Below are 72,089 nucleotides of genomic sequence, written 5' to 3' on the forward strand. Positions count from 1 at the left end.
AGTGGTCTTAGGGAGGCCAATAGGCTTCTTCAACATTATCACTGTGTTGGGGTTTAGGTTTAGGAAAATTAGTAGTTTATCTTCTTCTTCTTCTTTTCTTTAATGAACATTTGTTTCTATAATATTACTCTCAATTTCATCTAAAGCATCCATCTGTTTCTTTAAAGCGTTTAAGAGTGGGAAGAAAAGAAAGAATGTTTATGAAGGAGAAGAGAGAGAGAGAGAGAGAGAGAGAGAGGGATTATATTTAGATGTATTGCAAGAATTAAAGAACTTCCTTGCATTTTTATTTTTATTCATTTTCTGTTGGTTTCTCTTTGTTTGTGAGTGTAGTTTTGCTTTTCATTTGATCCCTTTATCTTCAAAGCAAACCAACTGAGATTGTGTTTGGCATTTAATATTTAAAAGTAAAGAACAAGAAAGCTTTGGATACCACTTCTCATTCTTTCTCCTCCACCATATCTCTCTCTCTCTCTCACATCAGTCATAACCAAGAACGTTTTTGTTTTGTTTCTTTCAATGGACAGGATCCGACAAACCCGGCTCTTTCCAGCTTGGAGCCTCTTCACCAGGTCCTTCTCTAGATCCGAGGCTTGTTACACTGCCTATGACATTATGCTCTTGAATCAAAACAAGTTCTTATCACCCTTTAAGATGGAATCAAAACAAAACAAAACAAATAACCGAAGGCATTCTCTTGTTCGAGTTAGAATAGGCCTTTGAGTAGCAAAATGAGCTGATCACATGAATATAATGAGATAAAACCATCACTCTTTTAGGGTCCCCCATGTCGTACATCACCTGCTCTTATTGGCCAGTAGGAATCAATCAGACCAGTAACCAAAGTGTCTGTAACAACGAGACAGAATTGGAGATGCTATTGGCCATCTGATTTCTCTGATCTTTTGTACAGAAGCTCTCTTGGATGGGACCCAATTAGAATGTTAGGTCCCATTCCATTCATAATATGTTAAAAAATTTAGACATACACTGAAGAGAGTTAGCTCTTAGTTGACAGCACAAGTGGGCTATCCCAATCCCACTTTGCAACTTTATACTTCTCTCCCCAGCAAATCCGTGATATGAAAAAATGGCACTCATAAACGTAAATGGCACAGATGCCTTTCATATCTATAATATCATACTGATATCAATCTATCTCTTTCCATGGTTTTTGTTGCTTGTACAGATTGATATCAACTGAGATCTTATCCAATTTCTTTACCGAATTGGATGCTCTAATGTAGAGAAAGATGTACGTAGCTTTAAATTCCCATATGGGGTCTACTCTGCCTTAGAATTCATACAGGAAGGCAGTATCGCTGACCCGATACAGCGATTATGACATCAAATTGTAAATACCAAACAAGCAAAGACAGAATCACATGATTTAAGGCACAAGTATTCCAGTGACCACAAATTTGCTGAGCATTTCTTGTTTTTATCTCTGATTTGATTTCCTGGAGATATGTGTCTGGGAACACTATAATGTCAAATCCAGAGCTATTCATAGTGACTCTATTATTGTAAAGATTTTCCAGACTCTCCCCCAAAAAAACTGGAATGTCCCACCCTGCTGTCCCTTTTTGCCTCCTGTGGGTTTCAATCAGTTTTGGATGATTGTGCATATCACTAGACCAATCTGTCACCTAGTCCTTGTCTAATTCATAAACAAACGAACGAGAATCTCCATTGCAACCAAACAGTGGCTGAATTAACATTTTATCACTTGCTTTTACCCTCTTTCTGCAATATAATCATCATTAACATCACCTTTATCCTTGATTGTGGCATGTTGATCTGTGGATTAATTCTCTAGCCTCTAATTACTTAACCCATTTACACTTTTCAGTTTTCAGTCAATGACACACTAATGATAACATAAAGTAAGGAGATAATAATCATTCTCTTAAGAGTGATTCATAAGCTTAAAAGAGAATATTAGTTGCATTAAGATAGATTTCAGGTTAAATAAGATAATATAAATGCACCTACCAGAAATCACCACGAATCTGGTTGAGCTTTTTGACCACTTGACTTGGGATGTTTTTTATTCGGACCGGTGAACAGACGACACGTGTACATCAGACAGTTGATGGTGCATGATGTTACCTCTACTTCTCCTGCAAGCGGTTTGCATCATGTTCCCTCGATACTCACAAATTTGGTCAAATTATTTCCCCTAGAGGACGACGACTGATGAAGGAAGGTACTATTATCATGTCTCTTACACTACCCCCAAACCAAAGAATGTATGGATCTCTTAGAAGTACCCAAAAACTTAAATCAGGGTTTAGAACTTTGGTTGTAAGCTAACAATTCAGTTCAATTATGGAGAACAAAGGGGGAGGCTGGAGGGGGCTTAAAACAGTTGATTTAACCATCTGCTTTTTTCAAAACTGCATCATCTACCACCTTTGGTCAACATATCTTTTTTTCCTTTAGGTGTCCCAAATTAGCTTCTTTAACCTAATGATCGATGTTTTACTTTTTTGCAAATCTTAGATTAGAAGCTTAATTATATATTAGGATCAGCTGTCTGTCTGCTTTACTCTTTCAAAATCAGAATATCTTTTCAAAAACTGATTTGAGTAAGTTATCGTATGGTATCTGACCCTTGCCTTTAAAAAGGGCCTTGTGATGACAGAAGAAAAGGAGACCCTTTAACCAAAAGAACAGCCAGCATTTTCTGAAAACTTGTATGAGGGAATCTAGCTAGAGGTCTAATCCTAGGGTCATAGGGGTCTTAGGATGGTTCCCAACTCCCGAATACTCACAAAACTGATCATTGAGAATTATGGTCCTATTGATACTATCTTTTACCTACAAAGACATTTCTGATGATGCAAAGCAACCATCTTTTATAGATCTGTCCTTCACAACAGTTCAAAAGCAATATCTTCTTGGATTTGTCCTGTTAATGAATGGTCCAATAATGCTCAAACCATTTGGGAACCACCCAGTAGAGAACAAAAACTATGATTCATAGCCATGTTGGCAAGATAGACTACAGGTAACTGTAAAACCAATGCTCTAGGTAATAACAAGTTACTGGATTTGTCTTGGTACTTTGTCTTTTTTCTTGTTTTTGTTTTTATTTTTGTTTTTTTTCACCTACCACTGGAACTGCCCTGGCCAATATAGCAGCAGAATCAGTGGAGAGAGATCGATGATTCATGCCTCTCTCAAGAGCTTGTCCCAATACTATCATCATTTATTGGTGCATTTACTCATTTTTAATCAATAAGGTTGTGAATAATTTCAAGGTTTTAGGTATGATTTATGTCTAATAAAGGTTATATGGCAGCGGGTGCCAATGAGAATCTGAGTCCAAAAAGGATCAGATTATGGGGTCAGTTCAGGCTCTTATGACAATTTTGTTGGACCAATCATATCATTCATTAGAATGAGAAATCTAATCAACAACGTTTATAAAGAATCACAAAAGAATGATAACCGAAGGTTACTGTACACTTAAAAAAATGTACCACCAAGAGCCTGAGGGCCTAATGGCATATAGTCCGGTTCTCCAAATAGCCAAGAGTCCGGTTCTGTCTACTCTAATAAGCTCTACCTCATTTTATGCATCATCTATTTTTAATTAAAATTTTTTATTTTATAACATAAATACTTCTTATGGATAAATAAGCTTGCTGATATTTTACATTCTACTTTCCATGCAAACTATTAAAATTGACACAGTTATAAATTGAGTACACTTTCGACCTTTGGAACTAAGTAAAAGATGTTTTAAACTTTACACCATATCTATTAAGCCAAGTAGTACGCTTCATTGAACTTAGATATCGTGAAAATAGATGATATTATACAATTGGGTAATGCTAGGCTGCCGTCGAGCTGTGACCGTTGAGTGTGACGCCTAGGCAAAACTCATCCTTTTTATTTTTTTATTATTTCTTTTCATATTTTTTTAACATCTTTAAACATACTTTTTTAAAAAAATATCAATATACTAATATTCACTTTCATAATCAGTAAGTAAAAAAAATTAAATATATGAACAATCAAAATAAAGAGGTAAATTGAGTGGGCAAAGTTGCATTTATTCTTTACAATTTAGACCATCAGATTTTAGGAGCATTTTTCATTTGACAGTCTAGTAATAATTAGATAATACAATGTGTCAGTTTTGATAGTTTGAGATTAAAAAATAAAAAAAACAAACAAACAAACAAACAAACGTATCATAATCATTGATGAGAGGATAAATTATATATATATATATATATATATATATATCTTTTCTTTCTTAGCAAATTCCTTGAAGTGTCTTGACTTGGTGTAGGTTACATCTCTTTTGCTCCAAAATAGACCCACCAAGCAAATGAGTCATAATGAGAAAGCTTTTAAAACCTTAAGTAACATAATACCAATGGCCCATCTCACAAAAGGCTGAAACTCACGGGAGCTTCACATGGAGCATTTACAACTTACAAGACAACTGAGAAAAGCTTTTTAAAAGAGAAATGCTGTTTGTCTTTTAAATTAGGGTTCTTTGATTATTGGTTTCAAATGATTGAAGAATTTTTGTTATTTTTTATTTATTTATTTATTTATCTACAAGTATTTGATACGTTGGAGATAATAAAAGCCTGACCAAAATCATTTTTTCTTTTGGAAATTCGAAGAAGCTTGTTGGTTGGTGGACATTATTATTAAAAGCTTCTAATGAGGCGACGGCTTTTGATCTTACAATTGCTTGGGCCGTCCCAACAAAGTTGAGTAGATTAATTTGACATTTAATAAGACGACGTACGTCGACGCTGAAACACACCATCTTGTCTCAGCAGCAACTTTTGGCTTTCAACAAATCAAAGGACAGTCCTATGCTAGGTCCATTTAATAAAGAAAAATTTTATAAGAAAATTTTACACTACACATCTGATCTACTTAACTAACGTGTGATTTTTCATTCTTGTCCTTCCATTTAAACATTAAACATAAATGGAAGGATAAGAATGACAAATCACATGTTAATTACATAAAAATATTCGGTATAAAGCTTCTTTATAGAATTATTATTTAAAAAAAGGCATGCTCTTACCCCACCGGAAGAGAGATCTGGTGATTTGGTGGATATATTTCTTAATTGTTCATAGATCATGCATCTCCATGATGATTTCAAGCACGTTTATTTTCCATTAATTTTTTTTTCTTTAAAAAAAAAGGAAAAAAAGAGGAAGAGTGTTCGAGTTTAAATCTATCATATAATGTTGTGTTGAATTTTTTAAATAGTGCCAACTCATATAATCATTTTTTAATAGAAAATTTTTATACGTCATGCACATTATAACTATCCAATTTTCATCCCGTCACATTTATCACCATCTAATGATAATAAATATGTAACATCTTAAATAATTATATGAAAGTAAGATGAACGTGTGGTGTATACCATTATTTTTTTAATATTGTGTCTATCCCTTTGGATTGAAAAACTCAATTCGTATAGACTTAAACTAATCAATTGGTCAGATGGAACCCCTGTCATACAGATTGCAGAACTAATAAATTGGGTTATTATATGCCACCCAATAGTGTTGTGTCCGTGCGTGTATCTTGATTTGTTAATTCCATTAGAAAAGACGATATATATGGGTGCCACTTTATGTTTTTCAATTGTTAAAACTAGAAGAACTTATCTCTCCAACTTTGAGATGCTTCCCCGCAATCATGTGGGCATTTCTTTTGGTACTGCATGCATTTGCCACGGGAGCCGAATGATTTTTTTTTTTTCACCCACAAAGCAACTTTGCATACAAGAGAATATAATATAAATAATTATATATATTTTTTGTCATTAGCTTAAATCTTTTAAATAATTATTTTACATGATATCAGAACATATGTCATGAGTTTGAATTCAGAGTATATAGTACTCTATTCCATTTAATTATATATTTCGCGTGTTCAACCCACTCATTAGGATGAGTCTATCTCACATGTAAGGAACCAAGATAGTTAACACTTAAGAATGTTATATAAATAATTAAAGTTTTAGGATAAATAGTAATTTCACACAAGAGAAGAGGAGAAAGATTCCCAACAAACACCCTAATTCGTCATTGATCTTGAGCTAAATTAAAAATAGAAATCTAAGGTTATGTTGGGATGTTGAGATGAGTTGAATTGAGTTGTGAATAATAATATTTTGTGGGTTCTATTGAGATGGGTTTAGCTTTTTTAAGTTGAGATGAGTTTAATTTTTTAGGTTGAAATATATGAAATAGGTTGAGATAAGTTAAATTTTTTTACGAGAAGCTGAAAAAGTAGTAGATCACATCAATGATTGGTTTGAGATGAGTTGAGTTTGGTTTAACAACCAAACACAACCTAATTGATGGGTTGTAGCTCTTGTCCAAACACCTTGGGAGAGCCAATTGTGATTTTAGAATAGCCATGATCAAAGCCACAACTTTTAGGCCTGCTTTGGATATTGAAATAAGATAAAAAATCTTTGAATAGTAGTGTTATGGTTTGAGTTAAAATATTTTATGGAGTTTTGGGAAATGAGATAAAATGTTGAATAAAAATATTATAAAGTTAAAATATTGTTAAATTATAATTTTTTAATATAATTTTTATTTTATGATTTGAAAAAATTGAATTATTTTTTGTGTTTCCTTTGAAAGTTTGGAAAAATTCTAATGATTATGTAATAATTAGATAAAAAAAGTTGAGAATTTTAAATTGAAAAGTGATTGTGTTTGAGTGATATTTGGATGTTAAGATGATATTTCTCGGTTCATCTCATCTCAACATACAAACAGAGCCTTAAAGTGCTCCACATTCAACTATTGTGACGCGTATGATAGAAATATTCACTCATCCTTCAAATTCTCCTAATTTTCAATTAGGGGATCAAAACAAGAACATATATAGTTGGAGAGAGAGCAGATTGTGGCCAATGGTTTGCTCTTTATATATGTCTAACCTTTTCCCATGCAATTCATATATCTATAGAGCCAATGGGTCACTTCCTTCTAGTGCACAAAACTCAAGAGTAGTTTGAAAATGGCAGCAAGGAAATCAAGAATTATATATTGACGAGTGACGTGCATGCATTTTTATCGCAAATTTTTTAAGAAAAATGAAAATCCATCAGTTAGGTAGCATGAGGATCATTCATCTTAAGACCATGTCAGATCGAGAATATTGCTTTATCACCAATGATTATGTTCCTCCTGTCCACTTCACGTACAGATCATGAGATTCCTTTGAATAATGATGCACATGAAGACTTGTCTATATGTCATTAATAATATATACCTACCAAATTATATGCATGATGTCTTCCATTTTCATGCATTAAAGAAAGTACTACTGTTCCAATTTTCTGTTGAACGACTCACTGCATCGTGTACTACTGCATGCATGCGCGCTTCATCAGTATTCCAAAAGTTAGCTAGCTACTTTGGAAAACTATAACTGTTTTATGGCTCTTATTGTCATGAAGTGACGTAGTTACGTTTGATTTTTAAGATGAATTGAATTGAATTGGGAATAATAATATTTTATAAAATTTATTGAGATGTGTTTAACTTTTTTAAATTGAAATGAGATTAACTTTTCAAATTGAAATGTATGAAGTAGGTTGAGATGAGCTTAACTTTTTTATTAGAATTTGAAAAAGTAATGGGTCCAATCAATAATTAGTTTAGGATGAGTTGAGTTTGGTTCAACAACCAAACACAACCTCAACTCTCTTTGGGCTTATTTTATGTACTTAGTTACCACTTAATTACCATGTACTCAGGCTGGTAAATTGTGAATTACACCAAACAGCTTTCCTGCATTTGACATGAGCTAAAAGAATTGCCATTAAAAGGTGCTGAGACTCAAATTTTCAGACGCAGTCTTCTCTAAGCTTACTTTGAGGAGAAAGCTTGGGTGAAGGGATAGTATCGGCTTGCTCGTAGAGTGAGGGAGGAGGAGTCTCTACTAGTCTATTCACAGGACCGGGGTAGGCAGTGATGGAGAATTTGGAGGAAAGGTGAGACAAGTTTTAACTTATAGAGGAAGAAATTGTTGTAATTGAGCTAAGTACAGAGCATATGGGAAAGGTGACAGCAGAGGGAAATAGAAGCCTAGTAGGGAAACTATTCTCAGATCGTAAAATAAGTAACGAAGTGATTAGATCTACTATGACTAAAATCTAGAGGCTGGGGGATCGTTTACTTTTCATGACATAATCTCAAATCTATTTATGGTAACGTTTGATAACCAGAAGGATAGGCAGAGAAATCTAGAAGGAAAGCCATGGTTATTTGATAATCAACTACTGATTCTAAAACCATTTGATGGATTTACCCTAGAAGATGAATTTTTACCATGAGGAATTATGGGTTCACTTGAAAAATTTGTCATTGGCATGTATGACTCGAGAAATAGGGAATCAAATTGGAGCAACAATCGGGATTGTCAAAGAAGTAAATGTATGTGAAGATGGGATTGGATGGGGAAGCTATTTCATAGTGAAGATTGAACTAGACCTAAGGAAATTGATAGCAAGAGAAAGAGCTGCCAATGTATTGGGAAACATAATTTGGGTGCCACTGAGTTACGAGAAGCTTCCAAAGCCATGTTTTAATTGCGAAAGAATAATACATGGAATAGAGGGATGTGTGGGACTGGAAGGGACTGGTGGTAGATCCCAGTACAGGACATGGCTTCAAGCTTATCATACATCAAGGGGGGAAATACGAAGAAACAGAGTAGTACCCACAGAGAACGTATGGGGGAAAATGAAGGGGAGTATAACAGTGATAATGTGCAAGAAGAAGGGCTGGCTAATGATAATTTTACTCCTACATAGGCTGATAAGGGGATGGACAAGGAAGAGATGTTGGCATTGACTCTGAAAAAGGGTCACAGGCTTCTAAGAATGAAGTGAAAAACAATGTGTTTGTTGAAAATACTAAAAGAAGGGATGGGGAGGATGATTACAAAAGGGTGGAATCTCTAGTGGAGAGGCCTTCTATGCCTAAATATGAGACTAGCTTACAGTAGCTCGCTCATGCTAAGAAAGAGATGGATGAAGATAAGGGGATGGCAGAGAGGGGAAGGTGGAAGAGAAGGGCACGGATTGCAGGAAAGAAAGGGGCCCTAGGTTTACCATCTTGGTGTAAACGTAATTTGTTCATTGATGTTTCTGCATATAGCAGTGAGGGCCTCTTAATGAAGGGTAGATTGAATGTTAAAGAAGGGGGATTCAGGAGAAACTTGTCAATGGTAGAGGCTGCTAGTCAACCCTACCAACCATTATGAAAATACCAAATTGGAACTGTCGGGGGCTTGGGAACCACTAGACAGTTCAAAACCTTTACCTATTGGTGAAGGCTAAGAAACCCAAGATGGTCTTCCTAATGGAGACTAAATTAGTAGCTTGCAAGTTTAAGGGTATTAAAAAGAAGTTGGGTTGGGAGTGGTGTTTTATTGTAGATTCATTGGGTAGAAATGAGGGTTTGGCTTTGATGTGGAGTAGAGAGGTGGATGTGGAAATAGTTAATTTCTCCCACTATCATATTAATGCTACAGTTATGTGTGAGGAGAAAACGTTGTCATGGCTATTCACTAGTTTTTATGGGCATCCTGAGGCAAGAGAAAAGGGACATGGAATCTCCTATCATTGTTAATCCATCAACAGAAAACCATGGTGCATAATTGGTGATTTTCATAAGATAGTGTGTCAAGATGAAAAGGTGGGGGTAGGGAGGAGGAACCTAGACCAGAGGCTCAGATGGAAGAATTCAAAAAAGTGCTAGAAGCAAATAGCATTTTTGAGTTGGGGTGGAAGGAAAATAAGTATACTTGGATTATTAAGCATGCAGATAATACTTTTACAAATGAGAGGCTAGACAGAGTTGTTGCCAACTCCTAGTGGTCTGAGACTTTCTGAGATAGAGAAGTTGAAGTGCTAACAGTTACCCAATCAGACCATAAGGCCTTGTTGCTAAACCTGAGACAAGAAAATCCAGTGAAAAGAAAGAAAAAGAGAATATCCAGATCCGAAGCAAAATGGATAAGGGATGAGGAAGGAGGACTAGTGATAGAAGAGACTTGGAATAGATGTGTAGCAGAACGAAATCCATTAAAGAAGGTGCAGGGAAAGTTGAATAGCTGTAAGGGAGATTTGATTAGATGGAGTCTAGTTAGAGATAAGGAGGTTGAGATAGTTGTGAAGCAAAAAACTGAAAGACTCAAGATTGAACAAGAGAATGAGGGTTCCCATAATGCTGAGTTAATTAAGAATCAGCAAGGAGCGCTAGGTTTGCTTCTGGAGCAAGAAGATTTAAAGTAGAGACAGAGAGCAAAGAGAACTTGGTATCTGTTGGGGGACAAAAATACCAAGTTCTTCCACTCATGTACTAGCCAGAGAAGGAGGAATAATCAGGTTAAGGAATTAAAGAACTCCCAGGGTAGCGTGGTGACAGAGCAAGATGAGATAAAGGGTGTTGTTTATGATTATTTTAATAATATATTCTGCTCATCACACCCCACAATGGAAGCTATAGAGGAATGCCTTAAAGAGGTTGAATCGAGATTCACTAGTCAAATGAATGAAGAGTTATAAAAAGGGTTCACAAGAATTGAGGTGGAGGAAGCTTTGAAGCAAATGGGTTCCTTGAAATCCCCAGCCCTGATGGGTATAGAGCTTGTTTTTATCAAGCATATTGGAGCATTGTGGGGGAGGAGGTAAGTAAGGCTACATTAAGTTTCCTAAATGGGAAGGGGGGCCTGAAAAGCTGTGTTAATTGTACTTATTTAGCCCAGATTTCTAAAGTTAAAAACCATTTTGTTGTGAGTGAATTCAGGCCAATCAGTCTATGTAACATGCTTTATAAACTTGCTTCAAAGATACTTGTTAATAGGCTGAAGAAAGTGCTCCTTGCCATTATTTCCGGCAATCAAAGTGCCTTTATACCTAGAAGATTCATAACTGATAATGTTATGATAGCTTATGAAACATTGCACACGATGAAGACAAGACAAAGAGGAAGGTGTGGAAGTATGGCTCTCAAGTTAGACATGCCAAAAGCTTATGATAAGATAAAGTGGAAATACTTGGAGTCTATGATGAGAAAGCTGTGATTTGGAGGTAGATGGATCTCATTGATAATGAAGTGTGTGACAATAGTGACACATTCAATCCTTGTTAATGGGGAGCCTAAAAAGATATCAAACCAACAAGAGGAATAAGATAAGAGGATCCTATCTCCCCTTACTTATTTATCCTTTGTGCAAAAGGGCTTAGTTCTTTTATTAACTCAACTGATAGAAGGGGGGACATATGGGGAGTTGCAGTATTAAGAGGAGGAACAAGAATAAATCACTTACTCTTTGTCGATGATTGTGTAATATTTGGGAGAGTTAAGATAGTTGAATGGCTGAAGATCCAAGTTTTATTGAGAGTGTATGAAGAGGCCTCAAGCCAATGCTTAAATATGAAGAAGACTACCATCTTTCTCAGTTCAAAATATTGATGGATTAACTAGGTCACATATCCAAAGTGCAGTGGGGGTATCTATATGTGGAAGCTATGAAAGATATCATGGCATTCCAGCCATAGTGGGTAGATCAAGATATAATACATTTAGAAATCTAAAAGAGAGGGTCTGGTCCAAAATCAGTAGCTGGAAGAACTCCTTTCTATCGCAGGCAGGTACGGAGATTTTGCTAAAGGTTGTTGCTCAAGCAACACCTACATTTGTTATGAGTGTTTTCAGATTACCTCGAAGGCTGTGCAAGGAGATATCATCCCTCTTGGCAAGATTTTGGTGGGGACAGAAACAAGATGATAAGAAAATTCAATGGAGAAGCTAGTTTAAAATGGGAGAATAAAAAAAGAATAGAGGGCTGGGATTCTGAGATATTGAAGGTTTTAATAAGGCAATGCTTGCAAAGCAGTGCTAGAGGATATTGAAGTAGCCTAATTCACTGGTGGCAAAGATAACAAGAGAAAAGTATTTTAAAAATGTGGGGCTGGTAGATGCCAAGGTGGGTTGTGGTCCTTCCCTCATATGGAGAAGTTTGTGGTCCTCCCTAGACTTAGTGAAAGAGGGATTTTTATGGAGAGTGGGGGATGAAAATAGAAATAAAATTTGGAAGGATAAGTGGCTGCCAACTCAAATTTCTCATTGTGTGCAATCTCTTATAAAAATTACCTAGTGAGTCAAAGGTACACCAGCTCATTGAATCTGAAACTAGGGTATGGAAAAAAGAACTGGTTTTTGATACTTTTATTGAAGTTGAAGTTGAAGTCATCTGTAGTATTCCTCTGAGTAGGTGGGGTGCAGTTGACAAAATGGTGTGGGGAAGATCAAATTATGGCAAGTTCTCAGTGAAGAGTTCTTATCATCTAGAACATGAAAGAATGAAAATGATGAAAGGGGAACCTTCAACAGGGAGTAACTCAAAAACTGTGTGGAGCCTGATATGGGGGCTAAATGTACAAAGTGCGGTCAAGCACTTTCTGTGGAAGGTAGGTCATGATTTACTCCCAACCAAGCAAAACTTATTCAAGAAGCAGATCATTGATACTAATAAGTGTCCAATCTGTGAGAGGGAGACTGAGACAACCATGCACGCACTTTGGAGCTGCCCTGCAGTGTCAGATGTCTGGGCAGAAATTGATAGCCTTGTGCATAAGTGGATTAGCTCAGATTTTGATTTTGTGGCCCTATGGAAAAACTGAATTTATATTTGAAAATGGAGGAAGTGGAGGTGGTAGTTTGTATTATGAGGAAGATCTGGCTATGAAGGAACTCACTGTTGTTTGAAAAAAAAAATTGGTGACTCGAGAAGTATCATAAAAGCTGCAAGTTATGGACTGAGTTCATCACTACTCAGAATCATCAATAGATGGCACATATGAATGGGAACACTGATAGAAGATTGGTCAAGAGGGAAAAGCCACCTGAGTTGGTAATGAAAACAAATTGGGATGTTGTTGTAGATGCTCATCACAAAAGGGTAGGTGTTGGAGTGGTTATCAGAGACTCAAATGGTGAGTTGGTAGCATGCCTTTGTTCAAAAGTTGATCATACCAAGAACCCGATTGTTGTTGAAGCTTTGGCATTAAGGAGAGCTGCAATTTTATGTGCAGAACTGGGGTTCTCGGATGTGATATTGGAGTGGGACTCCCAGTTGAGAGTGAAAGCTAGAAGTAGTGGGGAGGAAATATGGGCTGAGTATGGGAACATTATTGAAGATGTAAGGAAAGTGATGTCTGAAAGGTCAAACTGGTGTAGAAAATTTGTGTATAGAGAAACAAACGATATAGCACACAAGCTAGCTAAGCTAGCACTTAATTTTTCTGATGAGAGTGTGTGGATAGATGATGGTCCAGTAGAGATTAATAATGATATACTAAATGAAAAATAATATTGTAATGATTGAGTTGTATTGATTTCAATAAAGTATTACCTTCTGACTTTCAAAAAAAAAAAAAAAAGGCGCTGATTAAACATGAGTGAGGACACAAAGCTAGCGTTCCTGCATGTCTTAACAAATCCTTCATCATTTTTTTTCAAGAGTATATTTGAGCGCTAAAAGTCTTCTCTCTCTTTTTTTCTCTAGGGAAGGGGAGTGGGGTAAAGTGGGGTCCACAAAATATTCTAACAGAATTGGAGGTGGCAGAGACGTAAGGGACGTGCACAACGGTTTTGTTACGGCTGAGTGGGAGCACTGAAGGTGGCAGAAGAGTGGTGGTCAGAGGAGGTGACGCCAGTTTTTCCATAGTTTTCTGGTAGTAAGGGTGGCTAGCAAGGGGGTAAAACATGAATGAGATAGAGAAGAGCTAGAAAAGTATGAAACTAACAGAGGAGGAAACTAAATGCATCGATTTGGATGATGAGATACCAGCGAAATTGAAAAACAAGGAAGATTGCAATCTGGTAGGGAAAGTTTGTGTGGAGAGAAGCATTAGCAGGATGGTGATAGAAAATACAATGGCAAAAGTGTGGAGAATTAGTAGAAAAGCTCAGTTCCAGGAGGTGGGAACAAATATGTTTGTTATAACTTTTGCCAACCAAGCTAATAAACAAAGTATTCTCCAAGGCAGGCCATGGTTATTTGATAACCAGATATTTGTGATAATGCAGCTGAATGGGTCTATCCCTCCTCAGAAGATGGATTTTAGCAGAGAAAGGATGTGGATTCAACTACACGATTTACCCTTAGCATGTATGAATAAGGATAGAGGAGAGGTGATGGGAGAGACTATTGGTAGTGTCCTGGAAGTGGAGACTCTAGTTGATGAAAGTGGTTGGGGGTCCTTTCTAAGAATCCTTACAGAATTAGACTTGAAAAAACCATTGGCTAGGGGAAGAACCATTACTATAAAAGGGCAAGTTCTCCGGATACCTATTAAATACGAGAAACTACCAAATTTCTGCTTTAGATGTGGGTGCATTATCCGTGAGGAGGCAGGATGCAAGGGGAAGGATGACGAGGAGATACAGTTTGGTGCTTGGATGAGGGCTGGGGTGAGAGCTAAGTTCCAAAAACAAGGAGAGAGTAGAAGGAGCCCAATTAGAAATGGAGCTAGCAATGAGAGACGTGAACCAGCTGTAATAACGAAGGTGAAGGAGACACTACCAGAGCAGAATGAAGTTCAGGGAGGGGTAGAGTCAGATTCAGGAATCAAGGTAGAGAGGGAGGTAGGTAAAGAGGCAAGGGAAATTGAAAGGGAGTGGAGTATGTTGGACTGTCCACCAGCAAATAAGGGAGTGAAGGAAAATACAAAAGAAAGTCAAGAAATATTAAGTGAGGAAGGGAGGGAAGAGATGAGCTTATTGAGAGAGGGAGCTGAAAATAGTAAAAGTTTGATGAGGGGGAGAGGAAATTCTAAAGGAGCTTGGAAGAGAAGAGCAAGAGAGCAAGGTGACATAACCATTTTTCATAGTGTGTCAAGCCTTTCTAAGAGATTATTTAGCCCTATTGTTGAAGGGAAGGAGGAGGAAAGGGGGAGGAAGAGGTTAAAAAGTACCTATTGTGAGGTTCATGAAGAGTCACAAATATTGGTGGAGGCTGGTGGACAGCCCCACCAATCATTATGAAAACTCTTAGTTGGAACTGCCGAGGGCTTGGCAACCCCCGGATAGTTCAAGACCTTTGCCAATTGGTAAAGGAAAAGAGGCCAAATGTGATATTCCTCATGGAAACGAAGTTGAGGAGTGGGAAATGTGATAGTATTAAAAGAAGAGTGAGGAGTGAGGGCTGTTTTGTGGTGGAACCTGAGGGAAGGAAAGGGGGGTTAATGTTACTTTGGGATCAGACCACAAAAGTGGAAATTCTAAACTATTCCAAAAGACACATTAATGCTTGGATTACAAATGAAGAAGGGAATGAGAGATGGTTGTTGACAGGCATCTATGGGAAGCCTAAAACTAGATTGAGGGCAAAAGCTTGGCAGTTGTTGGTATCTTTGAGATCAATAGATGAGGTTGGTTGGTGTGTGGTGGGGGATTTCAATGAAGTTCTTACACATGATGAAAAGAAAGGGGGCAAACCAAGACTAGAGAAACAAATGGGCAGGTTTAGAGAAGCATTGGGAAAGGAGGTCTGTTTGACTTGGGGTGGAGAGGTGATAAATTTACTAGGAGCAATAAGCATGGGGATGAGACCTTTACCAAGGAGATGCTTGATAGAGCAGTAGCTAATCTAAGGTGGAAAAGGATGTTCAGGGAAGGGTGGGTGGAGGTTCTTGCAGCTAGGTGCTCTAATCATAGACCCATCCTATTATGTTTGAACCAGGAAAATACCAATGTATGGAAGAGGAAGAGGCTTTTCCGTTATGAGGTCAGATGGTCTTTGGAGGAAGATTGTGAAGAAGTTATAAAAAGAGCTTGGAAAGTGAGAACAACAGGGAGGGACGTAGACATGGATTTGCAGATGCTACTGGAAGAAAGTAGAGGAGCTTTTCAAAGGTGGAGTAGGAAGATTGTTCAAGATAAGGGGAGACTTCTAAAGTAAAAAACAGAAAAGCTTAAAATATTACAAGAGGATGAAGGGAGTCACAATATGGTGGAGATAAAGAAAATTCAAGAGGAGATAGGGACCTGTCTTGAGATGGAGGATATGATGTGGAGGTAAAGGGCAAAGATGGATTGGTACAATCATGGGGATCGAAATACAAAGTTCTTCCATAGTTGTGCAAACCAAAGGAGGAAAAAGAATATGATCAAGCAGATTTTTGATGTTTATAATATGAGGCAGACCAATCCTGAGAAGGTTGAAATGGTTTTTAACAACTATTTTCAGAATCTTTTCACCACCTCAGACCCGAGTTTTGAAGATATTGAAGATAGCTTGAGGGAGGTGGTACCCTGTGTGACAGATGATATGAACATTTTCCTAACAAAAACTTTTACCAGAGGAGAGGTCGAGGAAGCTCTTAAACAAATGGCTCCATTAAAATCACCAGGTCTAGATGGATTTGGACCATGTTTTTATCAAAAGCATTGGCATATAGTAGGTGATGAAGTGTGCAAAGCTGTCCTGTCATGGCTCAATGGTAATGATCTAATTCCCTCAATGAATTATACTTTTCTTGCACTCATTCCTAAGGTTAAAGATCCAAAAGTGGCCAGTGACTATAGGCCTATAAGCCTTTGTAATGTTGCTTACAAGATCATGTCAAAAGTCTTGGCAAATATGTTGAAAAAATTTCTGAATGTAGTAATTTCACCCAACCAAAGTGCTTTTATCCCTGGAAGATTGATTACTGATAATATAATGGTGGCATATGAGGTGCTTCATTCAATGAAATCTAGGAAAAAAGGCAAATTAGGGAATATGGCTATCAAACTAGATATGTCTAAAGCTTATGATAGGATTGAATGGTGTTATCTAGAGGCTGTCATGGGGAAGTTGGGATTTAGCAGGAAATGGATTGAACTCATTATGAAGTGTATTTCAACTGTGAGCTATTCTATTTTAATCAATGGAAGCTCTGGGTCAAGATTCTATCCTATGAGAGGTTTGAGATAGGGTGACCCATTGTCTCCATACCTTTTCATTTTGTGTGCTGAGGGGCTTAGTGCACTGCTAAATCAGTCAGACATGAAGGGTTACACAAGAGGAGTAACTGTAGCAAGAAGTGGAACTCGTGTAAACCATTTACTTTTTGCAGATGACTACATTTTGTTTGGAAGAGCCTTAGCTGATGAATGGATAAAAATCCAAGAATTATTACTAAAGTATGAAAAAGCATCTGGGCAGTTTTTGAACAAGGAGAAAACAACAGTTTTTTTCAGCTCTAACTCAAGGGCTGAAGAAAAAAGGAAGATCTTGGTTTTAGGAGGCTCAGTTATGAAAGGTAGCTATGAAAAATATTTGGGTTTGCCTCCAGTAATAGGGAAATCCAAGTACAATACATTTAGAGGTATAAAAGAAAGGGTGTGGAAGAAGATTAGCAATTGGAAGAACTCATTTCTTTCTTCAGCAGGCAAGGAGGTTTTGATCAAGGCAGTATTACAAGCAATTCCAACATATACTATGAGTGTGTTTAAACTTCCAAAGAACCTGTGTAAGGAATTAAACTCACTTATGGCAAATTTCTGGTGGGGCAACCAGTCTAACAGCAGCAGAATTCACTGGTGCAGTTGGGAAATACTTAGAAAACCAAAAGGGAGGGAAGGCTTGGGTTTCAGAGATCTTGAGAGCTTCAATGTGGCTTTGTTGGCCAAACAAGGATGGAGGTTCTTACAGAATCCAGGGAGTATGGCAACCAAGATTTTTAAGGAAAAATACTTTAGTTCAGTAACTTTGTTTGAAGCTAAGTTGAAATATAGACCTTCATTTATATGGAGGAGTGTATGAGGTGCTTTGAAGCTGTTAAAAGAAGGTTTAAGGTGGAGAGTTGGGGATGGGAGTAGTATAAGGATATGGGGGCAAAAATGGCTTCAAACACCCTCATCTTACTGTGTGCAATCTCCTTGCTCGATACTAGATGAGGAAGCAAAAGTCAGTGAGTTGATCTCTAAGGGAAAATGGAATGTGCAGTTGATAGAAAGAATATTCAATCAAGACGAAGTGGAGTAGATCTGTAGTATCCCTATTAGCAAGCTAAATTCTGAAGATAAAATGATTTGGGGAGGTACCAAGAAGGGACAATTTTCTGTTAGTAGTGCATACCAGATGGAAATGAACAAGAAAGAAGCAATGAAGGGGAAAGTTCAAAGGGCAGAGAAGGGGATACTCGATGGCAGGAAATATGGGGAATGAATATTCCAAGGAAGGTCAAACTTTTTATGTGAAGAGCTACAAAGGAGTTATTAGCAACTAGAGATAACCTGTCTCTAAGGAAAATAACAGAAAGTTCAAAATGCCCAATTTGCAAAAATGATGATGAATCAGTGATGCATGCAATTTGGTTCTATCCAGCAGCAGCAGATGTTTGGTCAGAATCAAACACTGTCATACAGAAGTGGAGATCAAATAAAACTGACTTACTAGAATTATGGGACATATTGGTGGAGAAGGTAAGCAAAGATGTGTTAGAGGAGATAGCCATGGTTATGAGGAACATCTGGTTAAGAAGAAATGAGTTCATCTTTGAGAGAGTTTTTAAAAGCCCAAGCCAAGTGATAAAAGCAGCTAGAGATGAATTAAGAGTGTTCCAACTAGTTCAACAGAATGCACGACAAACCCCAGCTCCAAGAGTAGAAAGAGAGGCTGTTCTGTGGAGCAAACCAAGAGAGTCCTTTGTTAAAGCAAATTGGGATGCAGCAGTGTCCATAAAAGATAGAAAGGTGGGGCTCGGGGTGGTTATTAGAGATGAGGGAGAGGAGATTTTGGTTGTTGCAAGAGAACAGAAAAAAATTTTGACAGATTCTGCAACAGCTGAATGTCTTGCACTTTGGAAAGCCATGGAAGTGTGTAGAGAGCTCAACTTCAATAGAGTTTTATTCAAAGGTGATGTTCAAGTCATAGTGAATGCTGTCAATAAAGGGGAAGAGGATTTTTCCTCTTATGGGAGTGTAGTTGAAGATGCCAAAAAGTTGCTAAAAGCTATAGAGAACTGGAGTGTTAATTTTGTTTATAGGGAAGCAAATGAGGCAGCTCATGTTTTAGCTCATGAAGCTTTATTTTTACATCCTGATATAGTTTGGATTGAAGAGATTCCTAATTGTATTAGGAGTATCATCTGTAAGGGGAAATCCAGTAATGAGGTTATAGTTCAATGAATGAATACAGAGGATTCATTTTCAAAAAAAAAAACAAAAAAAAAAAAAAAAAAAACAAATCCTTCATCCACTCTTTATAGTGACGCTCATATTGAGGCAAAAGATCATGTAAAAGTGATGTGCATGCTGATCAAAGAACTAGTTAATTCTTTATGCACATCACTTTGAGACACTCTAATCATCTTTTCTCTAATTCAAATCATAATTTAATTGGTTTTGTGTTGTTCCCAAATAAATTGTTCAGGAATATTTCGATATAACTTTCAATAATTAATGCACGAGAAATTGAGATTAAAATAGCTCGACATAAATGAAAAAATCTATGTTCAATAAATGAGGCCATAAAAATGAAACACAAATAGAAAGTTAATTAAGTACCAAAGATAGTAAAAATAAAAATCACTCAAACCCAAAGTCCATGCATCAAAGCTCACTAATATACAAGAGAATTTTTTTTTTTTTTAATATCAAAACGAGAAAAAAAAACCTTGAAAACAACAACCCCCTTTCCTTCCTTCCTTCTTTTATTTCCCTTACCGTGCGTTGCTTCTTATAAAACTGAGAAAAAAAAATCATTTTCCACATAGACTCACGAAAACTGATTAAAAAAAACATTTGGGTATTGCTTGGACGCTTAAAATATATCAAAATATATGCGAATACTAGTGAAATAGTTTATAAATAGTAGTGAAATGATTCTAACTAGGATATTTTATTGAGTTTTGAGAAATGAGAGAAAAAAATTGAATAAAAATATTATAAATTAAAAAAATTATTTGAATATAAGTTTTTAATATTATTTTTGTTTTAAAATTTAAAATTTGTATATATGACTTGTTTAAGTTTTGTTTGGAACTTTAAGAAAGTTGTAATAATTAGGTAATTATTAGATGAAAAAATTGAAGATTTAAAATTAAAAAATATTTTATGTTTAAGTGATGTTTGGAAATAAAATATTTGAAAATAGCTGAAACCAGCCTGAGGAGAGTTATATATGTTCCCAAACTAGCCCATTAGACTTGGAATGTCACGTGAAAGTTTTTCTAAAATTGAAGGTGAACTTATTGACGTTAATAAAACAATAAGTTAAATAATAAAGATGATGTGGAAATAAAATTTCTTTGATATATTATCAATATATTTTGTTCTAATTTTCCTTTAAAATAAATCCACAAATCAACTCAAATTATTGTTTTATAAACTATCAAGGAAATAAAGCATAAGTACATGGCTCATAGGCTTATAATCAAGTCCATTTGTGTTGAAGTAAAAAAATTATCTTAATTTAGTTTTCATAATCATCAAATCATCTTAATTTTATTTTCATAATATTTAATATCTCAATGTAATTTTCATATAAATAAATATGTATGTCTTGTATTAAGTAACAATCGAGAAAGCAAAGATGTAACCCTCAAAGTCTCTTTCCCACTTTCTCCCGTTTCCATCTTCTTTTATATTATGTTTTAATTTCTATCATTGTATCAAAGCTCTTGGCTAACGCTAGGCTTAATCCGCTAGCATTACCTCTCACAAAATTTCCATTGTCGTTCAATTATGTATTGTCTCAAATCAATGCATTTGAAGTATCTCTATTAGCTATGAGACTTTTTTTTTTTATTGGGTTTTGATCTGTTGTGAGCAATTTTTGTAGCCTTAGATTCAATTTTGGCCTATTATTTTGGTCCAATAGTTGGCCAAACCCATATATAGCCCATTGTTGGCCACGTCTTCATTTTCATTTCCAGTTACCTGCCACTTCATCACCAACAATGTCATCTCATCGGCGATCAATTAATGAATATGAATGCTACTTTGAGTTTAAGGGTGGATGTTGAAGAATGTTCAAATTATATTGTATATTTCTTTCTCTCAGTATTTACATGAGATCTTGCCTCTCTTTTATACACGATTTGTGAATGAATATTTGTGAAGGAATATTCTAACAATAACAAAATTGTACAGCTATGATCATGCATGGTACGTGAGCTATAGTGGGTGATTTATTGAGGCTGCTCTAGCAGGTGCAGGTGTGGTACACTGTGACAGTGAGTGCTCATGCATGGTGAGACCATGTGAGGAATTTACAGCAGCAACGTGTGTAGGTGAGCGTGCTGCATCACTGTGAGCTGCATGGTTTGCATGGTGAGGATTTGTTGCTTGATCATGCCTCCTCAAGTCAAGCTGCAGTGAACGTAAGCGTAGACTTCAACATAACAACTAAAACCTTGCTACTGACAAAGGCTATGTAAGAACATCGGCCAATTGATCCTTTCCGAAAATGAAAGCAACTGAGAGGTATCTATTTATAACTCTGTTCCTCACGAAGTGAAAGTCAATCTCCACATGTTTTGTTTGTGCGTGAAACACTAGGTTAGATGAGAGGTACATGGCACCGAAGTTGTCACAGTGGAGTGTTGGGCCAAAGTTGAGTGTTATGCCAAGGTCTTTACATAGGTGTTGTACCCAAATAATTTCCGTTGTGGCATTTGCAATTGCTTTGAACTCAGCTTCGGTTGAAGATCTTGCTATTGTGTGTTGCTTCTTAGAAGATCAAGAAATTAGATTGGAGCCTGAGTAGATGAGGTACACACTAGTAGACCACCGATCATCGGGGCAGCCTGCCCAATCAACATTAGTGAATGCATTGATGTCCATGGATGAGGATTTGGAAAATATCAGACCAAGGTTACTATGTTCCTAAGATATCTGAGTATCCGTTTTACGGCTTGCCAATGAGGAATTCGAGGTGATGCATGTATTGGCGCACCTTGCTTACTGCAAATGCAAGGTCAGGCCGTGTGAATGAGAGGTATTGGAGGGAACCCACAGTGTTGCGGTATAGAGATGGGTCTTATAAAAGGTTGCCATCATGAAGGCTTAGCTTGATAGAAGTGGTCATTGGAGTTTGTACTGGTTTGGATGAGGCCATGTTGGTGCGCTTGAGGAGATCTTCATTATACTTCTTCTGTGTAAGCAAGAGGCCATCCTGAGTTTGTGTTGCTTCAATTCCCAGAAAGAAGTGTCGTGGACCAAGGTTTGTGATGGGAAAGTCTGTGCGCAGTGCATGAAGTTTCATAGTAGAACTAGTGAGAAGTAGGTCATCAACATACACAAGCACATACAATGAGTTTGATCCAAATATTCGAACAAACAAAGAAGCATCAGCTGTTGAGATGGAAAATCCAAGATCAATTAACTTTTGACTTAAATGAGAGTACCATGCATGTGGAGACTGTTTAAGTCCATAGATAGATTTCTAAAGCTTGCACACATGTGTAGGATATTGAGGGTGAGCAAAACCTAGAGGTTGGGCCATAAAAACCGTCTCAGTGAGTGGTCCATGAAGAAATGCATTCTGTACATCATACTGGTTGATAGGCCATCCATTTGTAACCGCAAAAGCTAAGACTAATCGAATTGTAGTAGCTTTCACCGCTGGACTAAAGGTCTGATCGTAGTCAAGTCCCAATTGTTGTAGAAAACCCTTGGCCACCAATCAAGCTTTCCCCCGCTCAATGGTGCCATCTGCAAGGTATTTAGTGTGAAAAGCCCACTTGCATGAAATAATGTAGGTGCATCAATGGCAAGTATAAGGGTCTAGGTCCGATTTTTTATGAAGGCATTGTACTCGGCTGACATTGCATGTCTCCATTTAGAATTTTTTTGAGCAATGGAAAAACAAGAAGGGTTTTCAGGGATGGTGGAGAGGTGAGATAAGTGAGCATGAGGTGGTGGCTAGGGGATGGTGCCATTAGTAAATTTTCGAGGGTGAGCCGATCTAGTTTGCGAGTGTGTCAATATTAGATGTGCAGGCTGTTGAACAGAGTGATGACTTGAGTGGAAAGGAGAAGGATTGGAGGAAGAAGACGAAGTGGGACTTGAGGAAGGGATTGATAGAGGAGGTAGTGGATTGTGGGCTGGAATGGGAATTAATATAAGGGAGTGAGACGTAGGTGGGCTTAGAAACCGAGTTAGGCTCAGGTGGATGGGCAAAGGGAAAATCATCTTCATTGAACTTAATATCTTTCGAGATGAAGACACAGCGTGTGGGAATGTGATAACAAATTGAGCCTTTGTGGGCTTGGCTGAGACCTAGGTACACTCATTGGACCGATTTGTAGTCAAATTTATGAGGGTTAAAAGGTCTTGTTAAGGGCCAGCATGCTGAGCCAAATACACGAAGACTTTTGAAGTCTGGTTCAGTTTTGTGTAAAGTAAAAAATGGAGATAGATTTTGCAGTGAAGAAGATCGAAGCATATTAATGATTCTGACAGCATATTGAAAAGCATAAGGCCAAAATTGTAGTGGAATTGAAGCATGAGCTAAAAAAGCTAACCCATAATCAACTATGTGTCTGTGTTCTCTCTCTACTATGTCGTTTTGGGTATGAGCATGGGGACAAGTGATTCGGTGCTTAATACCCGAGGTGGAGAGAAGCTCAGTAAAGGACCTGAACTCCCCTCCCCAATCAGTTTGAAGTTGCTTGATTTTAGAATTGAATTGCAACTCAACATAGGCTTTGAATTTTGCAAAAGTTGACAGTGCTTGAGATTTGTTTTTTTATGGGAAAAACCATGTGTAGCGTGAATGATCATCAACAAAAGATATATACTATCGAAAGCCTTCAAAGGAAATATGGGGTGAAGGTTCCCAGAGATCACTAAATACAAGATCAAAAGAAGCTAAAGATTTAGTAAGCCTAGTTAAAGCAGGTGCACGATGGTGTTTAGCCATAGCACATGCATTATAGAACTAAATTGAAGGAAATTTTTCAAACGGAAGTCCATGTTGAAGAAGAATAGAGCGAACAATCTTGAGTGAAGGATGAGCAAGTCTGGAGTGCCAGAGTGGGACAGAAGATAGTGTGCTTGAGTAAGCTTGTGGAGCCGATGTCGAAAATGTGTAAAGACCATTAAAGGTTGTCCCTTGGAGCAGAGTTTTCCCGATGTTACACTCCTTAACATAGAAACCATCAGAGAAAAATTGAAAATAAGCATTGTTGTCAAGGCAGAACTGGCAGACAAACAAGATTTTTTGTAAATGATGGAACACATAAGAGTTTAGTTAAAAGAAATTGGAGAAAGAAAAGTGGCGAAACCAGTGTGAGTAATGCGAACTAGAGAGCCATCACCAACTTGAAAATGGTCATCACCGTGATGTTTAAGAGCATGCAAATTTAGATTAGCGAGCTAGCTGGTGATGTGATTGGTGGCTGCTATATCAGGGTACCAAGCACTATCGGAGGGTTGGGTGGAGGTGAAATGAGCCAAAGGAGAGACAACCACAATGTATGCTTGGTTAAATCGGTAGATACACATAAGGGCAATGTGACCCATTCTGGTGCACACTTGATAGATAGGTCTAGGGTCAGGTAAAGATTGAGAGGAAACAGAAAAAGGGTTACCTGAGTACTCAGAGGGTCCACGACCTCGAGTATTGTGAGTCCTACTACCACGGTTGCAATTGCCAGGATGGCGGCCATGAAAACACAATTGAGAACGAGCAGAAAAACGTGAAGTGGGTTCTGGTGACTAGAAAAGAGAAGTGGTGGTTGCATGGTGTTGTAACCGGGCCTCATAAGCAAGGAGGTGACTGAGTAGCTCCTCAATAGGGATAGGGTCCATACATGATGTAACAGACGAGACCAAAGTATCAAAATCGGGACCAAGACCAACTAACTAGTATGGAATAAACTCTGTAGAAGGCAAAGGTCGCCCAACGGCAGCCATGGTGTCGACAAGAAGCTTGGCCCGCTAATAATAAGCTTGGATAGAGTCAGTGCCCTTTTTCAAAGAAGCGAGTTGGAGTTGGGTTTGGATTAGACAAGCTTGAGATGTCGAGGCATAGGTGGATTCGAGAGAGAGCCAGACCTCACGAGCAGAAAAGCATCCAGCAACTTGAGCAATAATAGGTTGTGAGAGAGAAGAAATGAGGGCAGACATGACCCATTGATCATGCTGAACCCAAGTTTCGCATTCAGGGTTGGGTCAGTCATCTGGAAGTTTCGTTTGGGGGGGGGGGGTGTTGACATCTGCCATCAACATACATGTATAGGCATTGCCCTCGCAGATAAGGGACAACTTGAACCTTCCAAAGAAGATAATTATCGAGAGCAAGTTTGACTGAAATAAGGGGGGAAATATTGGATAAGGGGAGGGGGGAGGAGGAAGAGGAAGAAGTTTGAGCAGACATGGTGGACAGCGAGTCCTTGTTACTGCTCCGATACTATGTTCAAATTATATTGTATATTTCTTTCTCTCAGTATTTACATGAGGTCTTGCCTCTCTTTTATATACGATTTGTGAAGGAATATTTGTGAAGGAATATTCTGACAATAACATAATTGTACAGCTCTGATCATGCATGGTACGTGAGCTATAGTGGGTGATTTGTTGAGGCTGCTCTAGCAAGTGCAGGTGTGGTACATTGTGACAGTGAGTGCTCATGCATGGTGAGACCATGTGAGGAATTTGCAGCAGCTACGTGTGTAGGTGAGTGCGATGCATCACTGTGAGTTGCATGGTGAGGATTTGTTGCTTGAACAAAGAATGATTTGATATTATCCTAAGTTGATTTTCATAATTATCAAATTGTTTTGATTTGATATTATCTTGATTTGATTTTCATAATATTTAACATATTTATCTTATATTATCTCAATATAATTTTCCTATAAATAGGGATGTATATCTTGTATTAAGTAACAATAGGGAAAGCAAAGAAGTAGCTCTCAAAGTCTTTTTTACTTTTTTCCTCAAAGTCTCTTTTCTTATTTTTCCCTTCTCTATCTTCTTTTATTTTATATTTTATTTTCTATCAATTTGGTATGAGGTTTCACATGAGATCCAAGTTACACCCACACCATTTTGCTAAAAAATTAGGCTATATGTATTTAAAATCTGCACCATTTTCTATATGAACCTTCCCACTGCAAGTAATGCATGAGCCTTTGAATAGTCTATATGGAGGGGGACAAGGAAAAATCAGGATTTTTTTATTAGGAGGGAGCAAAGCATGATTCAAAAAAATATAAATTAAGATTGAAGATCAAATTAATATATTGAAGCCAAACTTGTATCCATTTACTGCTTACCAAGTGTGAATAAAAGGATAGATAAATGACCTGATTTGGATAGCAAAAGTCTCTCGTCTCATCCTACTTCATCTCATCTAACCTCATATCATCTTATCTCAATATCCAAACATTACATACACAATTTTTAATTTCAAATATTCAACATTTTTATCTAATCATTACCTAATCATTATACATTTCTCAAACTTTCAAACAAAACACAAAAATAATTCAACTTTTTCAAATCTTAAAATAAAAATTATATTAAAAAATTATATTTTAACAATATTTTAACTTTATAATATTTTTATTCAATTTTTTCTCTTCTTCTCCAAAACTCTATAAAATATTTCAATTCAAATAATATCACTATTATTTATAAATCATTTTATCTCATCTCAATAAACGAGCTAATTTTTTCTTAATGTATTTCAATCTTTAAGTATTCAAATTGAACTCATTATAGTGACCCGCAACGGCAAGACTAGGCCAACGAGGCCGGCCTGATTTCGGCCTCTCCAGAGGCCGAGGTGGTTGTTGTCTAAGGCCACCTTGTGTTGCCCTGATTTCTCTCCCTTTTTTTTTTTTCTTTTTTTTTTAATTTTAATGTTTTAGATATTATTATATCCTTTTTAATGTCTTTTTAGATTTTCATTTTTTCTAACATAAATTTTTAGTTTTATATGAGATTTTATAATTTTCTTCTATTTTTAGTTTGTATATTAAATTAGTCCGAGTTTTTTTTATAAATAGTCTATTAATTTTTATTTCAGTTTTTCAAGTTTTAATTCTTTAATTCTTTTAGCTTTTTTATATATAATTTTAATTTTAGTTTGTTTTGAGTCATTAAGTTTTATTTTATTTTTATATATTTTGCTAGCATGGATGTTGATTGGGCATATTTTTAACCTTTTAAAAAGCTGATTGTTTATATGTAACACGTCCATCCGTAATTGGTCATAACATAGACAAATAAGTGTCACATCAATAATTTCCATGAATGAATTAATGGAATTTGGAGAAATAGACAATTTTGATACATGGCCATTATCTCAAGGATAGTCAGGCTTCGATTGGTTACGCACTGTAGATGAAATGAGATAAAATGATACAAGATGGGATAAAAAATTTTGTTAAAAATTAAATAAAATATTATATAATTTTTTAATATTATTTTTATTTTAAAATTTAAAAAATTAAATTATTTATTATATTTTATATAGAAATTTAAAAAAATTGTAATGATTATATGAAATAAGATGAGATAGTTTAATTTTCTGTAACCAAACCAGCCCGACTTTCAATTGATTTTTTCCGGGAGGCAACTGCTTTCACCCAGAACGTTACATTACAATCAACAAGCAAGTGAAAATTTGCCTGTCTGTAGTGTTCAAAGGTTCTCAAGTTGCAGTAAAACCTCCATGTATAATGTATAAAGCTCTTTGACAAATGACAGTTTGCCTATACATATAAAGCATATTTGATGCATGTTTACTGTTTAGAATGATAATCTTCATTCTCTACATTTGGCTTTGGCCAGGTGAAGTGTGGCATGGCTCCACACTTCTGCCCTTCTGCAAAGCCGAATTAATTGCCTTTGGTAATCCTGGATGTGTAGATGTTTATGTACTGCAGATATACTCCTTGCTCATCTTGCATTCCATGTGTTATGGAAGCTGCTATATTTAGCCACAGGTGGCCTCAACTGAAAGCTTCTTCATGTTACCTGGACATGGATCTCCTCCAAAAACTTCAGGAGCTACACTTAACGAACAAGATTGCTTTCCAATGCAATTCTGCAGGAGACAATCCACGTTGGTTGGAAAAGAAGTATAATGACATATGTTTGCTAACAATACAGAATCTGTTTGGAGACATCAAGGATCTAGAATCGGGTAAGGGAACAATTTAACAAAGAACATGAGGCTGAACAATGACACAACGAGTGGCAATGTTCCAAAAGGCTTGTCATAAACAGTTGATCAGGAAAAGTCATGGAAATCTCCATTAATATTGGAAAGGAAAAAGAAATAATAATAGTCAATATTGCTCAGATACCCTTTGAGGCACATCATAGGACTTGTCCGAGTGACAGCTTCCTTCCTTAAAGTTCCCGCATGTTCCTTGTGGTTGTCCATAGCTAGCGAACTTTATTTGAAGGATTTTCTGCCCAGGTAGGCACCATAAATGAGCTTTGGGTCTATTGAGTTCACCGGAGGTTAGCATGCCCCAGTTCTTCATTGTCGGCTGCCCTTCAGAAATATCAGCACATACACATGCCATCATTCGTTTTACTAAAGAAATCCCACTTGGATCACCGCCCCATTCTTCAAACACAACCAGTAGATTCCTGCTCAGATTCAGCCATGAGCGTGGAACGTGGTACCTGAAAATAGCAGCCTTGTCAAAAACTATTTAATGTAAGAACATAACAAAACTAATTATGTATAACTTTTTTCACCATCTTTGAGAGGCCTCCCCACAATTAGTCCGGCATTTCTTATCCTCATAAGTTCCAGCATAACTACAATCTGCACAATCACCTTGTGCTTTATATCCAGGCCAATGGCGTCCAATGCTCTGGCCATTTATCCATATTTGACCTTTTCCCATGCTATTCATATCCAAAGCTAATGGATCATTGCCTTCTGGTGTTCTGAAAGAAGTCTGGAGATATCACAATATCATTTTCAAATTTCATTAATGAATCCCCCAAGCGTAATTTAAAAAAAAAAATAGCTAACCGTAAACTGAATGTGTTAATTGAGTTCTGAAATTGTTCTCACCTTGTACCATGTCAAGGGTTGTTGCCTAGCCAGTAATGATCCTTCCACCCATTCAACGGAGGAACTCCCACTAACAGTATGCAGGCTTAAGGTTTCACCTTTTAGACCAATCTGCTCAGGAACGTGTAAAATAAGTCATTTAAAGTTTGGGGAATCGTATCATAGTTGCAAAGTTCTCATCATAAAATAGAAAACCCACATAAAATCCTTTGTGTATGACTAAAATGCCCTAGTTTTCTGTTTAAACTTGGGAGATCCTTAATGGATAAAGACAAGCTTAGTTTCCTCTATGAATTATGCTCTTTCAGCATGGTGTGCTGTATTATTTCTGAACACTACCGAAGGTGCTTGTCAAGATATAAGGCTCTTTAACTAAAATACTACTTAAATATTTGCTTGAAAGTAACCTACCAACACAGATTTTTCATTATGTTGGCAGGGAAAGAGAGGAACAGAAATCATATAGAGAATGAACCTTGTAAGACCAGTTCTGCTTCGACAAATCTCTTGTGCCCTCATTGAGACCCTTCAACATGACTGGGCCTAAAACCCCAGCATTCCATTTCTCAAAATGCAGGCCAACATTCTGATAAATACCAAAACAACAATGCAGAGATCATATGTACCATATCTTTCTGCAATTGATAGTATGAATCCACATGAGAAAACTTACCGGAAGCCCCACAGCAACACTTAGTAAAGAAATCTGGTTAATGCCAACCCTCAGCTTCACAGAGTCGCTAAAAGTTAATTTAGGATTCTCCAGTCCCCCATAAACATTTCCTGCATTGAGAATAAGAAGCTGGTCAATTGATCAAATCAAAGTTAATCCAGCAAGAACCATAATTACCTGATAGTTGATCATTGATGAAAACATGCAAAGCATGGCCTGCTGAAAATATTGTGAGAATGGGAGATTGTCCATTCTTTAGAAATCCTTCATCTGAATCTATCTTGACACTGAGCAAGAAAATATGTAAATATATTTGGGGTTGAATATAATGGTTCCAACAAGATTGTGAAGGTTTCTTTTGCTGCAACTTACATTCAAAGAGGACAAGAGAGTGATTGGTTATGAAGTACTTACTCTGTCATGTACCACAAATAATCTGTAGCATCTCTTGTGACATTTATTTGTTCCCAGAGTCCGCTCATTGCAGTTGAACCGTCATCATTAGCAGAGACAGTTTCTTCATTGTATGACTCCCATAAAAATGTGCTATTTATGGGCATCATTTTCATCTGAAAGCTTTGAGCACCAAGCTGCAAAGAAGTTATAGTTCATACTCAGATAGGAAAAATTCATCCTTGTGAAATTTCAATTACAGCTTCTTTAGGAGAATGTAATTCCCAGAAGGTAAATGAGAACTTGATAATTTTGGGAAGAAAGTTAAATGTCAAACCCTTTAGATGTGCAACACACCTTTACTGAGACGGAATTGAAATTTATTTACATAGCCAAGAGTGTTCTCATACCTTTGCAGTGTTGAAAACTACAGTTTTGCAGTCGGGAAGAATGCTAATGGACCAAGGTGGCAGGTCATATAGTCCACTTCCGAAGGACACCTTTGCAGAGGATTTTGTGTCATAATTGGCAAGAAAAGCAGTACAGGCACCAGACTTTGACTCGAATACATGAGCCTAAATATAACACTGGAGTTGAGAAAATATTGAAAACAGCACAGTTAATACATGGTTTTAATTGGACTAGTTGAAAAACCTTACCTCTTGATTACTTCCTAGTGCGGTCACGGTCGGATCTCCAGAAACTAGAGCAGATTCACATAACTTTATGGCTTTATGCAGATCTCTCAAATGTCCCCATTTTGGTTCCCTTGGAAGTCCTGCAATAAAATAGCAACTTGGTGAGATAATTTGATATAACAAGTACCTAGGGGAAATACCAGACAATTTGCATTCGATAAGAGTCAAGACAGAAGATTTTGCCCTGAGAAAAATAAATGAGGCAGGCAAACAAATGTAGCACAACCAACTCAAATAAGCTAATCTAAATGCCTTACCAAATTCGTCAATTGGAGCATCATAATCGTAGCTGGTTGCAATAAAGGGACCACCAGCTGTCCGGCCAAAGTTAGTTCCCCCATGGTACTTTGAAAAAGGTTAAAAAGGAACAAAAAGAGGTACATTTAATTAACGAGATCATGCACCAGGTAAATTAGATTAACATGAAAAACAAAAGGAAGGTTAGGCACGCACCATATAATAATTAACAAAAGAACCGCCGTTCTGAATGAACCTTGCTACTGAAAATGCCAAGTCTTCTGCTGGCCTATGGGGAACTGGACCACCAAACTCGGTGTACCTGGGACACAACAGATGTAAGAGGAAAATCGGTTTCCAGAAAGAAAATCTAATATAATTGTAGTTTTTCGGATGTTTACAGAAGCTAGACATGAAAACAGTTTTTCCCTATACGTGGCTTACCAACCAGTCCAGTTTTCTGTCCACATTTTGGGCTTATACTTCTTGTTTGGCTTGAAATTTTCACAGTAGAAACCATTGCAGGTATCAATCTGTCCCGTGATAAAAACAGAGAAATTTGTTGAGAAAAAATCATAGCTTAATTAGTTGATAATAGAAAGTTCAACTACTGAAAAAAAAAAAACCCAAATACGTGGCTCCCCAGAAGAACAAATCTTTATAGCAGATTCTTCAGCGTAAAACATGAAGCAATTTTGATTAAGTCAAGAAAAAAATCCAAAACCCAAATCCTAAATAATGGAAGAAAAGACAAAAACACAAAGATGGATAGGACCCAAGGTATTATTATACAGGAAATGGTCAGCACAGCCAACAAAAATCTCAATTAAGACACTAAATAATAGAGGATCAAAATTTTTTCAAATTCTTGTCGGAACTTGAAGACCTCAAGTGAGATAGAGATAAATACATGAGCTAGGCCCTATAATATTTTTTTTTCTCAACAGTAAGGGGAGGTGGGGCGACCAGTGTAGCAACCCCTCTCTGGATGTGACCATAGGAGTCCCTCGCTGCTGTAGAATATCCGATTTGAGCCATAGCTATTGTTTAAGGGTGATCCCGTGATCATAAGCCCTATAACATTTATTGAAATTAATGTTGCCCGAAAAATCTACACAAGTGTAAATGTTATAAGAATCACGTTATGTTTTTATCCTCTCCCACTAGGATTTTAAAATCAGATAAAAATTTGAGACGATTTTTTAGGTAAGACATCTAGAATGCTGATAGTTAGAGGAAAAACATATAGCCGAAAAGAAAGGGTTCGGAAAACAGGCAGAATAACTTACAACGGGGTCAGGGGCATCCTCTTGCTTGCACATAACCCACGGGACACCAGTGTCAAGACGTACTGCCATTTGTGCTGCCCAGTTGGTATAATCTTTACCAGGGGCACCGATTTCCCATTCTACTGGTCCAAATTCATTCTCAATCTGCCGAAATTCAATCAAATAAATGTTAAAGACTACTTTTATAAAATTTATCAAACCCACATCTTAAAACATGACAAGGACTAATGGCTGGTTTGGATTATCTAGGAGATAGTTTTAGATAAAATATGAAAATTAAAAAAATATCGTTAAAATATTATTTTTTTATATTATTATTATTTTAAGATTTAAAAAAATTAAATTGATATTTAAAAAAGTTGAATTATTTATTATATTTTGTATAAAAATTTAAAAAAATTGTAATGATGAGATGAAATGTTTCAACAGAACTAAATGAGCTGGCTGATATTCTTACCTGAGACAGGATGATAGGACCACCCTGAGTTTCAAATAACTTTTCTGCCTTCATCATACTCACAATCTTTTCTGTAAATTGTTGCATTGCCGCCTTCATTGTGTTCAATTAGAAAACAATTAATAATTTTAAAACATGTATTACGAAACATAACAGAAAATAATTATATTCTGTAAAAACCTAAGTGTCTAGACACCTTGAATGGCCCATTATCTGTTCTGAAAGCAATTCCCGGAACATATTTCAGCCAAACAGGAAATCCCCTGAATCAGAAGCAGAACAAGACGGAGCATATCAATACAAGGTGTTAAAAGGGAACAAAAATAAATAAACTTTTTGGGTTTTAAGTAATTTTTGTTCATAATTATCGACATAAGTACCCAAAGTTCCATTCAGCACAAACATAAGGGCCAATCCGGAGATGAATATATAGGCCTGCTTGTTCTACCAGCTTGATGAACTTAACTAAGTCATACCTATCCTCAAAATAATACTGAAAAGTGATAGAAAAATAAAAAGCAATGAGCATATTCTCAATCAGGGAAAAAAAAAAAAAAAAACACAATATTTATATAAAAAGAATAGAATAAAATAAAATGCATTTCCATTACTTGTCCTGGAGAAGGCTCGTGTCCATTCCAAAACACATATGTCTGTATAACATCCAAATTGCCTTCTTTGGCCTTCTGTATAAGATCAGGCCACATCTGCAACAAGCAAAAACACCCACAAAAAAAAAATAAAAAAAAAAAAAGAATGAAGATTTGAGCTCAGAATCGACAAAAACTTGAAAAGCAGACACCCATCAGTCAAAAACATGAAAAAGCAGAAACAGATGACAAAAGAAACCCTTGAACCATATTGGCATTGTATATTACTACCTCAGGAGTGCTTCTTGGATAGTGAATGGACCCAGATATCAGAATCCTTCTCTGCCCATTAATCATAATAGCTCTGTGATCATAAGTCACAGAAGCTGCAGCAGAACAAAACAAAGAAAACAATGTCAATAACTTGCAAATGTCAGGTCTCAACATGTTCCACTTGAAAACTCTTAAGTTCCTATCCCTCCCTCTCTGGTACTCAAATTAATGGCCTTTTGTCTTTGTATCTCCTCGGTTTAATTCTTCATATCTGCGGAGAGGGAAAACAGATTTTGTTTTGTTTTTGCCTTGGTAACGGGTACTCTTTTTTTTGTTTCTGTTCTTTTGAGACTGAGAAGTGGGGGAAAGTCCGGCAAGTGTGCATGGAAGTATGTGAATCGAAAGTTCGAAACTCCCCCAACTGCTTTATGGGGTCACTCCTCGCTTTTCCTTTGGGAAATGTTGAAGTGGGCCACACTGCAATAATATTTTAGCACGTGCGGTTTGCTTACTGTACAGATTTTGTTTTTTGACGGGAAATGTGAGGGTTCGGTTAACTTTTAATTCGTGTTTTTAATCACTAAATTTTGGTTTATTTTTTATTTTATTTTATGAATTATACAAAAAATAATATTAAATACAATCGTAAAGTACATAAAAGTCACATAATTATTTTAAAAAACAATAGAATATACTGTTAAAAGTTTAAAATTTTTTTATATAAATTTTATATTTATTTAATTTTTTTTAAAATAATTATACGATAATTACCTAATTACGACTACAAATATCGATTTCACCAAAATAATCTTTTAAGTTGCAGAGTGCTGCACGGGCACCCGGGCCACCTGGCCTCTGCATCAAGCGGGCAGATGGATGATTTTTTAAATAAAACACAGCATATGGCGGGGTCAGAATACACACTCCCGCCTGCATACATATATACATAAATATATTTATTATATATTATATTTCATTTATAATAAATAAATAAATATATATATTATATATATATCAAAACAACCTCATTTACAAAGTTTAAAAAATTCCATAAACGGTGCTATTTGACTAGGCCTGTTACCCGGGTTGTGTTTTTTTTTTTTTTTTTGAAAACTTCTTTCAGCAGAAATAGAAAACTAGTTAGTTGTAACTTCGCATATTTTCATAAGTCATTTCAATTCATCTCATTTAATTATTACAATTTTATTAAATTTTTATACAAAATAAAATCAACAATTCAATTTTTTTAAATCTCAAAATAAAAATAATATTAAAAAAATATATTATAATAATATTTTATTCAATTTTTAACTTTAATCTTAATTCATCTTATTTTATCTTGTCTACGAAAACAAATGAGGAATTAAAATTTGTGAAAAATCGAGAACATGCACGTAACTTAAATTGCTGGTTACACATAAAATAGTACCCTTCTGATGGGAGCTGACAAGTTAGTTTTCAACACTAAAATTGCCTTTATTTACGTATAATAATTAAACTACACTTATCATTAATAATCAAAATGTTTACTTAATTTCTTGGTTACTTAACATACAATTTTGAGTGGAAGTGCGTCGTGAGGGATACTAATTAAGGATCCGGATCCAAAAAGCTGAATCATGTCTCTTATAACTAGTATAAAACAACATCTTTAATTAGTGCAAATCATAGATTATTAGCTTGAAAAACAAGCTAGCTATTAATTATTTGCAAGATCATCTACAATCAAAAGTGATAAGGCTAGCTAGGATCTCTTAATCCACGACAATCCACATGAGGAGATGATTAGAGAAAAATGAACTGATAAATAAACTATGGAGTTGCTGGAGACACGTATAATACGAATATCGACTATGTCATGATCCAATAGTACTTATGTAACGATTTAAGAAATTACCAGTCAAATCATTATCTATATTCTAAAGAGTTATACTATACGGAATCCACTGTAGCTGTGCACTCAGTACGTGGATTTCTTTTTTTTTTTTTGTAAAAAAAAAAAAATCAAAACGTGCGTTTTGATTGAAGACCGTATTTGAAAATTCGTTTCTGCCATTCGAATTGATGCCGCGAAACCCCTGCTCAATCGCGACCCACGTCTCCTTCCACAACCGATCACCTCCCGGCGACGCCGTCTCTCTCATCAGTGCCACCGAGCGGCACTCCTCCGTGTGCCCAGTGCCTCCACTGTCCCGCGAGCTCGTTTGAACGGAACAAAGAATATTTGAATCCCGCGAAACCCCCTTCCTTGCCACGAACCCGCGTCCGTCGGCTTCCTCTTGCCAGCGCCACCTCGCGACGGCTTCCTCTTCCCAGCGCCACCTCGAGACGCTCGTACGTCTGTCCAGCACCGCCGCTCCTCGCGAGCTGATCGAACGGACCAAACCAACGACGGGTAAGAGTGCTCTATTTCGCCAAATGGTTTTGTACGTAAATATTGTACTACCATTTTTCCGTCCATACATGCTATGTACATCATGATTTTTGTGTTTTCTGAGATGGGTATGCTTAGGGCATGGAGAAATGTCCAGAAAATGATATTTGCTATTACAATCTGTATTTACATGTGAAAACATTGAGGAAAACCCGTGTGTTGTCTCCTAATGTTATCAAGATGCAACTGAGGTTGTCATTAACAAATAGGCTAAATTTTAATCTTCAGATTTAATATTTATGCTGATGTGTGAAAGCTTGATTAGAAGTTGTTTATTAGTGATCATAGTTAATATTTGAGCTTATTTAATTTTGGTTGCTTTAAAAGTTGTTTATTAGTGATCATAGTTAATCATTCTAATGAATTGATCCGTCCGAAACAAATATTTTTTTAAGAGTATAATTAATTAGAAGAAAATGTGGCAAAATAGAAGACAGTTTCATGTCAACAAAAGAACAAAATCTCTTAAACTTCATGTGTAGTGAAGACCAATTTGATTAAATAGTATGAGAACAAAGCAAACTTTTGACTTCTTAAATAATAGGAAGTCTCAAAATATGGCTATAGCATAGATATGATGCTGTCAAAGTAATTGTTTTTGCAATATTCATAAAAAAAAAAAAAAAAAAAAAAAAAAAAAAAAAAAACTAAATGTGTCCAATAAGTGTCTTGCAATAGTTTCATGCAAACACTATTAGAAATTATTCCGAGCACTGAGATTAGAATATATTTTAACTCATTTTTTTTGTTCTTGACAAGTAGAAAGGCATGAAAATAGACTGACTATTTACTTGCTACATGATTCGATGGATTCCATAAATTGGAAATATCTGTTTGATTTCTCACTGAGAGTTATTTGCTTCTATTTTTTCCGTTCAAACAATAATTGTATGTTTGTATTTCATTTATGTAGAAAGTGCTTATATTTTCAGATTTTGCATTACGTATGAGAGTTTAATCTTTATTTTTCTTCTTTTGCCATCTTGGAATACTAGATAGAAATTATCGGAAGACATTCTTAGCCTTATTGTGATGGGGGAAAACGAAGATGGAATGCATCCTTTTGATATAAATATGCCCTACGATTCCCCGAGTACTCTAGTAGACTATAGCCCATTTTTTGATTCATTTGAGGTATATTTATTTGAATTTTTATATTTCAGAAGTTAACATGTTAAATTTTTTTGAGTCATCCAATTTTCCCTAACAACGTGCCTGTTGCAGCATATGCCACCTTATATGTCCTACCCTCCGCCGAGTAATCCAGATGACTTGAGGCAAGAAGTGCCCCAACGTCAACTGTGCCAACCGATACCACATTTGAACAAAATCTTGGAAGTACATTCGGAATGACTGCTGAAAGTTATCTTGATGCCGACGGTAGTACAATTTTGTTTGCCTTGATTATAATCATTGTAATTTTGTTTTGATGCTAATCCATATGTTTCCATTTTTAGACATGGTCTTCGACATAAATGAATATTTAGAGGGTACCACTGTTGTCAAGGATGATGAGGTACGAGTTGAAGCACCAAGATCTGGGATGGAATTTGACAGTATGAAAGATCTTACAGCCTATTATAAGCAGTATGCGAAGCAAGAGGGTTTTGGTGTACGGACACAAAGGACTAGGAAAGATGATGAAGGGAGGCCTGTGTACGTGACTGTTGGTTGTGCCTGTGGCAGAAAGTACAATCCTACGAACAATAATATCTCGAAGCCACGACCAACAACTAGAACGGATTGTAAAGCGAGAGTAAATGCGACATTGAGCAAGAATGATAAATGGATTTTCACCACTATTGAAAATGTGCACAACCACATAACTGTGAGCCCCAAGATGACAAGATTCTTGCGATCTCACAAACATCTAGATGAATACAGTCAAAGGATCCTCGACCTAAATGATCGAGCTGGTATACAAATGAACAAGAATTTTTATTCTCTTGTCATTGATGCGGGGGGTTTTGAGAATCTTCAGTTTCAAGAGAAAGATTGTCGGAATTTCATTGACAAGGCTCGACATTTAAGGTTGGGTAAAGGTGGTGGCAAAGCACTTAATCAGTATTTCTAAAGAATGAGAGATCGGAATGATGGGTTCGTTTCTAACATGAACTTGGATGATGAGGGAAGGTTACGGAATGTATTTTGGGCTGATGCTCGGAGTCGAGCGGCGTATGAGTATTTCGGAGACGTAGTAACATTTGATACAACGTACCTAACAAATAGGTACGGGATGCCTTTTGCGCCATTCGTTGGTGTTAATCATCATGGTCAGTCGATATTATTAGGAGCGGGATTGATTTCAAACGAGGACACTGAAACTTTTGTGTGGTTGTTCCGAATGTGGTTGGATTGTATGAATGGTCGGGAGCCCAAAGCCATGATAACCGACCAAGATCGGGCAATGAAGAGTGCTATTGCCATTGTATTCCCTGAAACTCGTCACAGATATTGTTTATGGCATATAATGCGCAAACTTCCAGAGAAGCTAGGATCTCATGCGCAATTCAATGCGGGGTTGAAGACTGACCTTCAGATTGCATTATATGACTCACATACCAGCGGTGAATTTGAGGAGATCTGGGGTCAAGTAATTGCAAAGTATGATCTCCACGGCAATAAATGGCTTCAATCCTTATATGAGGAAAGGTCTTTTTGGGTTCCAGCTTACTTAAAAAGTGTATTCTGGGCTGGAATGAGCACAACACAAAGGTCGGAAAGCATGAATGCATTTTTCGACGGGTATGTCCATTCCGGTACCACGTTGAAGGAATTCATCGACCAATTTGATAATGCTCTTAGAAAGAAGGTGGAGTTAGAGACAATGGTTGATTTCAATTCTAACAACCAAACTATTCCCTGCGTGTCCCATTTTAATATTGAGAAGCAGTTTCAAAGGTTATATACAAATGCAAAGTTCAAAGAGGTACAAAGAGAATTGTTGGGCCTAATGTGTTGTAATTGTTCGTTGGTAAGCACAGAAGGGTGCATTTTAAAATACCAAGTGAGTGATGAAATATCTACTGATGACCACATCAAAACACTCCATTTCTGTGTTTACTATAACGAAGAGGAGGTGGAGGTCAAATGCACGTGTGCACTGTTTTAGATGAGGGGGATTCTATGTAGGCATGCACTTAGAGTTTGCCAGTTCAAAAAGATTAATGTGCTGCCAGATGTATATGTGTTGGATCGTTGGAGAAAGGACTTAAAGAGGACATACACGTTAGTCAGAAGTAGTTACGATGACCAGCGGGACAGAGCAGACTCACGGAATTATGAGCGGGTGCTTAAAAGATGTTCGAAATTAGCAACCAAAATATCCTTTGATAATGAAAAAATTAGTGCTTTCTTGCGTGTTGTTGATGAGTTTGAGACAAAATGTGAAGGTTCAACACTAGAGTCAGCATATGAACAAACGAAGGCCAGAGCAAATGTCGTCTTGGATAAGGGTAAGAAGATACTAAGCCCCAACGTGGTTCGAGGGAAAGGGAGACCCCCAAGTAAGAGGAAGGTTCCACCAGTTGAAAAGTTGGCAACAAAGAGAAAGAAACCGGTATTTGCTTGTCTAATTTTGCATTGTTTTAAGTTAGTATTATGACTCTAATATGTGTCTATTTATGTTTTGGACCTCAGACTTCCAGGAAAATCTTGGTAGATGAAACACAATTGGGTGAGACACCGGGATCTGAACAACACCAATTTGATGATGGGGTTGATGTTGGAACACAAAACAGCATTCTTACACAATCAACTCCAGAGGTTAATTGTGTCTTTTCAATAACTGACAACCATGTTTGACATCATGATGCACACTTGTAACCCTACGATTGTTTTATTTCAGATGTGTCACCATCTCGATGCACACTTGTAATCCCATGGTGATGAGAAGCCACATTTTTTGAAGCTCTTGGAGAGGGTATGTTGTAGTTAAAGAGGAAAATATGATGTCCCTTTTGAAAATGATGCAATCTTTTTATTTGAAAATGATGCAATTTTTCTATTTGAAAATGATGCAATCTTTCTATTTTTTTAAGGAGAAGCTGGAAGTTGGGAGTTCGGGGAGTAACTTGACTCTGGGGGCCGTAGCTCATTCTAATTATCTTGCATTTTTTTCCCGTTTAGTATTATTTTGCATGATTGGCTCTGTTGATTTTTCTCTAAAGTCTTCTTTTTAGATACTTGTATTTCTCATTGATTTGGCTTTATATCCTCTAACATTGTATGCCAATTGTATTTCTCAGATCTGCCACCGTAATTGAGTTGTTGTTTTTGTGTCTTTTAGAGGGTTGGGTGGTAGTTTGTGTATATGAAAGTGTGTCTTTTTTGTTCCAAATGGAGATGGTTGGGTGTAGTTTGTGTGGTTGTTTCCAGTGTAATTTTTGTATCTCTTTGAGAGGGGAAGGTAGTAGTTAGTTGTATCCATGGGTGTATGCCAATGGTAAGGTTTTTTGTGGAGATGCAACAGGTAATTTTTTGTACCTCTTGGAGATCAAAGGTGTTTTGGTACCATGAGCCAACAAGTTTTGGAGGTTGATTATGATGCAACTGAGGAAAATATCAGATTAAATTACCTAAGGCTTGCACTGGTTAGTGATCTCTCTTTTGATAGCTCCTTGAATGGTGTTTTTTCCATTGCTTCATTGTCAAAAGTTCTTGTCATTAAATTGAATGGGAGATTGAGTGAGAAATCCACATGATTCTGTTGAAGGCAGCAATGGCTTTTTTTGCTTTGTAATCATCACTTTTTTTTGCTGGTGGAAGGCAGCAATGGCTGTTTTTTATAACTGCCTTGGTTTTTATATGAATCTGGAAAGTTTAAACCTTGGTTATAACTTCTTTGCAAACCATAGTATACTACAATCTTTGGGTGATATCACTTTGCACAAGAATTTAAATATTACTTGGAATGGGCTGGATGGTTACTTTCCAGCCCAAGGTAAGTCTCTTATCTCTTATCTATTATCAAATAAGGGCATTTACAATTTCATACTTTTTCTAGTACCATATATTATTGGACAGATATATTTGCAACTTATTTTTCTATATATTTAATTTGGAATGTAGCATAAGTTGGGCTGAGAAACTTGAACACGCTGGATATAAGCAACAATGGCTTCAATGGTACCCTGCCAAATCAAGGCAAGTGTTATTTTAATTGCAGACGGAAGATCAGGAGCCCTTTAATAGTGGGTTAGAAACATTGATGCTAGAAGTGATATATTTGAAGAGCAAATTCAAATAATTTTCTTGTTAAAGTTGTATTTTGTGTGCTTGATCTTCCAATAATTTTCTTGCAGGTTTCGAGAGGCTGCCAAATCATCTATCTCTTTGAACGTTATGCTTGATTAAAGTTGGAGATGTTCTTATGCAGAATGCGCAACACTTTGAACCCAACACAGCTTTGTGTAAAGTATGCACCAATGATGATTCTTATATAGTGAGGTAGAAATCTGCATCTTTAACAGAAGGTATATATATTTTTTCTTTTCTTTTATGAGTTATTTTGGATGGTATGATCTTGTTTACGATCTGAATTCTTGAATGCAGATTAATTTGCTTTTGTGTGAAGTTCTTTTGGAATCAGATATTCTTCTTGTAGAAAATATATAGGTTCCTAGTACACTAATGTTACTGTTGTATAGCTATTGAATTTATTGGATAAAAGTATACTTTTCTTGCAGCATGGACGTTTTCCTCCAGAACATACATTACATTATCTCACACGTGCCTCATATGGAAGGCTTAGATGAAAAATCTGATTACGAGATGTGGAGCAGATCAGGTGATTTCTTGTAGGAGCTTCTTCTTGTGGTTTTAGTTTTCTTTCAATTAAATGATGTGCTCCTCCAATCAGTATGTGTCTAGCCAATCCTTTTTTTTTCTTTTTTTGACAAGTATGTGTCTAGCCAATCCTTGATTATGACTTATAATCAGTTGCAGTACGTAAGCACTGTCCACATGCTGTTCCTTTTTTTATATAGGTAATAATCATTTTATTATGTAAAATACTAAAGCTGCATTCCGAGAAATGTCCAGCATTTTGTTGTAACAACCTGGATGGACTTGAGAAGATGAAAGTACTTATTGAAAATTTTCCTTTGAAATTTTTTGCTCAACTGAGTTTTGAGTTTGTTAGTTCCTTACTGATTAAGATTATTTTCTAAAGGAAACGATAGTAAGGAACTATCTGGGAATTCAAAAGCAGAAGATAAAAAGCTCCAAACTGAGAAGTCTAGGAAAGATGTATCTGATCATGTATTCACTCATGCAGGCTCTTGAATATTTTACTTCTAAAATAATCCTAATTGCTCTATTTGTGATTGGATATAATTTCATTTCTCATGGCAATAGTCTTTTGACAAAATGATGTGTTCTCCTCTATTAGTGGTGGAGGCTAAGGTCTAGGTTTTAATATATGGATTCACGGGGTGCTTTTACGTATGGAATATAATTTATGAGTTGAGTTATGGTAATATATTTGGTTTCTGGTAATTGCTATTTCTCCCACCCTCTCTATCTGTGTTTATTCCCACCTTATCTCTTTCTTTTGAAATTTGCTTCCATATTTTCTGAACTGCTTACCTTTTGATGTTCAGGTTCTTGTTAGTCTTCATCAAGTTGTCATTCCTTATTTGTCTAATCCTATTATGTTATGGTAAACTTACATACTGATTTGTATAATATTGTTTCATACTTTACTTCTTCAGTCTCTCTCTTCTGAATGGTGAGCTTGAGTCTGATTTACTTTTTCGTCTTATTTCAGTTTGGGTGTGAACACTGTTGGAGAGCTGTTGGTACAATAAGTGTCGGGGTTATGATCAACATATTCTATCTGCTGTGTTTTAAGCACTTCTAAGAAAGATGATCTGTTAGCTTTTCCACCTTGAACAGACCTCATCTTCTGCTCTTTGATGGAGACTGATCTCGTTGTGATCGTCGCACCCCTAATACTTTTATTATCTGTTAATGACTTCAATTATATTTGGAGTTATTGTCACAAATTGGAATCTGATCTCGTTGTGATCGTCGCACCCCTAATACTTCTATTATCTGTTAATGACTTGAATTATATTTGGAGTTATTGTCACAAATTGGAATCGAGTAATCTTATGGTTTGTGACAACAGCTGAGCCAGGCTACCAATACCAGTAATCGCTGGCATACATGTCTATTGACAAATGATGGGAAATTCTATTACTAATGCCAGATTTCATAATAAAGAAACACAAGAATGCCAGTACTCGCTGGCATACATTACTAATCGCTGGCATACAGTTTATTTGGTTTGCATTATTATTCCGTTTGAATTATAGTACAATGGATTGCAACACAGCGTTATATTTTACTAGTTCACTTCCATATGTTTCAATATTATTCCGTGAGCATGAACAATGAAATCAGATACAAACTGTGTTGCAATTGTGTGGTTGTCATTAACCTGAGAAAGCAAGTCAAGTTAGGTTCACTTTGCACCATCAGTAACAATGGAATCAAAACTGAAAAACTTCATGAGAATAGGCACCATTAGCAATAATAGAATAGTCAAAAGACCTTTTCGTTACAGAGGTTGGTTTAACAAAATACAATTTACAAACATGGTTTCCATTTTCAACCATTCCTGAACAAGCTATTTCTACTCAAAAATTATATAATACATACAACTTGCTTTTTACATTAACATTATCCGAACCAAGCAAACACTATTACAAAAGTGATAATCCAGTACAAACACTGTAACTTTCGCTTTTCCTTCTTCAGATTCTTTGCTATCTGTCTCACTTTTTCTTCCCTTTTTCGAACGGCATACTTGCGCTGTAATACATCATCCCACCTCTTCCTGGCCTTATTCTCTTTTAATAACATGTTCTCCTCTAGCAATTGCAATATATCCACCCATACGAAGAATTCACACCTCGCATCTCCCTGCACACCATACGAACTCCCAAATTAATATGATAAAAAGTACACCACAACAGCAAATCGATTACTTTAATATGACAAGAATAAAGTTGCTTTTACCGTATTATACTTGGGGCAGGCAAAAAATCTCCTTCCAGGATTTTTGTTAGTGTAGGACGTCTTTAGTTTGGTTTTCAAACCACACCAACAAGTTGGTGACTCCATCACAAAATCATCAAGTAAAGATGATGATTGAGAAGACGCCATGCGTGATTCTGAAAAAAGGAAAGATAACTTTGAGCACAACAGTCTGTCTCTTTTACACAATTGAATACATAGTAATATTGCATAGTGAATGTCCTCTTAACTAAGACCATCATCAAATTTAAACATAACTTGATTTGGCATAACCCAACACCAGCAGCTCATTATCATGCCAATCTTTTAGCTCACTAAAAAAATCTTTAGCATGGTCAATCTTTATTAACCATTAATTTGTAGACGGTATTTAGTGTATACAGACTTCAAATGTACAAGTTAACCTAAGTTCCTAACAATGTATCATTGCATGGAAAATCTATTTATGACAATAACGACATGCTTCCATTAAAGGATATAAGCAGTATAAAGTTACAATAGTTAATGATGTAGTTAGTGATGGTAAATTTATATCTAAGTACACAATAGTGGTAGGAAGGGTGAGGTCAGATTCCATTTTTACTATCTGATATGGCAAATCAAATCAAACTAAACAAACATAAATTAGTGTTCCCAAATGGATAAAGATGCCAATAAGAATATAGATTCGGATCAGCTAGGTAGTTTATTTATAAATAAAAGAAGATATTCAAGTGGCACAGGTCAGTTTTGAGCTTGGAAAGTCCAATTAAGTGCAATGTGATTGGCCGTCTATTATGATTTATTTGCATGGTTCTATATACAAGTACAAGTAGAGAAGAACAAGTAGTGATGTAAGCCTCCAACCATACCCAAAAAGAAATTTTGGGTAATGGAGAAAAATAAAATGGAGTAGGAAAAGAACAATCACAAGACAATAAAAGAAAGGTGAGTATAAATCTGTCCTCAGAAAATATTGACCATTCGGTCCACTCATGACTAAACCAGAGTGAGAGATCTAGAGAGAGAGGGCATTTGCATCAATAGGATTTTGGCTCTGTATGCATTAGAAAGCTTTTCATTTAGTGGAAGACTGCATTTCAAACTACATCCATTTTCTCTCTTTTGATTCCCACCACATACATATAGGAAGAGTTTTGATCTCATCAGGAGACACTAAGTTGAGTAGTAGTCCTCTACATGTGTGTATGAATAAAGCTACGAAAACTTGACCAGGAAGGTTCGTGTGTATATATATATATATGCTTGAAAACTTACCAGTAATTAGCTGATTCAATAAAAAAAGTAAACCAGATTGACAGTAGTTGAACTGCACTTGATTTTCATCCGCAACCCACTACAGTACAAGCTTATCCTATGCTGTAAACTTCACCCAATGCAATTAAATTAAAGTACCTAAACCAAAATTAACACAAACCAAGATTAAAAAAATCACTACTAAGAGGACCAAAAATTAACACATACCCAAGATTACAAATAAATAAATAAGACACAATCATACTCCAATCATTGTCACCAATTGATATCTGTCTACCTTTTTAAATAGTTTCATATGCCAACCACATAAATAGACATACATTTAAAATGTGCTATTTGTTTTGTACACACTGTTTTCTTCCACACTGCCACAAGTGAGAAATAAAAACAAGTATGGGGGGATCCACCGTTTCTACCATACCAAGGAAGAACCAAAGTAATGCCATCCACACACAGTTTTGAACAAACCCGACTAGAGTCCCATGGTGATGCACCATCCATCGCCTACGTTCGTGATTCAAAGCAATATATACATGACCAAAATCAAGATTTACAACATACCCAAGAGGTTACATTGCACCACCCTCCACTAAAATCTGATTCGTTTTAGCTTTAGCTATTTCCACCTTCAATAATAAACTAAAACTGTGCCAGGATGGAATGCAACCACCAATCTCTAGCTAATACTAGATATGCATCATCCAGAAACAACCCCATTAATTTCATAATTTCTAACAAAATACTATTAATTTACAACTCATATAACTAAACCCTAGAGGAAAAAAGAGATGCTGTAAACACAGAGAAAAAAAAGAAATGTATGACTAAACCCTAGAAACCATGTAAAAATAAATAAATGTATGAACCCTAGAATCACAGAAAAAAGGAGTAATACATGGAAAAACTTGAAGAAGATTTTTTACAAGAAACGATACATAACGTACGTCTGCAGATCTGAGGGCTTCACGTTAGTGGATTGAGGGCTTCAATCTGACTGTGTCGAACTCATAGAGAAGAAAAAGAAACCTTAGAGAAGAAGAATAAATCTCAGAATAGAAGAAGAAGAAATAGTCTCAAGGATCACCTGTGAACTCGAAATCGCCGTGCCGAGGAGTGCAGAGGGCTTCACGTCGCTTCGGGAGAGGCACTCAAGCTACTCAGTGCAGAGGAGCTCGGGGGGTGGGGGGAGAAGAAGGAAGGAAACGCGGGGGGCAGGGGTTTAACGACGAAATGTTAACGTGCTCTCAACGCGGGGGGCGGGGGGAGAGAGACGAAATGAGGAAATGAAAATTTTGAAAATGTGATGTTAGTCTCCCGTGCCTCCCTACGTTGACACGTCATATGTGCAACTTGGATGTAGCAAACAGTGGCTTTATCCTAGATTTTTTCTATTCTAAAAGAACTAGCTAGTCAATATTACAAGTAAAATTCATTTGAATCATTATATCTATAAGAAAAACGAACATTTGTGATGGATTATGACTATTTGTGACGAAAGCAAACTCATTTTGACAGGAAATAATCATTTTTACAAGAAATAACTAGTCATAAATAAGTAATTTTCTTGTAGTTATATATATATAATGTCCAGTGTTCTAAACAATATGCAATCTGCAATATTCCAATATTCTAAATGTCCTGAGGGCCGGGAGACAAAGGAAACAAAAATGTTTAATTGTGGTTGAAAAAGTTAATTTGTAATCTTCACTCTTTTGTTTTTATTTTTTAAATATAATTTGCTTTTTTACAGCTAGTAAATCTTAATAATTAGCAGCCACCCTCCAACAAAAGGTCGAAAATATTTAGATTTTTTATTCCCAAAAGTGGAGATCGAGGAGCCGGCGCTTCCAAGTTTGAATGATCTATTCGTGCAATCTAATTTATATTACTTGAGAAAACGAAGGGGATTGGAATGAAGTTCATCCAAATCTAATTATAATTTATGGGCCCATCATGTCTATTGTCCTTAATTCATATCCTCATCATGTTTCAATACGTAAAAGCAAATAAAATGTGAGTCCTGGAAAAGCATAAAGCAATTCAATTTCAAACATATCTCTATGATATCATGATTGTTTACATGCATTGCCTGATAATCATAGCTCCAAATCTTGGAATGAGAATGTACGTAGCATCAGCTTGGTTTTCTTTGCTTTCGGAGCAACACATAACGTAGCCACTGATGAATGGCATACGTGATAACAATAAACTTTCATTCTATTATGTAAGATATGATATATTTATCATTATTTGATGATTCTTTATTGAATAATTTTTTATTATTTAATAGTGATAAATATATCACATTTTATATAATGAGATGAAAGTGAGATCAGAGTGTGATGTATAACTAGCATTACTCCGACAACAATTATGGGGTTTTCTTCTTATATTGGTTTTCGATCGATTAGTCAGTCCACATTTTATAATGCGTCCTACTTTTTAAAAGATTATAAAATTAAATAAATATCTATCATCCATCGGTGCATCCCAAGCACTCTGATTGTATGTCGAAGAAAAATATACATAGATGAATCTTATAATATTTATTAAACATATTTAATATTGCTTCATACAAACAATTATAAACATTGAAATATTCACTCTATCAATCTCTCTCTTGCAAATTTATATTTTAATGTTCAAACAAGAACTTTAAGATTTGGAAAATCAATTTGGAAAACATATATATTCTTAAAATTTGGAAAACCAATTAAATCTCACCAAAATAAACAATCTTTTTATTGCGATTTGATTTGAAATCCTCGTATATATGACTTTAGGCTACGTTTGGGTAGTGAGAATACCTGAGAAGTGTTGAGAATGTTTATAAATAGTAGTGAAAAAGTAATAATAGAATAATGAATAGTAGGTAAAAAGTAATGAATAGTAAAAAAGTAGGTGAAAAGTAATAATAAAGTAAAGAATAGTAGTGAGAGTACTTGAGGTACTCTTGGTACCCAAACGTAGCTTAATGACTCCATTAATATTTTCGAATTTTTTTTTAGATAATCTACTTGATGCATACCTTTAATTCTCAATTATTACTTTCAAATTCGATGGCTGAAATTTATTGATTAAAAAATGCAAATTTATTGCATTTAATATGGTAAATAGTTAATGCCGAGCTTATCCACTACGATGTTCGGGACAATCGAGCTCAGGTCTCAAGTCTCGATCAAGGACCTAAACCTTGCACACAATAAGGCCGAGGTTATTCACTATGGTGCTTGAGACAACCGAGCAGTAGTTGGAGATCCTGATGAAGGACCTAAGCTATGCTTGCAATGCTGCCAATGTTATTCCTTACGATGCTCTAGACAGCAGAGCTCCAATTTTAGGTCCTAATCAAGGACCTAGACCTCGGTCACAACACAGGTGAGGTTCTTTACTAAGAAACTTGGGACAATGAGCACGAGTTGGAGGTCCCAGTCAAGGACCTAAACCTGCCCGCAATGTAGCCGAGGTTCGCCACTACGATACTCAGGACAACCGAGCTTGGGTTGGAGGTCCCAATCAAGGACCTAAACCTCACCCCTATGCGGTCGAGGTTCCTCACTTTGATGCTCGAGACGAATAAGCATGAGTTTGAAGTCCTGATCAAGGAACTGAAGCACTCTTGACACATATGATGAGATCCATAGATATTTAGCCTGAGATTCGTCACTAGTTGTTCGTATCATTGATTTCAAAAATTAACCAAGCATTGGTTTGGATCGTCTTTTTGGTTTCTACCTCACCGATTGAACACTCATCATTCAACATCGCAAGTGGAATTCAAAGTGAAAGTTATAGGGTATAAGACAAGGGAAAAAAGCCCAATATGAGTGTAAGAATCCATTCTAAGAGAAAACCCAATAAATACAATATGAAGAAGTAACAACGAATACAATATAGCTCTAAGGATCTTGGCCAGGGGAGCTCACTTGAATCGGATCTTTCTTAGTACCAGGGTCTTAGCTCGTGGCGAGGTTGGTCTTTGGAGGCCGATACCTAGCAAGCAAAGCCTTGGTGTCAGAAGGGAGAATAATATAGGCATCTTCATCATTCAACCCCACTGCATCGGCATAAAGTAGCTGATGGATGTGGAGGAAAGTCTTGAGCCGATGCAACCTCAAGGGTAGCTAGATTAGGGGATGTGCGGATTAGATTCTTGTATGTTTCGAAACCCCAATTATATATCCATAGCACCAAGTGAAGTTCCAAACTTCAGCCACTAAAGATGTTATGGTAATTTCTTTCTCACGGGTTGAGATATAGAGTGTCATCATTCATATATATAACGATGTTACAAGATGAGTATGACCCATTCAAGAGAGGTAAATAAACGTAAAAAATGCTACAATGAAGGAGAAACACTAGCCTATGCGTAGAACTATACAACTGGACTTTCCAAGATTAAAAACATCAACTAATATCTTGATGCCGAATATCCTGAGTATTAGTAGAGCTACATATCTGTTGGCTGAGATCTTTCATATTCGATCCCTGGTCATTTGGATCAGGATTTATGCTTACATTCCTTACACTCCCCCTCAAACATGGTCGTGGGAAGTAACAGAGGCCAAGTTTGTGTCTCAGCAACTTGAAAGGACCTTTGAGTAGTGGCTTAGTAAATATGTCAGCAAGTTGGTCAAGAGAAGTAACATATCAAGTCTCTAAGGAGATGAGGGCAACTCATTCTCAAACATAATGATAATCAAGTTCTAAATGCTTAGGTCGAGCATGTAGAACAAGATTTACAGTCATGTATAATGCACTCATATTGTCACAATGCAAGGAGGGTGCTTTGCTTAATAGGACTCCATGGTCTCGGAGAAGAATGGAGAGCCAAGTTAACTCAACTGTAATGAAAGCCATAGCCATGTATTCAGCCTCTGCACTAGATCGAGCCAGTGTGGGTTGCTTCTTGGCACTCTAAGAGATACAATTACTTCCACTGTGAGTGTTGTTGGATAAGATACGTGGAACAAGTGTAGCAGTTCCTTGCAAGTATCTCAAAATTCTTTTAACAAGCAAAAAATAAGCCACAGTTGTTGCCTACATAAATTGATAGACATAATTTACACTGAAAGAGATGTCTAGTTGTGTAAAGGTCAAGTATTGTAATCCACCAACAAGGCTGCGATAAGTGGTTGGATAAAAAAACATAGTAGCATAAGTAGAGAGCTGGTGACCTTTTGAGGGCATAGGATTAGACAAAGGTTTGGATTCGTGCATATGGGCTCGAGTCAAAACTTCCACAATATTTCTATGTTGAGATAGAAACAAATTTGAGCCAAATTGATGAACCTCGATTCCCATAAAATGATGAAGGAAACTAGGGTCTTTAATGGAGAATTGAATATTGAGTTGAGGGCAGCAGCGAATCCTATGAGGATTGTCACCAATTACGACCATATCATCTACATAAAGTAGAAGAATGAGAATTTCATGTGAAGAATGACAAATGAATAAGTTGGGATCTACAAAGTTGAAGTAAAACCAAGCTGTAAGAGAAAATCACTAAGCTTATCAAACAAGGCTTGAGAAGCTTATTTTAGGCCATACAAGGCATGATTTAATTGACACACATGCAGAGGGTGAGCTGAGTCCACATAACCTGGTGGTTGATGCATTTAATTGGAGTGTTGAGAAAGCTGTGGAGGAATGCATTCTTAACATCCAATTGGTAAAGTTCCCAATGCTTAACAGTGGCAAGTGTGAGAACTAATCAAATACTAGCAGGCTTCGCGACATGTGAGAAAGTCTCAGAAAAATCCACACCATCAACTTGACTGAATCCCTTGGCAACTAGTCGTGCTTTAGGTCTCTCTAAAGTTCCATTTGCTCTTAGCTTAGATTTATACACCCACTTACATCCAATTACATTTATATCAGAAGTTCTAGGGACTAATTTCCAAGTTTTGTTGACAGTGTTGACAGGAAGTGCTTGTAATTCCTCAACCAAAGCAGCAGATCAACCAAGATGATTCTTGGCAGACTTGATTGATCTTGGTTCAGTAGGAATATTCAAGATAGTGTGCAGGCTGGCATAGCGAGGATTTGGTTTATAGATACCGCTCTGAGATCTGGTTTGCATAGGATGCTGGATGGATGGTATCTGCACTACAAGAGGCTCGAAAGAATTTAGCAGAGGAGCTGTTTGAGTGATTTGAGCAGGAACTATGGGAGATGAGGGAGAGGTAGGCTTTGCTAGGATTGATAATGATATGGGAGGAGCAAATGCATAAATTGATGGTTGCAAGGTAGTGTCCACAAGGGTTGACACAGTGGAGGAGGAAGTATCCTTATTCCACTTAGTAAAGCTGGAAAGCTCCCCTTCAACAGAAGGAGAGTCATACAACATGGTAGGTTGGGAATATGGCATGATAGATTAATCAAACACAATATGCCTGGATGTGTAGATGCGGTAAGTGGGTGGATAAAGTCACTTGTAGCCTTTATGTTTGGTGTTGTAGCCAATGAACACACATGGCAAGGATTTTGGTTCGCTTGTTGGACCTATATTCTCCAAGATAAAGAAACAATCTAGAACCAAGAGTACAAAGCATACTATGATCTCGATGTCTGCCATAAAGTTTGAAGAATGGTGCATCCATGTTAAGCATAGGAGATGGCAACCTATTAAATAAAAGACAGTGGTGGAAAAACAGTGTAACCAAAAACAAATGGAAGTTTGGCATGGAACATCATAGTTAAACCCAAGTTTGTTATACTTTGATGTTTCCTTTCAGCTTTCCATTCTGTTCTGGGTCTTAGGACAAGCAGATTGATGAAGAATCCCATGTGTTTGTAAATAGACCGTGAGATCCTTGACATTAAATTCACCCCTTCATCACTTTGGAAGATACAAATTTTGGTATCAAATTGCCAAGTGACAAATATATGGAACTAGATAAATGCAGCAGAGAATTCAAATTTATGCCGAAGTGGAAATTAACCACGTAAAATTGGTAAATTCATCAATAAAGATGGCATAGAACCGATACCTGTCCCGAGAAAGAGTAGGAGCTAGTCCCCATAAGTCACAATGGATTTTATAGAAAGGAACATTAACAGTACTATCTCAAGAAAGAAATGGTAATTTGCAACATTTTTGCATTTGACAACTTGTACAAATTTCAGAGGATGTAGGCTTATAATCAAATGTAATAAAATGCTGATTACAGAGATAGTCTAAAACTCTAGGGTTGGGATGTTTAAGTGCCAGCTCTGTTTATTTGTAGATCAAAACCTAGAGGAAAAATAGGTTGTCTTGTCATTGTCTGGGGTAGAGGCAGCATTAAAAATATATAGGCTCTTATGTTTCCTTCCCGTTGCCACTATCTTATGTGTTATCCTATCCTTTATCACAAAGTCATGCCCATCAAACTCAAGTTTTAGTGGGTAATCAGATGTTAACTTATTAATAGACAATAAGGTGTCGTTTGGATTCGAAGATGAGTTGAGATGAGTTGTGAATAGTAGTGAGATGGGTTGTGAATAGTAGTGAGATTTGTGAGTTAAAGTTACTGAATAGTAGTGAATTGTAGTGAGATGAGTTGAGATGAATTGAAATGGGTTGAGAATACAAACGAGGCCTTAGTCTTTCTTAATATTAAGCACTACCAGAACATCATGTAACTGTATGGGAGTATGAGATGGACCAATCATGGCCTGACCAATATGTGTAATAGGCAGAACCTTGCCATTTCCAACCATTACACCATCAGAACCATAGTATGGGGTCAATGAGTAAAGAGTACCTTGATTTCTAGTCATGTGATCAGTTGCACCTGTGTCGGGATAACATGAAGGTTCAGGAGTTTCCTCCATTTTTAAGGCCACAAAACTTCGAGGAAGATTATCAAAAGTAAAAAAATGATTAAACCACTTAAGAGCAGTGTTATTTCTTTTATTGCAGATTTGATAGACAACTTCTTCTTTGCTATTTGATTGACCACGAAATTGATGATTGAAAGATTGTCCATGGTACTGAGAAGATGTTTTGGATCCATTAGTTTGGCCTTAAACAAAACCACTCCCTTTGGAAGTGAAGGAGCCAAAATTGTTTTGTTGTTTCTTGTTCTTATATGACTTCTATTTATTGAAGACCATGGAAGAGGTAGGAGCATCGAGTTTATATTGATCAACATAACTCTCCAGTAATGTGACCAGTTCGAAGTAGGCAGGAATAGGAGTTCGAAGCATTGTGGCTATGAAGATCTCAAATTCCTTGCCAAGATCATTGAGGAGCCACCATGACATTTGTGTTCAAAAACAGGCTTGCCAATAGCAGTAAGCTCAACACAAATTGTCTTGAATTTTTGCAGGTAATCACTCAAGGTATCAGATCCTTTGGTGATATATGTATGTCTTTGCTTGAGAGTATGACTACGATCAGAAGAAACTCTAATAAAGGCATACACAAGAGCACTCCAAACCTTTGTGGCAATGTTTAACCCAACAATAATGCCAAGAACTTTTTCAGACAATGTGGCAGTAAGCCAACCTTCAACTAACCTATCAGATCAGCGCCACTTCAGATAAATAGGGTTTGGCTGAGTTGTAGACGACTCATCTAGTAAAAATTGTGGTGGGGGTTGAGTCTCACCAGTAATGAATCCTTGAAGATCATAGCTCTCAAGGATGTTTAACATCTAGGTTTTCCAGAGCAAAAAGTTGGAAGAGTTAAGTTTAAGAGAAACAGAGTTTCTACATTCTGTCAGACAGGGTATGGGTAAGGATCAAAGGACAAAGAAGACATGGAAAAAAAAAAAACCCAACTCTCTACCAGCTCATTGTGGCTCTTGATACCACAAAGATGTTTTCAAAATTTCTATCTCACGTATTGAGATAGAGAGAATGTTTTCATTCATATATATAATGATGTTACAAGATGAGTATGACCCATTCAAGGGAGCTAAATAGACGTAAATAATGCTACAATAAAGAAGAAAGCCTGGCCTATACACTAGAACTATACAGTTGGGCTTTCCAAGATTAAAGAGATCAATTAATATCTTGATGTGGAAAATCCTAAGTATTAGTAGAGTTACATATTTGTTGGCTGATATCATGCAAACTTGATTCTTGGTCATTAGGATAAGGATTTATGCTTACATTTCTTACAACCACATGTCTCAATTGATCTTTCAATGCCTTTTCAAGGGTTTCAAATTTCTTGGATTCCATACGCCATTTATGAGCTCGAGCAATAGTAGAGCCTGGGCACCCACAAATTCAATTTGGAGTCGCTCCTGCTCGGAGTGAGGTTTTGACTGTTTATGCAAATTGGGCTTGAGTTGGGTGATCTCTCCTTTGACTCTACTTGTCACCTCAGCTAACAAACTCTTCACTTGCGCCAACTCTTCTTGTACAACCGTAGCAGCATTGTTGGATGCGACCCTTTCAATCTCCAGAGTAGCAGCTTGGCTCCGAGAACCTGCTAGCTCCATAGTCAGACCCTCCACATGAGATTTAACTCTAGCAAGCTCTTTGGCTTGACAAGCGAACTCACTTTTTGTTTTAAAGAGTGATAGGTCTCTCTCTATGGGACTACTTCCTAATTGCAACAAACACTTTCTCTATGGAGTGAGCTTGTCCAACAAAGACTCACCATCCTCCCAATCATAGAAGTTCAAATTATAGAAGTCTTAATAAAGGGCTACCGCGTAAGCCACATTAGGTAAAAATCCAAATAGGACACGTGGGAGATACTAACGTTTATCATGGTGTCACACATGGATTTGGCAAGTACAAATGTAGGAATGTGCCCATGTCTTCGAAGATCATGTCTGGGGTTAACAATAGTCAACATGGAATCTATTGGTCCACCCCTGATGTGGCTACTGGTATATTAAAAAGGTACAACGATACTCGGCTTAGCAATCGGAGAGACAAGACCCTCACTTGAACCCATAATGGCTGCAAACTAGCTAGCAAGATCGACAGAGGGGACAACTGGAGAGAAAGATTGCACATGGGAAAGTTCAGGCACGAGCAAAGTCCCTTCAACCTCTTGTATGAATTTATTAATGCTCTCATAAGACTTATCAACAAGAGCTTCTTTGGAGAATGGATCACTCACTTGAGGTCAGTCTAAGTTAAGGGAACCTACTCAAGAAAGAAGATGGGCATGGCACTAGATTGCCTAGGAACAAGGACAGAACTGCTCATCACTTTCATTTCAATCTGTTCAGCAATCAATTCCCAAGCTTGAGAAGGAGGTTTACTTCCCGCGATCAGAAGCTTCACGATTCTCGACCTCTTCTCCACAACTCACAGTTTCTTCATGAAAAGGTTGAATAATTTTAGTCTTCAGACAGGCAACCAAACTAGGAGTGTTTGTATCTTATTCTACCCGATTACATGTGATGGTAGGAACATGTTCATCTTCTAGAACAGTTGGAAGAATAGAGGTATCCATAAGTGAGACTGGACCCTTTCCCTCGTATTCCTTCTTGGGTGATTCTTGATGTAACTTCTGTAACACCTAGGCCCACAGAGAAACCCCACTTAGAAACCCCAAAATTCATTTCCTTCTTCTTTTTTTTCCCTTCCCCTTTCTTCCCAAACCCACTACGCATCCCACTTGACTCCCACTCTCCTCTACACCTTCACTCGTCGTGCAGCATACAGCGTTGCTACCTCCTTCTCGAGTTTCAACACTAGAAGCGTCTCAGTGTTAGGTTGATTGCGGTGACCAACGAAGGCCATAGGCACAAGAGACCCCTTTACGCCACCTAGCCCTCTTACCACTCACGACATCACACATAATCGCCGATAACTCTCACTCATCTCTCGTTCTCGACCTCTGTCTCTGTCTCTCTGTCTCTCTATCTCTCTCTCTCTCTCATATCCCCATTCATTGTACTTGTCGTGCACCACCGTACGCCACCAAGTTGATACTTCTCCCTCTCCGATTTATCCCTCTATATACTATCTCTGTAAGTGTCTTTCTCAATCTCTCTAGTTGTGCAAAAAACCACAGCAGAAGCAGCCCATGTCATTGCCAAGCCACACTGTTGTCATAACCACCTTGGTTATTCGTTGAGTCTCTCTCTCCAATTATCCTTTTGACTTCTCTATCCCTCTTTATTCTATTGCTTCTCTCTTTGTGTGCAATGACTCCAAAACTCAAATTTTTACTCCAATTTTTATTGTCCTAGAGTACCACAGTTATGTACCTTAGGGTTTTGACCCTTATTTCCCGTATTGATGTCTAATTGTCTTTAGCCGGCCTCATTTTGCTCATTAGATTAGTGGAGTCTGTAGAATGGGTCTCCCACAAGGGACCTGGACTTTTCGTGGGTCAGTTACTTATTAAGATTAGTGGGTCTGTTTTAGTCTGTTTCAGTTGTAAGTATAGATTAATGGGTCAGTTAATTTGTTAAAGTCAATCTGTTGGTGGGCCTGTTACCACGCCTAAAATGTGGCCACCCAAAACGTGGCTAGTTATTTTGTAATCAATTTAATTTCCTTTAATGAATGAATGAAGCATGAGGTATTTTTCCAATCCAATTTGAGAATCCTAGAGGCCTCGGCACCTCGAATTGCCGATAAATATTAATATTTTTCATAGTTACAGAACTACAACCATAATAATGGTCTCAGAGCCGCATTCCTATGACATGTTGGAAGGCGCTCGATAGGCCTAGCTGGCAGAAGCAGTGGCGTCCTTGAATGGGGAAGGTGTGCATCTGCGGGAAGAGCAAGCAAGGCAGAAAAATACATTAGAGGCAGTATTATAACATATTAATAATTTGGCAGCAAGTTATGAGCAGTTAGTAGTATAGGCAGCAAACTAGAATTCGGGAGAGGGGTCATCAAATTAGAACACCAAGGTTAGTAATAATTCATTGTTTGAAGGGAATGGGGGAATACAAGCTAGGTTTCCTAGGTTGGATTTTCTTAAGTTTGATGGGGCTGAGCCTATGGAATGGGTTCTGAAAGCACACCAATTTTTTGCTTATTATCACAAACTAGATGACCAAAGGCTACAGATAGCCTTTTTCCACATGGAGGGCAAGGCCGTCTCATGGTACTATTGGTTAATGGACTCAAGTCTAGTGCAATCATGGGATGAATTTTTCACTACCTTGAAAATAAGGTTTGGACCTTCAGCCTATGAGGATCTAGTGGGAGAGTTCACTAAACTAAGACAAACTGGAACTGTAGAGGAGTACCAAACTCAGTTTGAGGCTCTATCTAATCAAATAAGTGGCATAACTGAAGAGTTTAGGATCAGTACCTTTTTAAATGGGTTGCGAGATGATTTAAGAATCACGGTGACCATGTTCAAACCCTCTACCCTATCTGTAGCCTTCAGGTTAGCTAGATTACAAGAAGAAGAAGTAGTGAGGCGTGCCCAAGGTCACCTACCCAGAAACCAAACTTACAATGACCCCAATCCAAACACCCAACTCAACCTACCTGCACCATCCCCAATACTTAGACTACCTCCACCATCGAATAGACCAAACCCAAAAGTTTCACCATTCAACCCTACTAGAAAACCAAACTTTCCCATCAAAAGAATTACCCCCACCCAAATGCAAGAGAGAAGGGAGAAAGGCTTATGCTATTACTGTGATGAAAAATACCATCAAGGGCATAGATGCAATAGACCAAAATTTTTTCTACTATAGGGTATGGGAGTTGAGGAAGAAGAAGAAGGAGAAGTGGAAACAGAAGAGAGAGCTTTGGCTGTGATCCAATCTGAGGGGTCTAAGGAGGAAGAGGTTGGAGAATTATTGGTATATCATTACATGCTATAACTGGATCACTGGCTCCTAAAACTATAAGGCTCGGGGAAATTAATCATCAAAAAGTGCTTGTTTTGATTGATACATGGAGTACTTATAGTTCTATAAATCCATATGTAGCAAGAAAGGCTAAGTTATCAAGGGAGAAAGCCACTTAACAATTCAGGTGGCCAATGAGGCCACTCTTCCTTACCGTGGTCAATGTAAGGCAGTCTCTCTTTTGTTACAAGATTTTGCAATCATAGCTAATCTTTATTTATTAACCCTTGGAGGGTGTGATGAAGTACTGGGTGTTGATTGGTTAAGAAGTTTGGGCTCAGTTCTATGGAATTTTTCTGATCTAACCTTGAGATTTCATTGGGGAAAACAGACTGTGAAGTTGCAAGGAATCCAAAGACCTACGGAGAGCATCACAGAGGACCATATTGAAGAGCTCAAAAAGGGTATTACAAAAGGGATATGGTTACAAATTATGGATGGAAATATAGATGATTCCCAATATGAGGTGTCTCCAGAAGTACAACTAGTTTTGGATAGTTTCAAGGGCATGTTTGATGAACCTACTGGTTTGTCCCTCCAAAAGTACAATTGCAGGATGGGGCCAAACCAACATGTGTAAGGCACTAGAGGTATCCGTGTTACCAAAAGGAGGAAATAGAGAAGCTGGTGGCTAAAATGCTAAGGAGTGGAAGTATACAAAGTAGTCAAAGTCCATATTCATCTCATGTGTTACTGGTGAGGAAAACATATGGAAATTGGTGAATGTGCATGGATTATCGTGCCCTCAACAAAAATACAGTTAAAGATAGATATCAAATTCCTAACATTGATGAATTGCTTGATGAGTTAGGAGGGCTGAAGTATTTTCTAAGTTGGATTTAAGATCAGGATATCACCAGATATGAATGAATCCTGATGATATTCCTAAGATTGCCTTTAGGACTCATGAGGGTCATTATGAATTTTTGGTAATGCCCTTCGGGCTTACAAATGCACCATCAACTTTTCAGGGGTTGATGATGAAGTGTTTAGGCCATATTTGAGAAAGATTGTCCTTGTATTCTTTGATGATATCTTAATTTGTAGTAAGTCTATGCAAGATCATGTACAACATCTCACACGGGTGCTAGAAGTGTTACAAGCTGAAATTTTTTTTGCAGAAAGATCAAAATGTATATTTGGTAGTAAGGAGGTGGAATACTTGGGACATCTCATTTCCAAATGAGGAGTAAGGGCAGATCCACAGAAACTGATTGCAATACAAAGCTGGCTTGTTCCTAAAAGCCTTAAAGTATTGAGGGGTCTTTTAGGACTAATAGGGTATTACAGAAAGTTCGTACAAGGATATGGAGCTATAGCAGCCCCACTGAAAAACTCAAAGAGGCTATGCTAAGTCTCCCTATTCTAAGACTGCATAATTTTGTTAAAACTTTTATTGTGGAGTGTGATGCATCAGGAGAAGCATTAAGAGTAGTATTGATGCAAAAATGGTAGTCTATAGCATATTTTAGCCAAGCTCTAAAAGGGAGAACTTTGAATCTTTCTACGTATGAAAAAGAGTTGTTGGCTATGGTAATGGTAGTGAGGAAATGGAGGCATTACCTTTTGGGATAGTCCTTCAAAGTCTGCACTGACCAGCAGGCACTTAAATACCTACTAGAACAGTGAATCGGGACACCAACACAACAGAAATGGATTTCCTAGTTACTGGGTAATGCTATGAAGTGGAGTATAAAAGTGAAAAAACAAAACAAATGTAGTAGCTAATGCCCTGTCACGTGTCTAGTACCAAAACCCAACATACTTACCCAAACATCCATCCCAAACCACCACAAACCCATCCACCACAAATCCATCAACTACAAGCCCCTCCACCACAAACCAATCCACCAAAAACCAAATCTCAAACACCACAAACAGAGAAGATATCATGCATGCTCAGGCAATTAGTATATTACACGCACAATGGGTAGATGAGTTGAATAAGGCTTACCAACAAGACCCCATGTTGCAGCAGCTAATAAGCCACTACCATCATGGAGCCCTGGACCAATCTCGTTACCAAATGTGAAATGAGCTCTTATTTTACAAAGGAAGGCTATATCTCGGATCCTTGGTTCCCTTTCAGCAGCAGATCTTGCACCATTTTCATAGTAGTCCATCAGGGGCACACTGGAGTACAGAAAACACAAGCCAGAATAAAAAAGAAGTTTTAGTAGCCTGGCTTACGAAGTGATATTCAAGCACATGTCAGGGAGTGTGATGTGTGCCAGAGAAGCAAGGTTGAAACCCTCCACCCAATGGGGTTGCTTCAACCCTTGACAATACCTGCCAAAATCTGGAAATATATCAACATGGATTTTATTGAAAGATTACCTCCTTCAAGAGATAAAACTATGATTTTGGTAGTAGTGGACAGATTGAGCAAGTACGCTCATTTCATGGCCATTACACATCCATACACAGTAATGACAGTGGCTAGGGTTTCTCTGGACAACATATTTAAGCTGCATGGGATACCTCAAAACATTGTAAGTGATCAAGATCCTGTATTTACTAGTCATTTTTTGAAAGATTTATTCAGGTTTTTTGGAACATAAATTTTACTTAGTACAATATATCATCCGTAAATCAATGACCAAACAGAGGCCATAAACAAAGTGCTCGAGTGTTACCTCAAGTGCTTTTCAAGTGATAGACCAAAAGATTGGGTAAAGTGGATTCCTTTAGCAAAACACTCATACAATATATCAGTTCACACATCAACGAAGGTTTCACCCTTTGAAGTTGTGTATGGCCAACCTCCTCCCCGGATGTTGCCATATGAAGCGGGATATACGAAGGTACAAGTTGTGGATGAGGAGTTAAGGACCCGAGAGTTCATCGCGACGCTCATCAAAGAGAACCTGCAAGAAGCACAAAGTAAGATGAAACGGTTTGCAGATTTGAAGATAAGGCGCAAGGAATTTGTTGAAGGAGATTTTGTTTACCTGAGGTTACAACCCTATAGACAGATGGTGGTGGCCATGCGAAGGAACCTCAAAATCGTGCTGCAATACTATGGGCCCTTCAGGGTGATTTGAAGAGTTGAGAATGTGTCATATGAGCTAGATCTACCTCGTGAGGCACAGATCTATGCCCATATTCCCCATTTTTTGCCTAAAAAAAAAGTCGAGAGAAGGGATCCAGCCATGTACAACACTGCCTATCATCACTCTAAAAGGGGCTCTTGCACCCGAACCAGAGAAAATCTTACAAAGAAGACTCAGGAGGAGAGGAAATACAGCAGAAGTAGAGGTCTTGGTGCAGTGGACAAGGATGGGAGAAGATGATGCAATGTGGGAAGATCTTGTTTCTCTCAGACGGCTACACCCTAACCTTGAGGGCAAGGTTTTCTAAGGAAGGGGATACGTTATGTGCCTTAGGGTTTTGACCCTTATTTTCTGTATTGATGTCTGAGTGCCTTTAGCCGGCGTCGTTTTGCTCATTAGTGAAGTTTGTAGACTAGGTCTCCCACAAGGGGCCTGGACTTGTCGTGGATCAGTTATTATTAAGGTTAATGGGTTTGTTTCAGTTGTAAGTAAAGATTAGTGGATCGGTTAATTTGTTAAAGTCAGTTTGTTAGTGGGCCTGTTACCACACCCAAAACGTGGTCAGTTATCTTATAATCTATGTAATTTCCTGTGATGAATGAATGAAGCATGAGGTATTTTTTCAGTCCAATTTGAGAATCCTGGAGGCCTTGGCACCTCGAATTGCCAATAAATATTTACATTTTTCATAGTTACAGAACTACAACCACAACAACCACAGATCGCCTCTAATAGCACTACATCACTCTTGAATTAGACCAACTACCGTAATAAGATTGGGTGAGGTACTCGTGAACTTTAAATTCGTAATCACACTTAATCCTTCGTGAATTATTTACTTGTTGACGATTTGAAGTTGGGATGTCCTTGTTTGGAGATTGTTTGGAATTTGGTTGTTTGACTTGGAGGTGGAGGTAGGCGAGTCGTGAAGAGGTATTAGTGAGATAGGGTAGGGGTACTTGTGAGTGAGGTTGGTATAAAAATCTGGTTTTGAAATCTGGTTTGCTAGATGGGTTACTTCCAAATTTTGAAAAAGAGGCGGCTATATGGAGGTTTGACTTGCTATGTTTCGAGTGTGGAAGTAGGATCATTAGGTCTTGAGTTGATATGGTGCCCATTTGTGTTGGGCGTTTTGTGCTTGTGGGCTATTCGTGTTAGATATGTCGAGATTGTAGGTTGTTTGTCGGTTCGATAAGTCGAGAATAAATTGTTTTCGAATATGTGGGATGCTTGTATAACATCTCGGGAATAGTTGTGAAGAGTAGTGAGCTTGTGATAAAGAGTGAAGTGAATTTGAGGAGGTTGGGCTAAACTAATGGTGTATTGAGTGTTGGAAGTTTTGTATTGTTCGATTTGTGAAACCAAGGCACCTTGATGAAGTGTTTGTTAAGTATGGGTTGTTTATAAATTCAACTGATTATGGGCTCGTACTATGCTCTTGTTAGGATTGTAGAATTTCTATTAGTTAAGTTTTTGTGCTTGTGTAGATTATTACTGTTTTAGTCAATATTTTTCTAGTTGAAAAATTCTTCTCATCAGCCAATATTAACCACCCCCACACCCTACACTCTGTGAAAAACACCCCAACACTCTATGAAAAAGCTATAGGTGTGGGGTGTGAGGTGTGGGTGTCTACAATGGCTGATCTGTAGAATTACTCTTTCTAGTTAGATTGCGATATTGCTAGAGTTTGAGTTCAAGGCTTAGGTAGTACTCTGCAAAAGTCAGGTAAGCAGTGCTCCTATGATAGATTTTGCCTAATCGGACTAAAGTTGATTTTATGAAAAATGTGCTTATTTTTGCTACGTAAAACTTGAAAACAACCTCGATCATTTTTCTGCATAACTCATTGTATTTGAATAAGAAAAGAAATATATTTTTTGTCATGATTGGAGTAGACATTAGCATTTTTGGCACTATTTTTCTTAACTCTATAAAAAGAGTGAATATGAAATCTGAAGGTTTTATACATGATTATATGAATATGATCTGTATCTTTTCTGTACTCTATTATGAAATGATATTGCATATAAACACTCTGAGGCATAAGATTCTATTTTGCTCTAATTTATAGCCTTGCCACGAGGCATAATATTAGTCTCTAGCCCTGCCATGTGATACAATAGTAGCCTCTGGTCTCGTCACGTGTTATAATAGTAGTCTTCGTTTTGAGTGCAATCATTTTGGTGACAAAGTGGTTTATGTTCTGCTTGGCCATCCACATAATGCACAACCCTATCATGAGGGTAAACATGGCCTCTGCTTTTGTTTCTGATGATGTTTTAGTTATGTTGGTGCCTATGGTCTTTTTATACTATTATTGAAATGACAAGCTTCTAAAAATACAACTACCATATTTTGAGAACTGTCTGTTTTTGCATTCTGTACCTGGCTCATGTTTACACACTAGTATAGGCTTGTTGCTTATTAAGTTGTTGATAACTCACCCCTTATCTCCATTCTATTTTCAGATAATTTTGATAGTTTGGCTGTGAATCAAGGATAGAAAGCACATGCAGAATTAGTTTAGTTTAGATGATTGAGTACCAAAGGGTACTATGATTATTGGACAACCTTACCAGTAGATTTGTCATAATATGTTAATTGGAAATTTTGATAGATTGACGTTGTTATTGAGAGTTTGTGGAGTAGTTGATTTATTTTATTGGATTATTGCATTAACGGCCTTGTAGAGAAATATATATATATATATATATATATATATATATATTTGGATGGAATAAATGAATTTATGTTTATGAAATCTTTGGAATATATATTTGTATTGTGGGAGATGATTTTCTAGGTGACAATAAGTGACTCCCTGACCCTCTGAGTACGGGGAGTTACAACTTTTTTCTCGGTAATTTTGTCTGATGTTGCACGAGCCTTAAAAGAGCTTCATTTCCCTAGAAATAGGGTGTTCAGCCGATAAACCAAAACAATCAAGATATTCCATTAAGTTTTTGTTTGAAGTAAGCAAGTTTGTTTTACATTTGTTCACGTGCTCTTGAGCCCACTCAGTGACTTTTCGTGTCCTGTATTTTCCCTCTAGTTGATATAGAGGGATGCGAGTTTATATTTGATAATCAAAATAGGTAACAATTAAGCTTAGGAATAAAAACTCGAATGTATAACATATAAAAATATAGCTAAAAAATAAACAGCTCGAATAAGATATCTCGAAAATATGTGGTCGGAAATACAAGCTTGGATTTATTGCTCAAATATATAGCTTGGAAATACAAGTGCACGGGTTACTAGGGCAGAAACTAGTGCACAAGCATTAGGGTGGAAATCATGTGTGCAAGTGTTAGGGCAAAAATCAAGTGCACTGTTATATTTGTTGTTCTGTAACTATGGAAACTGTACTTGTTTATTGGCAATTCAAGGTGCCAAGGCCTCCAAGATTCTCAAAATCTGAATGTAAAATTATGCATATCCTTTCATTCATAATTAGGAAATAAATAACTAATACAGGATAACTGCCCACATTTTATGGAAGTGATTACAGGCCCATGACACAATAAAATAACTAACCCACTTATACTAAAACAACGGAAACAGACACATTAACAACAATTATAACTGACCCACTACACATCTAGGCCCTTTGTGGGAGACCCAGTCTGCAGACTCTACTAACAATCAAAGCAACACCGGATAATAACACTAAGGCAATGATACGGGAAATAAGGGTCAAACCCTAAAGCACATAACTGACATCCCTTTCCTTAGAAAACCTTGCCCTCAAGATTAGGATGTCGCCATGTGAGAGAAACTAGGTCCTCCCATGTCACATCGTCTTTTCCCGTCCCCATCCACTTCACTAAAACTTCTACTCCTACAACATTTCCTTTCTTTTTGAGTCTTCTTTGTAAAAAAAAAAAAAAAAAAAAATTCTGGTTTGGGGGCAAGACCCCTTCTGGAGTGATAATGGGCAACGCTGTACACGGCTGGATCCCTTATCCCAGCTTCTTCTTGAGGCACAAAATATGAAATACAAGATATATCTATGCCTCTCGAGGTAGATAGAGCTCATATGCTACCTTCCCAACTCTTCGAACCACCCTGAAGGGCCTATAGTATCGCATGCAATTTTGAGATTCCTTCGCATGCCCACCGTCATTTGTCTGTATGGCTATAACCTCAGGTAAACAAAAACCCATTTCTTGAGTTCCTTGTCCCTTCTTTTCAAATCTGCAAATCTTTTCATCTTGCCTTGTGCTTCTTGTAGGTTCTCTCAGATAAGCTTAAGTATGAACTTACGGGTCCTTAGCTCGTCATCTACTGCATGTACTTTTGTAGACCCCGTTTCGTATGGCAACATTCGAGGAGATGGTTGGCCGTACACAGCTTTGAAGAGTGAAACCTTTGTTGATGTGTGGACTGAGGTATTGTATGAATATTCTGCTAGAGGTAGCCACTTTGCTCAGTCTTTCAGTCTATCACTTGAAAAGCATCAGAGATAACACTCAAGCACTTTGTTCATGGCCTCTGTTTGGCCATCGGTTTGTGGATGATATGTTGTACTGAGTAAAATCTCTATTCCAAAACTCTTGAATAATTCCTTCCAAAAATTACTAGTAAATATGGGATCTCGATCACTTACAATGGTTTGAGATATCCCATGTAACTTGACTATGTTGTCCAGAAAAATCCTAGCTACTGTTATTGTTTTGTATGGATGTGCAATGGCCATGAAATGAGCGTAGTTGCTTAGTCTGCCCACCACTACCAAAATCACATTTTTACCTCCAGAAGGAGGTAATACTTCCATAAAATCCATGTTGATGTCTTCCAAGTTTTTGGCAAGTACTGGCAAGGGTTGAAGCAACCCGCTGGGTGGAGGGTTTCCACCTTGCTTCTTTGGCACAAATCACACTTCCTGACTTATGCTCGAACATTACTTCATAAGCCAGGCCAGTAAAACTCCTTTTTTATTCTAGCTTGTGTTTTCTGTGGTCTAGTGTTGCCCCTAATGGACTCTTGTGAAATTGATGCAGGATTTGCTACTGATAAGGAACCATAGATCTGAGATGTAGCCTTCCTTTGTAAAACAGAAGCTCATTTCGAATTTGGTAACGAGATTGGTCCAAGGCTCCATGATGGTAGTGGCTTATTAGTTGCTGCAACATGGGGTCCTACTGATAAGCCTTCTTCAACTCCCCTACCCACTGTGCCTGTAATATACTAATTGCCTGAGCATGCATGATGTCCTCTCTATTTATGGGTTTTGAGTTTTGATTTGTGGTGGATGGGTTTGTGGTGGATGGGATTGTATTTGCTAGATTTTTGGTTGATGTGTTTGTGGTGGTTTGGGATGGATGTTTGGGTAATCTAGTTGGGTTTTGGTAATGGACACGTGAGAGGGCATCAGCTACTATATTCGTTTTTCCACTTTTATACTCCACTGTAAAATCATACCCCAGTAACTTGGAAATCCATTTCTCCTGTGATGGTGTCCCAATCCTTTGCTCCAACAGGTATTTAAGTGCTTGTTGATTAGTTCGTACTTTGAAGGATTGGCCCAATAGGTAGTGCCTCCATTTCCTCACTGCCATTACCACAACCAACAACTCTTTTTCGTATGTAGAAAGAGCCAAAGTTCTTCCTCTTAGAGCTTGGCTAAAATATGTTATAGGTTGCCCTTCCTACATCAATATGGCTCCCAATGCTTTTGCTAAGGCATCACACTCCACAATAAAAGTTTTAGCAAAATTAGGCAATCTTAGAATAGGGGGACTTACCATAACCTCTTTGAGTTTTTCAAATTCCTTTTGTGCGCCTTCTCATCCCAAAGAAAAACATTTTTCCTTAGGAATGCAGTTAGTGGGGCTGTTATTGATCCATATCCTTGCACAAATTTTTTGTAATACCCTGTAAGTCCTAAAAAACCCCTCAATGCTTTAAGGTTTTTAGGGACCGGCTAATTTTGCATTGCGACCAGTTTCTATGGATTTGCTCTTACCCCTTCTTTGGAAATGAGATGTCCCAAATACTCAACCTCTCTACAACCGAATATACATTTTGACCTTTTTGCAAAGAAATTTTTAGCCTGTAAAACTTCTAGCACCCTTGTGAGATGTTGTACATGATCTTGCATAGACTTGCTGTAAATTAAGATATCAATGAAGAATACCAGAACAAGCTTTCTCAAATATTGCCTAAACACTTCATTCATCAACCCCTGAAAAGTTGATGGTGCATTTGTAAGCCCAAATGACATTTCCAAAAATTCATAACGACCCTCATGGGCTCTAAAGGCAGTCTTGGGGATATCATCAGGGTTCATTCGTATATGGTTGTATCCCCATCTTAAATCCATCTTAGAAAATATTTTAACCCCCTAACTCATCAAGCAATTCACCAATATTAGGGATTGGATACTTATCTTTAATTGTATCTTTATTGAGGGCACGGTAATCAATGCATATATGCCGACTTCCATATGCTTTCCTCACCAATAACACTAGAGAGGAATACGAGCTTTGACTGCTTCTTATACTGCCATTCCTTAGCATTTCAACCACCAGCTTCTCTATTACCTCCTTCTGGTAATACGAGTACCTGTAGGGCCTTACATATGTTGGTTTAGCCCCTTCCTGCAATGTCCGGGAGAAGGCAGACCTGTAGGTTCAACAAACACGCCCTTAAAACTGTCCAACATTTCTTGTACATTTGGGGACACCTCAGATTGGAATTTAGCTCCATTCTCATCCATAATTTGTAACCAGATCCCCTTTGCAATTCCTCCTTCTAGCTCTTCAATGTGGTCCTCCTCTGCAATGCTCCTTGTAAGTCTTTGAATTCCCTATAACTTCACAGTTTGGTTTCCCTATTAAAATCTCATGGTTAGGTCAAAAAAATTCCATAAAATCGAGCCCAAACTTCTTAATCAATCAACACCCAGCACTATATCACACCCTCCAATAGTTAATAAATAGAGATTTGCTATGGTAACAAAATCTTGTAATAAAAGAGAGACTGCCTTACATTAACTAAGGCAAGGAAGAGTGGCCCATTTACCACATGCACTGTTAAGTGGCAATTCTCCCTTAATAGCTTAGCCTTCCTTGCTACATATGGATCTATAAAACTATGAGTACTCCCCGTATCAATCAAAATAAGCATTTTTTGATGATTAATTCCCCTAACAGCCTCATCGTTTTGGGAGCTAGAGATCCAGCTATAGCATGTAGTGATATACGCAATAATTCTCCAACCTCTTCCTTTTTAGACCCCTCAACTTGGATCACAACCAAAGCACCCTGTTCTTTTTCCACTTCCCCTTCCTCTTCTTCCTCAACTCCCATGCCTTCCAAAAGGAAGATTTTTGGTCTACTGCATCTATGCCCTTGATGGTATTTTTCATCACAATAATAACATAAGCCTTTTTCCCTTCTCTCTTGCATTTGGGTGGGGGTAACTCTCTTGATGGGGAAATTTGGTTTTTTGGTAAGGTTGAAGGGTGGAACTTTCAAGTTTGGTCTATTAGGTGGTGGAGGTAATCTGAATATTTGTGTTGGTGCAGGCAATTTGAGTTGGGTGTTTGGGTTAAGGTTAATGTAAGGTTAGTTTCTGGATAAGTGACTTTGGGCATACCTCACTACTTCTTCTTGTAATATGGCTAACTCGAAGGCTGCAGATAAGGTAGAGGGTTTGAACATGGTTACGATGATTCTTAAATCATCTCATAACCCACTTAAAAAGGTACTGATTCTAAACACTTCAGTTATGCCATTTATTTTATTAGATAAGGCCTTAAACTAAGTTTGGTACTCCTCTACAGTCCCTATTTGTCTTAGTTTAGTGAACTCCCCTATTGGATCCTCATAGGCTGAGGGTTCAAACCTTATTTTCAAGGTAGTGACAAATTCATCCCATGATTGTACTGGAGTTGAGTCCATTAACCAACAGTACCATGAGCCCTCCATGTGGAAAACAGCTATCTGTAGCAAATTGTTATGCTTTCAAAACCCATTCCATAGGCTCAACCCCATCAAACTTAGGAAAATCCAGCCTACGTGACCTAGCTTGTATTCTCTCATTCCTTTCAAACAGTGGATTATTACTAACCTTGGTATTCTAATTTGATGACCCATTTCCCGAGTTTTGGTTTGATGTTTGTACTACTAACTGCTCATAACTTGCTGCCAAATTATTGATCTACTGCAACACTGCTTCTAATGTATTTTTTTGTCTTGCTTGCTCTTCCTGATCATGCACACCTTCCCCCTTCAAGGATGCCATTGCTTCTGCCAGTTGGGCCTGTCAATTGCCTTCCGCCATGTCGCAGGAATGCAGGTCTGAGACCACTGTTATATTTGTTGTTCTATAACTATGGAAACTATACTTGTTTATTGCCAATTCGAGGTGCCAAGGCCTCCAAGATTCTCAGAATCTAAATGTAAAATTGCATATCCTATCATTCATACTCAGGAAATAAATAGCTAATACAGGATAACTGCCCACGTTTTATGGACGTGATGACAGTCCCACGACACAATAAAATAACAAACCCACTTATACAAAACAAATAGACCCATTAACAACAGTGATAACTGACCCACTACACATTCAGGCCCTTTGTGAGAGAGCCAGTCTGCAAACTCTACTAATAATCAAAATGACATAAGCTAATAACACTAAGACAATGATACGGGAAATAAGGGTCAAACCCTAAAGCACATAACATGCACGAGCATTAGAGTGGATGTCAAGTGCCTGGGTGACTTAGGGTGAAAGTCAAGTGCACGGAATCACAGATTCACAATATGAAGGACAGAAACAAAGGTCACATAACAAGGATGAGAATGAAGGTTGGGGATATAAGGACGGAAACAATAAAAAAGATTTCTGATCAAAATACAAAGGCAAATATTAAAAAAAAGGAATAGCAAAGCATATGATATACAAATAAAAATACGTAAGGAAGACAGTTAACCGACCTTCTTCCAAAGGACTTCCCCACAGCCTCTTTATTCTCCTCACTCCAACGGAAAAGTTAGACTCTTGAAGATTATAGACCCATCGCGTAAAAGGATTAGTTCCCCCATTTTTTAATGCTTGATCAGCGACTCGGAATGAGGACCAACCTTTTCTCAGACTGACCTTGAAAACTGCAAAGGCCATTCGGCTAGGGAGTAGGCCGATAAAAATACAATACTCACTACCATCAAAACGTACCGGTCAATGGGATTAATATGGTATCTGTCACCAATCTCGATATCTACCCCCCTAAGGAAATAGTGAGATATTCGAGATGTTTATTCTCGAAATGTTAATCTTTTCCTTCTTAAAGTGTATGCCGGGAATTTGATAATCAGGATCCTGAGACGTGGGGAAGGGATTAAACTACCCTTATCAATAATAATTCACCTCTATATAAAGGACCAGTGTTAATGGTCCAAGGTAAGATATTCAGATAACTCATTGCAAGACAATACACACATATTTCTAACTTAGGCATCGAATGTTCACTAGGCAAACCGGACCATCCTCTTTCTTTGTTGCAGGTTAGCGGTCGAGATCATTTGGCGGTAAAACACGTCCAAAACGCCCGTGTTGAACATCTCCTTATACAGAAAAATCTTGTCATCTTCATTAGACACTAGTACAATCTCGATTGCACTAGCAACCTAAGTGTCATGTTTTGCGAGTCTGGGCGACTCCACACTGACAGTACTCGGATTCTTCCCTACAAGGAGGAGATGGGGACCTCAGGGTCCGTGGTACCTCCAACATTTAAGTTAATTTCAATGTATGAGATGAAGAGAGAAAGCAATATAAATGTATGTAGATGTTAACCTGCTTGTCGATTGCCGAAGGTGTCAATTTATACCTGTCGGTCTAGTCTCCATGGTAGTGGGGTGTTGCTTTGTAGGAAATCGGATATTCATGATGTCCACTTGTCGCATCCCAAGCCGCATTGAATGCGGTGAGCTTTCTTTTCTAAATGTCTTTTGTTCCATTAATGCACGGTATTAACTGCCCTAATATTTCTGGGTTGCATTGAATGTGGCATACATTTTCCTTTAAGTCTCTCGGCGCCACATCAATGTAGGGGTGCATCGCCCTGCACATTTCTAGGTTGCATTGAATGCGGCATCCCTTCTTCTCATGTCTTCTAGTTGGGCTTCCGACATGTGCACGGCCCGACCCAGATCTCATGCCCAAATTCCGACCCAAGTCCTTCTAGCACACTCGGCCCTGCCCAGTCCTCACATATGGGCTTTGACTTGGGGCTTTTTCCTGGTCCGGCCCAAGGAATAACTCCCTTCACATTACCAAAGGGGAATGGCAAGTCTTTACCGAATCTTTTCTAAATTGGCATTTGTAATAGTGGATCTCCACTATGCCACATTGCAAGACTTGCTCTTCCTATCAACGATAGCTTTTCTAGGGCATCAGGAAGAAATAGGGTTGTATTTTCCCATTTAGTATGAATAATCAGGTCTGAGGGTACAAACCAGGAGTCGAAAAGAGAATAAATGATGTTGAACAGTTGCAGTAGAAACTTAAAAGGGATATGGGTTTTTTAATTTTAAAATTAAAAAATCCCTCTATGCAAATGCAGGGGAAACAGGGGGAATGAAAATGGACAACAACAGTACGTTGATACAAGGGCCTACAAAAAATTCTTCAGCATTGATAGTCCCAATTCGAGAATTTGGGGTAATTGTTGGGCTAAATAAAGGATCTCGAAAATTGGGCTTGAATGGTAAAAAGGGACCCAGCTCGTTAAAGAAGAATAAGTTTATTAGTTAAACCAGTCAAAGATTGACACGAGAATATCTCGAGGAAAAATAAGACATGGGCTTCGAGT

The 72,089-nt window shown here is 37.4% G+C and overlaps 6 protein-coding genes and 1 long non-coding RNA gene across 7 annotated transcripts in view; 6 read left to right on the top strand and 1 right to left on the bottom strand.

The window, feature by feature from the left end:
- Positions 1-295, top strand: part of LOC121253164 (probable polyamine oxidase 5) — a 2,253-nt gene extending 1,958 nt beyond the window's left edge. The window contains exon 1 of the mRNA XM_041153106.1: positions 1-295. This exon is cut by the window's left edge and continues 1,958 nt beyond it. Within this exon, the coding sequence (XP_041009040.1) occupies positions 1-57 (57 nt within the window). The 3' untranslated portion in view covers positions 58-295.
- A 16,790-nt stretch (positions 296-17,085) lies between these two features.
- Positions 17,086-17,844, top strand: LOC121253499. The gene has a single exon (XM_041153506.1). The coding sequence runs from the start codon at positions 17,086-17,088 to the stop codon at positions 17,842-17,844; it is 759 nt and encodes a 252-aa protein (XP_041009440.1).
- A 539-nt stretch (positions 17,845-18,383) lies between these two features.
- Positions 18,384-19,211, top strand: LOC121253501. The gene has a single exon (XM_041153507.1). It carries the CDS (start codon positions 18,384-18,386, stop codon positions 19,209-19,211), a length of 828 nt encoding a protein of 275 aa, XP_041009441.1.
- Positions 19,212-27,571: 8,360 nt separating this feature from the next.
- LOC121253622 (beta-galactosidase-like) lies at positions 27,572-34,068 on the bottom strand. Its single transcript, XM_041153612.1, has 19 exons — positions 33,705-34,068; positions 33,435-33,530; positions 33,204-33,316; positions 33,020-33,086; positions 32,824-32,916; positions 32,367-32,510; positions 31,522-31,610; positions 31,294-31,399; positions 31,098-31,185; positions 30,802-30,920; positions 30,553-30,717; positions 30,164-30,339; positions 29,927-30,036; positions 29,750-29,859; positions 29,552-29,662; positions 29,077-29,187; positions 28,752-28,957; positions 28,349-28,676; positions 27,572-28,086 (listed from the first exon to the last, which is right to left on the bottom strand). Exons 1-19 carry the CDS (start codon positions 33,858-33,860, stop codon positions 27,976-27,978), a joined length of 2,499 nt encoding a protein of 832 aa, XP_041009546.1. The 5' UTR covers positions 33,861-34,068; the 3' UTR covers positions 27,572-27,975.
- Positions 34,069-37,579: 3,511 nt separating this feature from the next.
- Positions 37,580-38,194, top strand: LOC121253502 (protein FAR1-RELATED SEQUENCE 5-like). Its single transcript, XM_041153508.1, has one exon. The coding sequence runs from the start codon at positions 37,580-37,582 to the stop codon at positions 38,192-38,194; it is 615 nt and encodes a 204-aa protein (XP_041009442.1).
- Positions 38,195-38,197: 3 nt separating this feature from the next.
- Positions 38,198-39,232, top strand: LOC121253503 (protein FAR1-RELATED SEQUENCE 5-like). The gene has a single exon (XM_041153509.1). It carries the CDS (start codon positions 38,198-38,200, stop codon positions 39,230-39,232), a length of 1,035 nt encoding a protein of 344 aa, XP_041009443.1.
- Positions 39,233-39,457: 225 nt separating this feature from the next.
- Positions 39,458-40,213, top strand: LOC121253076. Its single transcript, XR_005938342.1, has 4 exons — positions 39,458-39,679; positions 39,760-39,885; positions 39,968-40,042; positions 40,161-40,213. It is a non-coding gene; the product is annotated as an uncharacterized LOC121253076 (long non-coding RNA).
- The last annotated feature ends 31,876 nt before the right edge of the window (positions 40,214-72,089 follow it).

The sequence above is a fragment of the Juglans microcarpa x Juglans regia genome, chromosome 2S (assembly GCF_004785595.1).
Source record: "Juglans microcarpa x Juglans regia isolate MS1-56 chromosome 2S, Jm3101_v1.0, whole genome shotgun sequence".
Taxonomy (NCBI): Eukaryota; Viridiplantae; Streptophyta; class Magnoliopsida; order Fagales; family Juglandaceae; genus Juglans; species Juglans microcarpa x Juglans regia.

Excerpts from the sequence above, each read along its gene's own strand:
- LOC121253499 (XM_041153506.1), top strand. The coding sequence starts at position 17,086 with ATGAAGGGTTACACAAGAGGAGTAACTGTAGCAAGAAGTGGAACTCGT.
- LOC121253501 (XM_041153507.1), top strand. The coding sequence starts at position 18,384 with ATGCATGCAATTTGGTTCTATCCAGCAGCAGCAGATGTTTGGTCAGAA.
- LOC121253622 (XM_041153612.1), bottom strand. The coding sequence starts at position 33,860 with ATGTTGAGACCTGACATTTGCAAGTTATTGACATTGTTTTCTTTGTTT. Across the intron at positions 31,611-32,366 it reads AGGATGCCCCTGACCCCGTT|ATTGATACCTGCAATGGTTT; the intron begins GTAAGTTATTCT and ends ATCACGGGACAG. Across the intron at positions 30,921-31,097 it reads TGCTCCAATTGACGAATTTG|GACTTCCAAGGGAACCAAAA; the intron begins GTAAGGCATTTA and ends ATTTTATTGCAG.
- LOC121253502 (XM_041153508.1), top strand. The coding sequence starts at position 37,580 with ATGGTCTTCGACATAAATGAATATTTAGAGGGTACCACTGTTGTCAAG.
- LOC121253503 (XM_041153509.1), top strand. The coding sequence starts at position 38,198 with ATGAGAGATCGGAATGATGGGTTCGTTTCTAACATGAACTTGGATGAT.